The sequence below is a fragment of the Mustelus asterias genome, unplaced genomic scaffold, assembly GCF_964213995.1.
Source record: "Mustelus asterias unplaced genomic scaffold, sMusAst1.hap1.1 HAP1_SCAFFOLD_120, whole genome shotgun sequence".
Lineage (NCBI taxonomy): Eukaryota > Metazoa > Chordata > Chondrichthyes > Carcharhiniformes > Triakidae > Mustelus > Mustelus asterias.
This window is the reverse complement of record NW_027590159.1, coordinates 658,204-719,151: the sequence shown is the minus strand read 5'-3', so window position 1 is coordinate 719,151 and position 60,948 is coordinate 658,204. Positions and strand designations below refer to the sequence as shown.

At 44.2% G+C, this 60,948-nt stretch overlaps 1 protein-coding gene and 2 non-coding genes across 4 annotated transcripts; all 3 read right to left on the bottom strand.

Moving 5' to 3' along the window:
- Positions 1 to 537: 537 nt before the first annotated feature.
- On the bottom strand, positions 538 to 32,657 carry LOC144484618 (ER membrane protein complex subunit 4-like). 2 transcript variants are annotated; one of them, XM_078203092.1, is made up of 6 exons: positions 32,457 to 32,657; positions 31,694 to 31,805; positions 31,335 to 31,488; positions 27,815 to 27,975; positions 17,556 to 17,666; positions 538 to 1,385 (listed from the first exon to the last, which is right to left on the bottom strand). In XM_078203092.1, the coding sequence occupies exons 1-5, from the start codon at positions 32,534 to 32,536 to the stop codon at positions 17,562 to 17,564; spliced, it is 612 nt and encodes a 203-aa protein (XP_078059218.1). In that variant the 5' UTR covers positions 32,537 to 32,657; the 3' UTR covers positions 538 to 1,385; positions 17,556 to 17,561. The 2 variants fall into 2 exon arrangements, with proteins under 2 accessions (XP_078059218.1, XP_078059219.1); XM_078203093.1 differs by lacking the exons at positions 538 to 1,385; positions 17,556 to 17,666 and adding an exon at positions 26,358 to 26,797 and having other exon boundaries at positions 32,457 to 32,546.
- Positions 32,658 to 38,828: 6,171 nt separating this feature from the next.
- Positions 38,829 to 38,901, bottom strand: trnav-cac (transfer RNA valine (anticodon CAC)). The gene has a single exon. It is a non-coding gene; the product is annotated as a tRNA-Val (tRNA).
- An 11,420-nt stretch (positions 38,902 to 50,321) lies between these two features.
- Positions 50,322 to 50,394, bottom strand: trnav-uac (transfer RNA valine (anticodon UAC)). The gene has a single exon. It is a non-coding gene; the product is annotated as a tRNA-Val (tRNA).
- Positions 50,395 to 60,948: the final 10,554 nt, after the last annotated feature.

Below are 60,948 nucleotides of genomic sequence, written 5' to 3'. Positions count from 1 at the left end.
CCTCTCTCCCTTCATCTGTTTCTGCAACATTGCTGTCAGGTAGAAAGCCACACACTTGTCCTCTTCACACAGCAAAATCCCAGAAACGGCAACATGCTGACAGCAAAAACCCCTCCTCGGTCCAATAGATACCCCGAAATGTTCAATTAACAAGCTCCCTTTCCGCTGTTTTCAAGTTTAGGAACTGTTTAAATCAATACATTCAGGCGATACTTTGTATCTGATCTCTTTATGCTGGGTTAGGTCAAGTTCACCCCTTGTCCTTCGCAGCCTTCCCCTCGCCCTGTCTGACCTTGTAGAAGTCAAGCTCTGGTTCTTCTGCTCTCTCTCTCTCCCTGCGCCGCGCACATCCCTCCAATGCAGTTCATTCCTGCAGACACTTCCCTTCACCTCCTCCCCGCATGTCACATCTTGCTCTTCTTGAGCTGGATATCTATCATATCTCTGCTCACAGGACCACCATGTTCCTGTCCCTATGGATTTTTTTAAACTGTTGTTTCAATCAATGTACTGAGCAATCGATACAAACGGATATTTCAGCATTTTCTTTAACTCTGTTCTGAATTTGGGCTGAGCGGCCACATAAATAAAGGTGTTTGTGCAGCAGCTTAAACTCTGCAGCATATAGGCGATGTCCTCAAAGATATCATAACCACTGTCATCTAAAAAGAGTTCTGGCACATCCAGCATATATAAAACATAGAATAACCACAGAATTATGAAGTTGCTGGATATGGCAAAGAGTAAAATAATAGACTTCTTTCTGCTCTCCATCTCTGGGTCACTGTGTTTGTCTCCCTTGCTCTGACCCTTCAGTGACTTGCGAGCTCGGCTGGCCATTAAAATGCGTCGGAAAATCAGAGCGTTAAGGATCAGAATTACTGCGAATGGGATCATTGGAGTTAATGCTGTTGAAAAGTTAGTGAACCCCTGCCACCTAGGATCAGTGTAAAAAATTCTCTTATTTTTGCATAACCACGATACATTGTTGATTATTTTCTTGGGTTCATATCTAAAGTAACGAGGCACATTTTTTAGACAGAGTAGAAAGGTTGTTGTTGCAAGAACCACAGCCGCAGTTTTTTTGGTGCAATATTTAGCTTTCAGCTTCTGGGAACACATGGCAATAAATCGGTCAAAGGTGAACATGACGGTGAACCAGACAGAACAGTCCATGGCTGCACGGCGAAGGACACTGACAGCACTGCACACGGGGGTCAAGTCCAGGAAACACCGTGGGTAATAATAGAAAGGGAACCGCCGCAGTATGATCTCAAAGATAATAACCATCAGATCCCCGGCTGCCATGGCCACCAGGTAGCGAGTGGTGCAGCTGGAGAGGCCACACTTCCCCCGGAGCAGGACCAGAATCGCCATTAAATTAACTGTAGACAGAGAAGGGAACAGAACATGGAAATGACACAGCAACTCTGATTAACATATTATTTCATGGCGTCGGCACGCCTCTGATAAGGCCAACATTTGGTGTGAAAGCCCATGTTGCCTTTGAGAAGGTGATCGGCCTTCTTGAACTGACAGTGAGGTGGGTGATGGAGGAAGGGAAGAGTTACAGATAAGAATTCAAACTGAGGATGCATGAGTCCCATAGGTGGATTGCTTGGTTGGTATTGGCTACTTGAAATTTGCAGTCTCCCCTCTTAAAAGTGAATGTTAACTCTTCATTTGATGGTAACTATGACCTATATCGCCAATCATAAATCATCCACCGCCCCCCCCCCCCCCCACCACCACCATTCGTCCCTATCGTCCTCTTACTATCTGTTATTGAAACTAAAACTGTGATATTCTCTTACAACAAGAAGCCATTATTTTATCCTGCTCTCTCTTTGCTTCTCTTATTTGAGTTGTTTGTAAGTTCTCTTCTCTTTCGACAGTGAATCTGGTCCTTCGTCATGTTAACATAGAACATAGAACAGTACAGCACAGAACAGGCCCTTCGGTCCACGATGTTGTGCCGAGCTTTATCTGAAACCAAGATCAAGCTATCCCACTCCCTATCATCCTGGTGTGCTCCATGTGCCTATCCAATAACCGCTTAAATGTTCCTAAAGTGTCTGACTCCACTATCACTGCAGGCAGTCCATTCCACACCCCATCCTCCATATTTTCTTACTTTTTCTTCTTGAACTTAATCCCTGTCTTTTTCGGGATACAGTGAGCACTGTAACTGTTCTCTCTGCCTCTCCCTTTGCTGGGAATGAACGTTGACTGTGGCCGAATTATCCCTGAGATGATGATGGCCCATTCCAGAGGTGTTGCTTCTGCTGTTCACTGTTCATTGCAGTTGATCACTTGAACACGGCTGATAGTAAACATAATTGCGCAATATACAATTTTCAATGCCATTATTCCTTTCTATTTTAATAAAAGCAACTGTTTCAACAAACCACACCATCATTAATAAACCTCAACTCTTACAAATATTGATACATTCTAAAAATATTAATAAACCTCATCAACATTGAAACATATTGCCAAATAAATAGCCTGACTTCTTGCATTAATAATGTTAGAAATATGAAGAATTTACTTCCCTATTTTAATTAGTTTCAGTCGGATTAATAAAACTTTAAATAACACGAAAGTCTCACCATCTGTTCTGGCCCCACCTCTAAGTAAACTCCATCACCAACCATTTAACTTCGAACTTTCCTGCGATGACAGGAATTGTTTTAATTTCAAACTCCCCAAAACTTCCCTGGATCCCTCTTCCTGCTCTTTCCAGGTAAGCGAGTGGCCCTGAACCAGGGTCTGGACCTATATTGTCTCTGATAGATCCTTGCATGGCTCTTGTTCCCGCTTCCATTCCACACTCTGCACAAGTCGTGGAAAACCACATTCTTGAATCTGCTTTTCTCTTCTCCCCGGTAGGTCTCCTGTTGTGCTTAGCAAACTCATCTCATTACACTCCCACAAACAATGGGACAATGTGCCATCGCTGCCAGACTGGTTGAGATGTTTCCACATTTGCTGTTTCAATGCCCGTTTTTCAGCATCAGCGGTATTTTACTTTAATGTTTTTGAGATCTTGAGGGCTCTTGAAAGGATGGGTACCAAGTGGGAGTCTCCTCGTGGAAGGGAGATTACAATTGGAGGTCCCAAGTCAAAAGAAGAGGTCTCTCTTGGTTTTGGGATGTTAAGAGATTATTTCTATCAAACACAGAAAGTGATTTGTCTGTCGACTCTGTTCCTCAGAAAGCCGTAGCTGTTGTGACATTCAATATATTCAATGCTGATTTCAGTAGATTTATTTGATAAATAAACGACTAAAGTGTTAGTGCCAGACGGGAGGAAATTCGAATTGAGAAAAAGTCATGTCATTCGTGATCTTATTGAATAGTGGGGAAGGTACGAATGTACTACTCCTGTTCCATTCTCACATGTTCTGATAGTCACAATCAGCACAATTTCCCCGTGACTCAGAGCTCAAATTTTGCATGGTCAGGGTCCCCTCGAGTTAGTGCCAATCTAACACACAATCACAGATACCTGTATTATAACTTTCCCTCAGAAACTTTCCGTGTTCTGATCTCTAATTCAACAGTACCCACAGTGGGACTCAATAAATAATCGCTTCATAATTGATAGGAATTGTGACCACAGTTTGATTTTCCGTGCAGGAACCAGAATTAAATCATGCAAGCGATTGGGAAAATATCACAGATATCTGCACAATAGTCAGCATCAGATCAGCGTATAACACATTAAACAGCATATGGCACATTGAACAGATTAAAAGCAGGCACAGACTCACACATAGATTCATATAATTTTAAAGCATTTGTGATTTACCAGGAACACCAACGACAGCAAGGACCATATAGAATACTTTCTTGACCCATTGCATTGGACGATGCATTGCATTCCGAGTAGAAGTCTATCTCTCTGTATACTGGTGGAAATCTGCCTCAGATAAACTTTGAGTTGTTTTCAGAAAGTCCTTAACATATACTCTGCGGAATGTCCACGGGGTATAGAAATTACTTCATTATTTAGTGTTCTTTGAAATACTGAACAAACAGATGACGCCACCTGTGTTAAGTCCCTGTTGTTCTGACCTATTTTTAGCTCTGTTTTTAAGTTGGAAAGAAAGTTCCACGTCATTTCTCATGAGTGCTAATTTGAAGCTGCATTCACTCAAAGATGGTCATTTTCCAATGAGCAACATTAGCGCATCTGTCGTTGTTTGGGGTGAATTCTCGCAGCCACCATATCCAATTCAGCACACACTGGTCAGCCTGCACCACATCAGAGTGTGCTTATCCCCCTTACTGTTCTTTCCTCGATTAACATTTGTTATTCGTCATTATTGGTAAATTGACAATCGGACTCTATACTTTTATCCGCACAGAATCTGAAGTTTTCTCATGTTATTTTGGAACGGTTTCCCGTAATTCTTGGTTGTCCCATGAATGACAATATCCTATGATATTGAAAAGGTCAGAATCTGACATGTGTCTGTAAGATTCGTTCTCTTTTCTCTCAACTCCCATTGGTATGGGCGCAAGTTATTCTGTTTATTCTCAGACAACAACTCCGTCATTCCTGGAAACAGCCTAGTAAATTCTATGAACTGCCTGCAATGCAAGTTTATTACTATGTAAATATGAGAAATTGTCCGCAACAACTCTGGATGTGGCCTCACCAATGCACTGGCCTGTTGTAGCAGGAGTTCCCTCGATGTGAGCTGCAGTCCTATTTGAGTAAAGGTCAACATTCCATTTTTGCTGGATATGTAAGATGACATTTCCTGATCCATGTATGAAAAAAACAAACTCTTCTCCACTGCAATCTTCTGTAGTCCCTCTGCATTTAGACAACAGCCCGTGTTTCTGTTCTTCTGACAAAGTGTATGATCTACAATTGTCCCAGTTAGTACTCAATATGACATTTCCTGCACATTCCATGACACTTTTAATATCCCATCTGCCCTCCTCACATTTCCCTTAGGCACTTTGTGAGTGTGAACACAACTATGTGCAATGCACATGGCCTCATCATCTAAAACATTGGTCATATATCGACCTTCTGAATACTTAAGGAACCCAATAGTTTTATCGTCCTAATTGGAGAGCAGTTATCCGGATTTCCCGTTTCCTGGTAGATGTTTTATCCTCTCTCGCTGCTAATGTATTACCACCAGTGTTGTGAGCAAACAGCTGGCATGTTTTTTAATGGCATGGGTTTATGAACTAAGTACAGTAATTGAGTGATTCTCCTTGAATACACGGTGATTCTTACAGCCTCTGTGAGCATCAAGACATTTCTCAATCCTATTTTCCGCATCACAAAATGATGCTGCCTCTGTTATGTTTTTTCATAAGTCTCTTCTTCGTCCTTATACTTTAATGGAAATATTCAGTTTTTCAATCATATAATTGATTCTAGCATTCTGTCAGAGGTTTGTGCTGGCCCGTTACATTTTTCCAACTTATATGGATGATTGAATTGAGGACAGTAAAGATAGGAGGCCTAGTTTCGCATTTAACACAAAAGTATGGAAGATAATATATCGTGAGGGGGGCATGAGGAGATTGAATATGGATCTCGAAGAGTTGTGTGTGTGCACAATCTGGAGGTGGAGAGTGAGGTCGGAACGTGTGGAGTTCTTCACTTTGGAAGGAAAAATCAAAAAGGGAATGTTACTTAGACGAAGAACAGCTGCAGAATCCCAAGTTGTAGAGGGATCTCGGTCTTACGGTGCACACAGGTTCAGACAGTGGGTAAAAAGGCCAATGGAGAGATATGTTTAATTATCAGAGGAACTTAACATCGAATAAGGATGTTATGCCTTAATTATACAGTGATTGGTGAGACCTCATCCCTAATATTGTCGGCCTGACAGCATCCGGGTCCCAGCTTCGATTATGGGGTTGGGTGGCTTTGTGGAATTTGTAAGTGTGGGTGTCCTGCAGCTTTCCCCCAGAGTCCAAATATGAGCAGGTTAGGTGAACTAGCCATTCTATATTGCCCCTTAGTGTCTGTTCCAAGGTGTGTGTATTACAGAGATATCGGGGTAAATACGTGAGTCTGAAGGGGATAGGGCCTTGGCGGATTCTCTGCTGGAACAGATTTATGTTTTACCTGCGCATATGAATCACCTAGTATCACTTTGCAAAATTGCAACCTCACATTGCTCAGAAACACGGGTCAGGTCTGATTGTTGAAATAATTACTCAGAGGCCGCTGTCCCTTCACCAGATTCCCTTTATTTACAATCTTAGTTCCACTCTTAAAAGTGTTTCAGGTACACAGTCAGAATCCAGATCGTCAGTAGCCCTGACACTCCTCAACATATATACAGGCAAGGCTCCCTGATTGAGCAGACAATCATCAACTCAATCAGGGAGCTGAGACACCAAGAGACAAACCTCATGTGCCTCGTTGAGGTCGTTACGCCCCTCCCACGTTAAGTCCAAAGAACCTCAGTGCTTCACGCCCCGCATGCATCCCTTGTGACGTTTCAGCGCCGGTCTGGTTCCGCCGACAGAGTGTCTGACATGGGTGGCGTACTTCGAACAGTCGCTCCTCTCTGATGAAGCGAGTGCCAGAGTGTTGGTTCACTCCATTCCTCAGGAGGCAAAGGAGTAGCCCGCGGCTTCATGTGCCCTGTTCATTTCCGGCTGCAAATTCCTAAATACAAATGATGGAGAGCCCGGTCCGGGGTGGTGGCCGGCTGGGCATAGTTGGCTTCGGCATGAACTGGGCTTTGGAGGCCTACACCTGGTCCAGACGATTTTTACTGGATGGCCTCACCCACGCATATTTTATTGGATGCCGGACCCCTTAGACACAACTGTACCCTGCAGAAACCTTGGCGTAATTTTTCTGCCAGTACTTTTTCACCTGCCTCCAATTGCCTCTCATGGTTGCTGGTGCCATGGCCTCCGCTTTGAGCTTCTTGCTGCGTTTCCATTCTTCTCCCACCAGTTTCAGGAAGATCAAAGGTGGAGGCGTCTGCCCATGAGCAATTCCGCAGGCACTATTCCCATCATGATATGAGGGTTTTCTCCTATATCAAGTAACATTTGGGAGAGTTTGTTGTCTATTAAGGCTGCGGGCTGCTTTCTTTACAGCAACTTTTAAAGTCTGGACCGCTCTCTCCACTAGGCTGTTCGACAATGGATGGTGTGGTGCCATTCTGATATGTTGAATCTCATTCATTTTCATGAACCTGGTGAACCCCTGGCTGGAAAAGTGATGTCCCGTTGTCAGAGATCAGCACTTCCGGGATCCTATGTTTGGAAAAGGAGGTGTGAAGTTTCTCTCCAGTTACCGTTGTGGTCGCCGGGTGCACGCTATGGACGTCCACCCACTTGGGATCGGTCGCCAATATAACTGGAGACATCGAACCGATGAATGGGCTGCATGATCCTTGCAGAGCAGAGTCCAAAGCCAAACCATTTGCACGGGTGTAGGCGAGCTGCTGGTGGCAACACTTGCCCCAGCTGGCATTGTTGGCAACAACACACAAGCGCCACAATGTCCGTGTCTACTTCCAGCCACTCAGCATAGCTCCCGGCCAGCATCTTCATTCTGGACACTCCTGTGATTTAGTTCAGCCAGTATGGAACAGCGGTCCTGACATGGAGAAACCCATCGTGCCACCCAGAGCACTATTCCATCTTGTGCAGTGAGCTCCGATAAGGGTGGAATTGGGGTTGTACTGGTCTTTCCATTTCTCCCATCAGCACTAACTGTTTAACTTTTGAGAGGACCCAGGATTTTGCATCCAAAGTTCTGTTACGTGCAGCCACAGGATGTACATCCAGAAAATTTATGGCCATTACCGTATCTTCTACTTGTGGTACCATCAGTGGTGTGTCTGCTAAAGCAGGCTACTCATGGCCTATGCGTTTGCTACGTGGCCTCCCAGCCAGTGTTCCAACTGATAGTTGTAGTGGGACAATAATATATCCCTCGGCTGAACACGGGCTGATGGTACCGGTAGCACCGCTTTGTCCTCTCTGAATAGTCGCAATATCGGATCGTGATTGTTGACAATCACAAATGTCCACCAATAAATGTATTGATAGATTTTATTTTGCTCCAAATATTACCGCCAGCCCTTCTTTATCAATATGGGCGTGCATTCTTTCTGCTCTGGCGAAGGTCCTGGAGGCATTTTTAATTGGATGTTCCTTTCCACTGAGCTATCTATGTGCTATTACCACCCCAGAGCCACACAGGGATGCTTCACAGGTTAGCCCAAACTCTTTTCTAGGATTGGAGTGTTGCATGACACTCGACGATGACACCTGTTGCTTTATTTTTTGAAAAGCCAGGTCCTGACGGGGTGATCATTCCCAAGCTTGACTCCTTTTTAACAGGTGACAGATAGATTGCTGGTTTGGTATAAATTTTCACAGCATCTCAGTAACCCTGACACTCCTCAATGTATTACCTCAATCAGGGAGTTCATAGTCTAGGAGGCCAAACTCATGTGCATCGTCGAGATCATTACCGTTGTGACCTCCCTGGGAAGAAGGTACCAACACTTTGCCACCTGTATTGTCAACATGGAGAAATGACCAGTAATGTTGTATGGAACAATTGCCAGTTATATTGAAGTAGTAAGTATCGATTTGTGTCACCATGAGTAAATTTAGATTGGAAGCAAGGCCAATAATGTTTTCATCATTGATAATTTTAGGGTTAGGTCTGTGATTTCTGGTGGATTATATCGAGGTGGACTCTTCAGGTACACTGAAGATGAAAGTCTAACCGCGTCTGAGAAGCAAATGTAACTCATATGGAATGCTGTGTCGGCTGAATTTCTCATCATGGCATCTCTTATCCCATATCCAGAAAGGACTTACACATCTAAGATCCAGAGCTTTATTCTGTATAACCCCGTGCTGTACCTGCACTGGGAATGATTGATGAGGACAGTGTCGAGGGAGATTTACTCCGTATCCAACGCCGTTCTGTACCTGTCCTGGGAGTGATTAATGGGACATTGCAGAGCGAGCTTTACCCTCTATCTAACCCCGTGCTGTACCAGTATTGGGGATGTTTGGTAGGGACAGTGTACAGGGAGATCTCTACTCTCATTATGACCACACTCTAATCACCTGAGGTAAGCGGCCACCGACGACTGCAGTTCAAAAGACAAGCAGCAGATTTTCATATTCAGTGCAGCACTAAATGAATAGCTTTATTGCTGACGAATCGCACAATTTTGGTAATTTCAGATCCTCTTGGATTTGCAAATTCAAAGCTTCAGCTTTTCAGCATGCTGTGAGGATTGTTTTTCTCCAGAGCGTTCTGAATGTTTCCACCTTCATAAACCTGCTCAGCAACAGCTGCGTTTTTCTTTGTCGCAATGATCAATATATTCTGCACAAAGCAAATCTCAAACTGCAAGTTTCCTCATCATTGGAAATCTGATGCAATCCCATGTAAAAACATTTACTGTCATATGGTTTGGGTACATTTCCATCACCTGTACGGTATATTCACCCCAATTCCATTGGAAATTATTTTTCAACTTAAAAAGCAAGATTTGTTCAGACCTTTCAGTCAAAATATTTTAAAATGTCACTCCTTCCCAGCTTTGATGTGTTGGATTTTGAGGAGCATTTTCGCCATTTGCAGGCCAGGCGCTCAGTATTCCAAACTCATGGCCGGTGTTTCAGCGCGGAATTACCCGGAGCCTGTTGAATTTTAAATTTCGGGCTATGGTTCTGGTAGTTGGAACTTCAGTGAACTGAAATATATTCCTGAATGGCCGTCAACCTAGATCTGTTTACCGGTTAGAGCAAGTCATAAATTCTTGAAAGAAAGAAATCACAGTCGAACTTGCTTTGTGATTGATGCATTTACCTCTGTAACAGTCATAGAGGAGCCCCATTTCACAGGCCTCGGGTTACACTCGGGTGAACTCAGTTGTATTTACCTTGTGCTTCCTCTCTGTAAGCAGGTTTTGTGACAACATTCTCCCAATGATTTGGAATGAGCAAAAGTTGTCGGAGAAAATCTTGTCTTTGCCGCCACGGTCACTATAGAGTCATAGAGGTTCACAGCATGGAAACAGGCCCTTCGGCCCAACGTGTCCATGCCGCCCTTTCTTTTCAACCCCTAAGCAAATCCCAATTCTCCGCATTTGTCCCATATCCCTCTATACCCATCATACCCATGTAACTGTCGAAATGCTATTTAAAAGACAAAATTGTACCCGCCTCTACGACTACCTCTGGCAGCTTGTTCCAGACACTCACCACCCTCTGTGTGAAAAAAGTGCCCCTCTGGACACTTTGGTATCTCTCCCCTCTCACCTTAACCTATGCCCTCTAGTTTTAGACTCCCCTACCTTTAGGAAAAGATATTGGCTATCTCGCTGATCTGTGCCCCTCATTACTTTATAGACCTCTATAAGATCACCCCTCAGCCTCCTACATTCCAGAGAAAAAAGACCCAGTCTATCCAACCTCTCCTGATAACTCAATCCATCAATGGTCGGTCGCATCCTAGTAAATATTTTCTGCGCTCTTTCTAGTTTAATAATATCCTTTCTACAATAGTGTGGCCAAACGGGCCATCTAAAATGGCGATTTGTAAAGCACTCTGGGACAATTGGGCAAAAACTAAAACGACAGGCTGCAGTTTAAAAGACAGAGACAAACAGGCTGAAATCCAGATGTGTGGATCCACAGGATATGGGTCACCTCCGGGGTCAAAAATACTTTCTGGTCACACTGGATTGTTTCATCTCCAGGAAGAAAGAGACTTTCTGGTCACAGTGAGTTGTTTACCAGACATAAGGGCACCGTGACCCCTTATTTAGGAAGGAGGTATGTGACCTATGTGCTTCCAGCACCTACAGACATGGCCTTTGGGGACACACCCAGAGATCGGTGTGGCAGCACCTGATTGGACTCTTATCGATCAGGGTGATGAAGTCCTCATCGATTGATTGGCAATGGCCAAAAGGGGCATGAAACCCAATGGGGTATAAAGGGTGCTGCGCAACCAGGAATCTCTCTCTCTCTGACCCCACGAACGAGCTACAACAACGGTGAACATCGCCAGCGACGACTAGCACAAGGAGAGCCACCACACCCGAGAAGGAAGGAAGGAAGACCAGAGCCAGAGTGCCAGACCAGACCAAAGGACCAGACTATGTAGAGGACGACCGATACCAACGCACAGATAAAGGCCAATATCTGCTTGGGTACTTGCCAGTCATGCAACGTTAAGCTAAGGTCTTATATTGGACTTGAACATTAGTATTTTCCTGTAAGATAACTTATCGTTGGTTGGGTGGGTGATTATTTATTGTGTGGGTTTAAATAAATATTGGTTGTACTAATAAGACATCTACTCGTACTTATTTGTCCACCGTATAAGGGTTAAAACAGACTGTGCGGTAGATAAGAGGCAGCAGTAGGATGACCAGAGTTGCACACAGTATTCCAAGTGTGGCCTTACCAATGTCTTGTACAACTTCAACAAGACATTCCAACTCCTGTATTCAATGTTCTGACCAATGGAACCAAGCATGCCGAATGCCTTCTTCACCACTCTGTCCAACTGTGACTTCACTTTCAAGGAGCTATGAACATGTACCCCTCAATCTCTTTGTTCTGTAACTCTCCCCAACGCCCGACCATTAACTGAGTAAGGCCTGCCCTTGTTCAATCTATCAAAATGAATCGCCTTGCATTTGTCTAAATTAAACTCCATCTGCCATTCGTCAGCCCACTGGCCCAATTGATCAAGTTCCCGTTGCAATTGGAATTATCCTCTCAGTAGCTGCTCAATGAAGGACAGTCCCTCCTTTAGGAATTTTGTTTCTCTTCCCAAACGAGTTTCACTGTAATCAGCAACACACCGGAGACCGTCCTGCCACATTTTTAAAGGACATTGATAGCAGCTACTATATTTGGTCTCGCCACCAGCTACCAGCCACTCTGGAATTTTCCTGATGATTCCTGAAAGGTGCAGTATTTGTGTCAATTGTTTGCGAAGCCAGTTATTAATTTGTGCAGAGCGCTGTTGATGGATTGAAAGCAGATGAAAGAGAGGAATGGGCACAGCTGAAATCGAGGTGAATTCTCCACTACATAAGAAGACAAGAACATAAGAAGTAGGAGCAGGAGTAGGCCATCAGGCCCCTCAAGCCTCCTCCGCCATTCAATAAGATCATGGCTGATCGTTTTGTGGACTCAGCTTCACTTACCTGCTCGCTCAACATAACCCTTAATTCATTTACTGTTCAAAAATTTATCTATTCTTGCCTTAAATACATTCAATGAGATAGCCTCAACTGCCTCACTGGGCAGGGAATTCCACAGATTCACAACCCTTTGTGTGAAGAAGCCCCTCTTCAACTCAGTCCTAAAATAGAAAATATTTGCAGAAAATACGGACGCATGGGATTGAGGGTGATTTAGTGGTTTGGATCAGGAATTGGCTAGCTGTAGGAAAACAGAGGGTCGTGGTTGATGGGAAATGTTCATCCTGGAGTTCAGTTACTAGTGGTGTACCACAAGGATCTGTTTTGTGGCCACTGCTGTTTGTCATTTTTATTAATGACCTGGATGAGGGCGTGGAAGGATGGATTAGTAAATTTGCGGATGACACTAAAGTCGGTGGAGTTGTAGACAGTGCGGAGGGAAGTGGCAGGTTACAGAGGGACATAGATAAGCTGCAGAGCTGGGCTGAGAGGTGGCAAATGGAGTTTAATGCGGAAAAGTGTGAGGTGATTCACTCTGGAAGGAGTAACAGGAATACAGAGTACTGGGATAATGGTAAAATACTTGGTAGTTTGGATGAACAGAGGGATCTGGGTGTCCATGTGCATAGATCCCTGAAAGTTGGCACCCGGGTTGATAGGGTTGTTAAGAAGGCGTACGGTGTGTTAGCTTTTATTGGTAGAGGGATTGAGTTTCGGAGCCAGGAGGTCATGCTGCAACTTTACAAAACTCTGGTGCGGCCACAGTTGGAGTATTGCGTACAGTTCTGGTCGCCGTACTTTAGGAAAGATGTGGAAGTGTTGGAAAGGGTGCAGAGGAGATTTACCAGGATGTTGCCTGGTATGGTGGGAAAATCGTATGAGGAAAGGCTGAGGGGCTTGAGGTTGTTTTCGTTAGAGAGAAGAAGGTTAAGAGGTGACTTAATAGAGGCATACGAGATGATCAGAGGATTAGATAGGGTGGATAGTGAGAGTCTTTTTCCTCGGATGTTGTTGGCTAGCACGAGGGGACATAGCTTTAAATTGAGGGGTGAGAGATATAGGACAGATGTTAGAGGTAGGTTCTTTACTCAGAGAGTAGTAAGGACGTGGAATGCCCTGCCTGCAGCAGTAGTGGACTCGTCAACATTAAGAGCATTCAAATGGTTATTGGATAAACATATGGATGATATTGGAATAGTGTAGATTAGAGGGGCTTTAGATTGGTTCCACTGGTCGGCACAACATCGAGGGCCGAAGGGCCTGTACTGCGTTGTAATGTTCTATGTTCTATATTCTAAATCTGCTTCCCCTTATTTTGAGGCTATGCCCCCTAGTTCTAGTTTCACCCGCCAGTGGAAACAACTTCCCTGCTTCTATCTTAACTATTCCCTTCAGAATCTTATATGTTTATATAAGATCTCCCCTCATTCTTCTGAATTCCAATGAGTGTAGTCCCAGTCTACTCACTCGCTCCTCATAAGCCAACCCTCTCATCTCTGGAATCAACCTAGTGAATCTCCTCTGCACCCCCTCCAGTGCCAGTATATACTTTCCCAAGTAAGGAGACCAAAACTTTACACAGAACTCCAGGTGTGGCCTCACCAGCACTTTATACAGCTGCAACTTAACCTCGCTGCTTTTAAACTCCATCCCTCCAGCAATGAGGACAAAATTCCATTTGCCTTCTTAATTACCTGCTTCACCCGTAAACCAACTCCTTGAGATTCCTGAACAAGGACACCCACGTCTCTCTGCACAGCAGCACGCTGCAATTCTTTACCATTTAAATAATAGTCCATTTTGCCGTTATTCCCACCAAAATGAATGACCTCACATTTACCAACATTGTACTCCATCTGCCAGATCCTCGCCCACTCACTTATCCCTTTGCAGACTTTCAGCGTCCTCTGCACACTTTGCTCTGCCACCCATCTTCGTGTCATCTGCGAATTTTGACACACTACACGTGTGGTCCCCAACTCCAAATCATCTATTTAAATCGGAAACAATTGCCGTCCCAACAATGATCCCTGAGGCATACTACGAGTCACTGATCGCCAACTAGAAAAACATCAATTTACCCCACTCTTTGCTTTCTGTTACTTAACCAATCCTCTATCCATGCCAATACATTAACCGTAACACCGTGCACCTTTATCTTATGTAGCAGTCTTTGGCGCGGCACCTTGTCAAATGCCTTCTGGAAATCCAGATACACCACATCCACAGGTTCCCCATTGTCCACTGAACATATAATGTTCTCAAAGAATTCCACCAAATTAGTCAAACATGTCCTTCCCTTCATGAACCCATGCTGGGACTTACCAATGGGACAACTTATATCCAGATGTCTCGCTATTTCTTCCTTGATGATAGATTCAAGCATTTTCCCTACTACAGAAGTTAAACTAACCGGCCTATAGTTACCTGCCTTTTGTCGACCTACTTTATTAAACAGTGGCATCACATTTGCTGTTTTCCAATCTGCGGGAACCACCCCAGAGACCAGCGAATTTTGGTAAATTACCACGAGTGCATTTGCTATTCCTCCCGCCATCTCTTTTAGTACCCTGGCATGCATTCCATCAGGACCAGCAGACTTGTCTACCTTTAGCCCCATTAACTTGCCCAACACTAACTCTTTCGTGATAATGATAGTTTATAGGTTCTCACCTGCCATAGCCATCCTGTCATCAATTTTTGGCATGTTATTTGTGTCTTGTACTGTGAAGACTGACACAAAATACCTGTTCAATGCCTCAGCCATTTTCTCATTTCCAGTTATTACATCCCCCTTCTCGTCCTCTGAAGGACCAAAGTTTACTTTAGTCACTCTTTTTCGTTTTATATATTTGTAGAAACTTTTGCCATCTGTTTTTATATTCTGAGCTAGTTTACTCTCATAATCCATCTTACCTTTCTTTGTAGCATTTTTCGTGGATTTCTGCTGACCTTTAAAGATTTCCCGATCCTCTCGGTTCCCACTTATCTTTGCCACTTTGTATGCATTTTCTTTCAATTTGATAACTCCTTTATTTCCTTAGATATCAGTGGCTGATTATCTCTTTTCCTTCTTTATCACTGGTCTATACTTTTGCTGAGCACTGTGAAAGATTGCTTTGAAAATCCTCCACTGTTCCTCAATTGTCCCACCATAAAGTTTTTGTCCCAGTCTACCTCAGCCAACTCCTCCTTCATCCCTTTATAGTCTCCTTAGTTTACGTACAAGACACTGGTATTGGATTTTACCTTCTCATGCTCCATCTGTATTTTAAATTCAACCAAGGAAGGAATTCAATTACCCATCCCTGCTGGAAACTCATCGACGCAGTCACACTGGGGAGAGGCCATTCATCTGTTCCCAGTGTGGGAAGGGATTTGCTCACTCATCCACTCTGCTGAGACACCAGCAAATTCACACTGGGATGAGGCCATTCAACTGCTCTTGTGTAGGAAGGGATTCAGTTGGTCATCCAGTCTCCTGACACACCAGCGAGTTCACACCGCGGAGAAGCCATTCACCTGCACCCAGTGTGAGAAGACATTCGCTGACTCATCCAACCGAGCAATACACTGGCGAACTCACAAAGAGGAGAGGCCATTCACCTGCTCCCAGTGTGAGAAGAGATTCGCTGACTCATCCAACCTAGCAATACACTGGCGAACTCACAAAGAGGAGAGGCCATTCACCTGCTCCCAGTGTGGGAAGGGATTTAATAGTCATCCAAACTAGCAGTGCACCAGCGAGTTCACACTGGAGAGAGGCCTTTTACCTACTGTGTGTGTGGCAAGAGATTCATTGACTCATCCAGCCTAGCAATATACCAGCGAATTCACAAAGGGGAGAGGCCATTCACTTGCTCCCGGTGTGGGAAGGGATATGTTACCTCATCCACTCTTCTGAGACACCAGTGAATTCACAAGGAACTATTGTGATTGTATTTTCCTGTTGAGCATATTCAGACTAAACCATGTTCCTTTGGGTCTGTTTCTGCTGAATTGAAAAATAACTTCAGCTCTGTTTAGGTGTTAATACAGTTGGTCTGAGAAGAGGAGGATTTGGGGTCAGGAAACTTGCACAAAGCATCAGATTATCTGAACAGCAGAGAATTTTGTACATGGAAGGAAACAACTCCGTTCTCAATCACATTAGGGAGAAACCGTGCAAATGTGGAGACTGAAGTGATTGGCGGACCATTTTTTATGGTTTACTAATTCAGCACATTTCTATTATTATTAGTTTATGATCATATTATGGTGAGCACTGCTGCCTCACAGCGCCAGGGACTCGGGTTTGATTCTTCGCTTGGGTCACTGTCTGTGTGGAGTTTGCATGTTCTCCCCGTGTCTGCATGGGTTTCCTCCGGTGCTCCGGTCTCCTCCAAGTCGGAAAGACATCCATATCCCACACTGAATAAAAATAAAACTGTCAGAGTGAACATGGTTCAGTTCTGGGTGTGAATAACAGCAGCAATAACAGCAGAATCCAATCCCTGTCATCACTTGTGGACTCACTGGACTCTGGACAGATTGGATAACTGAGTGAATGCCATCCTGCACAGACCCAGTGAATGGTCTCTCCCCAGCATGAAGACACTGGTGTGTCAGAAGGTTGGATGAATCAATGAATGCTTTCTCACTCAGCTGAACAGCCTCTCCGTATTGTGAACTCGCTGGTGTGTCTGCAAGTGAGATAATCGATTAAATCTCATCTCACACTCTAGACAGCTGAATGGCCTCTCCCCTGTGTGAACTCGCTCGTGTCTCAGCAGGTCAGATGAAGTAGCGAAAGCTTTCCCACACTCAGAGCAGGTGAACGGTCTCTCCCTGGTGTGAACTCGCTAGGTTGTACGAGAGAGAGAATCCGTTTCCTCACTCAGAGCAGGTGAATGGCCTCTCCCCAGTGTGAACTCGCTTGTGTGTCTGCAACTGAGATAACCGACTGAAACTCATCACACACTTGGAGCAGGTAAATGGCCTCTCCCCACTGTGAATTCGCTGGTGTATCCAGAGGTTGGAGGAGCGAGAGAATCCCTTTCCACACTGCAAACAGATGAACGGCCTCTCCCCTGTGTGAACTCGCTGGTGTGTCACTAAGTCGGATGAATTAGTAAATCACTTTGCACACTTGGTGCAGGTGAATGGTCTCTCCCCAGTGTGACTGCGCCGATGAATTTCCAGCTACGATGGGAATCTGAATCCCTTCCCACAATGTCCACATTTCCACAGTTTCTCCATGGTGCCAGTGTCCTTGTATCTCTCAGGTTTGCTGATCAGTTGCGGTAGGTGTGTGTGTGTGTGTGTTACACCAATGTTTAAAATCTTTTGAAGCAGATAGAAGAGAGAAACATTTCACCTGGACTCAAATGCCGATAATATTCTGGTCCCAATAATCGAACAATTCTGTTAATTCTTCACTTGACGTTTCCTTTGAGATTCCAATCTGTAAATCCTTCCCTCCATTATCCTGTAAAAGAAGTTGACAAAAATCATCACCGTCAGTGCTGGATAGAAATTCAGAACAGATAATTCTGAATATAACTGGACTAAAAACATGTGGTATACAGTGCCGCATTTCTTAATTAGAGAGATGATGGGAAAGGGATTTGAGAAAACTATATTTCCTCCCGATTTTAAAAGCAATCTTTCTGAATTGTAATGTCTCTTTGACTGGAACTATATAACGTAACTACATGCTATATTACAAGAATAATACAATGAATCTTATTACCGAAATAAATATACCAAATATTTGAACACAAGATATATCTCTGTTGTTACTAATCTAAAAAGTAAACAAATTTCCAGAAAGTTCTAATGGAATACTGAAGGACAAGGTTACACATTGAAAAAAATACTTTACAAATCAATCTAAAACCAGCATCACTAAATCATGCAAAGAGATAAACAGTATTTGAATAGACAAGATAAATTACACTTTAAAAAGCTCAGACAATAAAAACAGGTTCCACAAAATCACAAACATTTCCCCCTCAGTATATTTGGCTCTAATTCCAGTTCCAGAGAATTTCTCTGTCTCTGTATTTCCCAGGGGGAGAAAGAAAGTGTTTTCCTCACAGATGTTGTCCAGAGGATGAAGTTTGAGTCTGTGGTGAAGTTTGAGTCTGTGTGTGAAGTTTGAGTCTGTGGTGAAGTTTGAGTGTGTGTGTGAAGTTTGAGTCTGTGGTGAAGTTTGAGTCTGTGTGTGAAGTTTGGGTCTGTGTGTGAAGTTTGAGTCTGTGGTGAAGCTACAAACAGAAGCTGTTCTGTTTCAAATCAAACTGCGGGACTGGGAAGAAAATGATGGGAAGAGATTTTGCAAAGTCCCCTCCCCCACTCCCTCAGCTGGTAGCCCAGCGCGCAGGCGCAGAGAGCGCTGCTGAGCCGAGCTGTCCGGAGCAGGCGCAGAGAGCGCTGCTGAGCCGAGCTGTCCGGAGCAGGCGCAGTGCGGCTGCCGCCAGCGGTCGTTCTCGATCTCTTTTTGGAGCAGCAGCCGCCGCAGAGAGAGGGGGGAGGGAGAGATCACCGAGCGGCTTCTCGCTCTGGCCGGAGCCGCTAGCCGGTTGCCTGGAAACCGTGGCTGGAGGAGGTGCAGGGGGGCGGGGCTCCCGTCTCCGCGGCCCCCGGGCCTGCGCACTAGAACCCGAAGATGTCACTGCGGTGCAGACTGGTTCCTATTGGCTGATATAGGCAGGCCTCCATTGACGTCACAATGCGGAAGTTTGTTGATGATTTTCAGAGTGAAACTTCCGCCTCTGGACAACATCTGGGAGGAAATCAATGTTTCCCCCTTTCCATTTCTTTTCTCATTCTGGGGGAAACTGGGGACTTGCAGCAACTGAAGGGAAAGGAAGTGAATCCAGGGAGGCTGCAGACTCTGGAACGATTACAGACGAACATCGGAATTAGCAGGATTAGGCCCAGGTATCTTTTTCTTTCTCTCTCAAAGATATTGACATCTTTTGGCTCCCACAGGTTGTCGCATTTATTTATCTGGCGAATAGGATAGCCTCTTACCTAATGTTCACAATTAAAGGGGGAGTTTTCCCAGGAGAAGGCTGTTTGAATGAACAGTAAATTCGCCTGGGACAGAGATATGTTTAATGTAGTTATATGGTACGTGCTATGTTATTTATGAATCCCTATTTCTCGTCTTGATATATAAAAGGCACTGTGTCAACGTTACCTATTTCCACTGATGGAGACATTACAACATAAAAGGAATCCATTTGGCAACTCAAATCCATGCCAACCCTCTTTGGAGCAATTCAGCCAGTCCCATTCCCTCTCTATATTCCCATTCCCCTGAGTTTCACATCAGAATAGAATGGATGAGAATTCCAGATGAGCTGAGACTGGGGTGGAGTCGGGCGATGTCACTGAGATGGAAATAGTGATGATGATGTGGACATGTGGCTGGAAGCTCATCTTGGGGTGAAATATTTCACCAGGGTTGTGAACAGCCTGGTTCAGGTCAGACATGTTGCCAGGAAGAGGGATAGAGTTGTTGGCGAGCAAGTGGAGCTTGGAGAGGGGACTGAAGACAGTGGGTTCAGTCTTCCCAGTATTTATATGAAAGAAATTTCTGTTCGTTTAGTACTGGAAGTCAGATAAGTCAGGATGGTGTGTGGGTTGGAGGAACTCGGAGGTGATGGTGTTTATATCCATCTGCTATCTTGGTCCTTCCAGTTGGTGGAGTTGAGGGTTTGTGAGATTCTGTCAAAGTTCTTGTCAAGTTGTAGATGTATAAAATCCCTTGCCTTCACCCCGGCCACTCCTACTTCTCTCTATCTCCTCCCAAAGTGCCAAAAGAGTCTTATGTAGACCCAGGCTGTGTGGCAGGTTTCATTCCCTGAAGGATATCAGTGAACCAGTTGGGTTTGTATGACAATCCAGCAGCTTTCTTGGTTACCCTTTCCTCACGGCGGCCCCACATATTAGCAGATTCATTCAGCTCAATTTCACAACCCACCTTTGTTTTTGTGGGTTCTTTCTCACTCACTTTTTTCTGTTTTAAATCAATTTCACAGGGGTTTACAAGAGGAAGATTTGCAGTTGAGAAACTGAAACAAAACATAATATCAGAATCTGACGAGTCGGCCAATTTATTGTAACCTGAATATCATTGTATTTTGAAATTGGAAGAAAAAAGCACCATTCACAGTGGAAAGAAACTGTACATGTGTTCTGTTTGTGGACAAGACTTCAACCAATCATCTGGCCTTTGGGAACATATTTGCAGTCACAACAGGGAAATGGCATGGAAGTGTGAAGATTGTGGGAAGGAATTCATTACCCATCCCTGCTGGACACTCATCGACGCAGTCACACTGGGGAGAGGCCATTCACCTGCTCTCAGTGTGGGAAGGGATTCACTCAGTTATCCAGCTTACATAATATACACCAGAGGACTCATGCTGAGGAGAGGCCGTTTACCTGCTCCCAATGTGGGAAGGGATTCAATCAGTCATCAAACCTAGCAATACACCAGCGAGTTCACACTGGGGTGAAACTGTTCACCTGCTCTGAATGTGGGAAGAGATTTTCTCACTCATCCACTCTGCTGATACACCAGCGAACTCACACTCAGGAGAGGCCATTCACTTGCTCCCAGTGTGGGAAGGGATTTGCTGACTCATCTACTTTGTTGAAACACCAGCGAGTTCACACTGGGGAGAGGCCATTCACCTGTTCCCAGTGTGGAAAGGGATTTGCTCAGTCAGCTACCTTGTTCACACACCAGCGAATTCACACTGGGGAGAGGCCATTCACCTGCTCTGTGTGTGGGAAAGGATTCAGTCGGTCATCAACTCTGCTGACACACCAGCGAGTTCACACTGGGGAGAAACCATTCATCTTCTCTGTGTGCGGGAAAGGATTCAATCACTCATCCAACCTAGCAATACACCAGCGAATCCACACAGAGGAGAGGCCATTCATCTGCTCTGTGTGTGAGAAGGGATTCAATCAGTCATCTAAACTAGCAATACATCAGCGGGTTCACACTGGAGAGAGGCCGTTCACCTGCTTGCAGTGTGGGAAGGGATACGTTACCTCATCGAATCTTCTGACGCACCAGCGAATTCACAAGTTGTGATTGGATTTCAAATTAGGGAGAGACCATGAAAATGTGCAGACTGTGAGGAGAGTTTCAGTTACCTGTCAGAGCTGGAAGCACACCGGGGACTGTTTGAAGATGGAGGGTTTCTACAAGCTGCTCTAAGACTTGTCTTCTCTCTGAAAGCTTCAGGACAGTCTATACTCATTATAGCAAGTATATTTATGGTTTCTAACTGTAATTGAAGTGGCATCTACATCTCTGAGGAATGTTGCATATTTGGAACTGAAATTGTGCTAAATTAGAAATTAAAGTTGTTTCCTTTCACTTTTAAATATTGTTCAACTGTTAATAGTTAAGCTGCTTCATTTTTTGGAATTATATTCAAGCTGTTGTTAAATAAAGTTTGTTTTACCATGAAAGATTCCTAATTTGTCAGTGGAATTACTCCTGGAGTGAAGCATCCGATCCTCACATTTATGCCAAAATCGAAAAATTTGTTTGGATCTAATCTGGCTTCCTAACATAATTTATGGGTTCTGGTCCAGGACACTTTTGGAAGGGATTCACTCCATAATCTACCCTCCAACCACCCCCGCTTCACTCTGGGGAGAGACCTTTTAAATGCCCAGACTGTGAGAACTGCTATAAAAGCTGTAGAGAACTGATGTCTCATCAACGTGTTCACACTAATGAGAGAGCATTCAGCTGCTTTTACTGTGAGACGGGGTTCAGAGAATCCCTGTACACCAGCGAGTTCACACTGGGGAGAGGCTATTCACCTGCTCTGAGTTTGGGAAGAGATCCACTCAGTTTTGAGGTTCGATTTCCAGTATCTGCAATATCTTATTTTGATCTGATTTTTTGTTTGATTTATTATTGTCGCATGGATTGGGATACAGTGAAAAGTATTGTTTATTGTGCGCTTTGCAGACAAAACCTACCGTTCCAGCATTTTCTGTTTTAGTTCCTTTTGAAGGGTTCTCCCTCTCTCCTCCATCCTCACCGACAACAGCTCATGGAGCTCCTTTGTCACTAAGATTGAGACAGTCTGATCAGCTGCCTCTGCTGTTTTCCTCGCTTCCATTGGGTCAAACTGTGTCTAACAATTTGCCCAACCCTAAACTCATCTTTCTTTAGTTTCTCTCTGTCAAGCAGTTGATTTAGGAACCTATATTTGTATTGTTGGATATTAGAAATAAGATATACATTTAAGTGAGTTTCATTTGGTGTTTCTGTGCACAGAAGGGTTAAAACTTTCATAGGTTAATGTTAAATAAAGGTGTTTGCATGTATGGGGTTTTGGTTTCATTTCAAACTGTGCCTGTATTGTGTTCAGAGAGTTTACAATGTGAAAACACACATAAGGAAAGACTAGGTAAGGAAAGACTTGGCAACCAGTGGCCATTTTGGGTCAGAAATAATTTTTGAGTTAGCTGAAGAGGAAACTGCCAGAACCATTAGGCAGAACAATGGAGTAAGGGCAAGAAAGAAAGTCCCAGAAGTTGGAGAACAGATAGTTCTAGAAACCAGGGAATGAAAAAAGTCTGAGGAAAACTGAAGTCAAAGGGAATCTGAACAAGATACTGTTCCCTGAAATTAAAGAAAGGGGGAGAGAGAGACTTCCAGTTAAAGGCAACACACATGGTGAAGTTGGCTGGCAAAAAGCCAGAATCTGAAGTAATCCTAAGGTTGGGACTTTGGTACCACCTGTGAAACAGTGGTGTTCTGTTGATATGGCTGGGTACCTGAGAGATTGTGTGGAAGCTTGAGTGCATGTGATAATCTGAGGCAGAAGAATAGTGAAAGGAGAGATTGAAATCCTGGAAGTGGATCCTTGCTGAAAAGATCTGAGAGAGTGCGTTGTTTGGGAGAACATTTTTGAGAGTGGATCTGATTGATGAAAATTTCTGTGCACCAATTTCAATGACAATGTTGTAATTTGTAATTTTACACATGACAGAATCTCAGTGTGATTACTCAGCATCAGGTTATACTCTGACCGGCGCAGTGCAAATGGTGGAACTTACTGATCAAGAACCGGTCAGAGATTACATTGAATCACAGAGAATTCTCTCATTCTTGGGCGACACGGTGACACAGTGGTTAGCGCTGCTAACTCACAATGCCAGGGTCCCGGGTTCGAATCCCGGCTTGGGTCACTGTCTGTGTGGAGTTTGCACATTCTCCCCGTGTCCGCATAGGTTTGCTCCGGTTTCCTTCCACAGTCCAAAGATGTGTGGGTTAGGTGGATTGGCTATGCTAAATTGCCCTGAGTGTCAGGGGGGCTAGCTAGGGTAAATGCACGAGGTTATGGGGAGAGGGCCTGGGTGGGATTGTGGTGGGTGCAGACTCAATGGGCCGAATGGCCTCCTTCGACACTATAGGGATTCTATGAATATCCAGACCAGAAAGACATTGTTCGGTTTAACTGGTCTGTGCTGGTGTTTATATTTCACACAAGACACCTCCCATTCCATCTCCCTCATTTCAGCCTTCCAGCTCATCTTTCTAATCTCCTTTCCCTCATGTACTCATCACATTTCCTTTTTAAACGATGAGTTGTCCAGCTTGTTCCTGTGGCAGTGAATTTCACATTGTAATCAATCTCTGAGTATAGATGGTGAGTGACTTGGAGGGGAACATGCAGGTGATGATGTTCCCATGCATTTGCTGCCCTTCTCCAAGGTGCTAGAGGTTGCGGGTTTGCAAGATGCTGACAAAGAAGCCTTGGTGAGTGCTTGCAGTGCACCTTGTAGGTGGTACACACCTCCAGCTGCCACGTGAGTCAGTGTTGGAGGGAGTACATGTTTGTCGAAGGATGCCAATCAAGCTGCTGTGTCTTGGATGGTGTTGAGCTTCCCGAGTTGTTGGAGCTGCACTAATTCAGAAAATTGGAGCTTATTCAATTAGACACAAGAGTTGTGCCTTGTAGATGCTGGCCTTTGGGGAGAAGGATTAGACACACCTTTTAATGGAAAATTTACCTGATCTGGTCCAGACACCACGAGGAGTTGGAAATGGGATGTGTTATGATTCTCAATTGAAACCCTACCCAACCGAAAAGCTGAACATTGAAGAGTTGAACACGGAGGGAGGGATGTCTGTTAGTGTTCTTCAGCAGTGGAAGTGGGGATCAGGGATTATGTTGGAAGAACAGGAGTGATGGTGAAATGAGTCAGCAAATAGGGAACGGTTATTTAACCAGCAGCTCAGGTTACTGAAGCCTGAATATTGTGGGAGAGAAAAGGCGAGAGTGCTGCAGAGTTTAAAGTGGAACAGGAGAGTTTTAAGCTGGTGGAGTCAGTGAAATCTGAGTCTCGTTTTTGTCTGCTGTCATTTCATAGAGGCCCCGGTTTGCTGAAACCAATAGAGAAAACGCTGGAAAATCTCAGCAGGTCTAGCAGCATCTGTCAGGTAAGAAAAGAGCTGATGTTTCGAGTCTGGATGACCCTTTGACAAACCTTTTTCTGTTTTGGTTTCAGATTCCAGCATCCGCAGTAATTTGCTTTTATCCCATTTTGCTGAAACTCTTTATTTCCACAGTTACAGAATCAGTGAAAAGACGTTACACATTCTTCACAGCAGCATCAAACTCGCACTGACTGTTTCCTCACTCACCTCGAGGTTATCGATTCGCCTCCGGCCTCTTCGGTTCACTCCTGCTTCGGGTGTGGTCTCAGAATGGGGAGGGGGAGGATTAGTGACCACCTCCCCGCACCCCCCTCCCCACACAAACACACACAAAGAGGAACGACTCAAACACAATCATTAAATAAAGCGAACATACACACACACACACACCAAACATGTATGTGCTCGCACACAGGTACACACACACACATGAACTGAAATGCGTGTACACCCACACAGACACACACTCACTCATAGACACAAGCGTGGCTGCTCACAGACAAAGTCGTAGAATTCCTACAGTGCAGAAGAGACCATTCAGCCCTTTGAGTCTGCACTGACTCTCTGACAGAGCATCTTACCCAGGCCCTCTTCCCGTTACCCCATACTAATCACTCTGATCTACATATTTTGTGACATAAAGCAGCACTTTAGCATGGTCAATCCACCTAACCAGCACATTTTGAAGTTTGGGAGGAAACCAGAGCCTCCGGAGGAAACCCATGCAGACACGGGGAGAACATGCCAACTCCACACAGACATAGGGGCGGCACAATGGGGAGCACTGCTGCCTCACAGCACCAGGGACCTGAGTTCAAATCAAGCCTCAGGTTGTGTGAAGTTGGTGCATTCTCCCCGTGTCTGTGAGGGTTTCCTCCAGTTGCTCCGGTTTCCACCCACACTCCAAAGACGTGCGTTTGAGGTGGATTGGCCGTGCTAAATTGCCCCTTAGTGTCGGGGATATTATCAGTGTAAATACGGGGGTTATGGGGATAGGGCCTGGGTGGGGTTGTTGTTGGTGCAGGCTCGGTGGGCCGATTGGTCTCTTTCTGCACTGTCGGGATTCTATGATTTATCCAAGGCTGGGATCGAACCCAGGGCCCTGGCGCTGTGAGGCAGCAGTGCTAACCACCGTGCCACCATGCTGCCCAGGTGGGCACACAGACAGCTGCACACACTACACTGTCAATCACCTGCCTCCAGCTGTCAGTGCTGAGGAAGTGAAACCAAGCTCCCCCCACCCCCCCCCCCCCCCCCCGCCCTCCTCACTCACTGCTGTGTCAGGTGGATAGTAAAATCCCACGGCCACTACTGGATGGAGCGAAGGAGAGCTCCCGCTGGTTTCAGAGGGTCGATCTTTATCCTTCAAACAGCCTAACATTTGGTGGTTATCCGACAGTTTGTGGGATCTGCTGTGTGCAGTGCCTGCCGGGTTTCCCAGGTGAACAGCAGTGACTGTGTTTCGGAAACAGGAAGCTGCTGTGTTGATTCAGAGTGCTCTGGAACAGCCCAGAACAAGCACAGGAGCTAAATCATTCCCTCCTTTCGATGTTCCCTCCTGCCGTTCTGTCGGAAGAGATGGTGACTGCACAGCAAGATCCCACAAGTCACGATGCAACACACAGCCAGGGAACTTAATTTCAGAGACGGTTTGAGGGACCCCTGGGAGAACCTGTTACAGCAGCTTGAATCTCAGGAACAGGTTACACAAATCTGTGACCTTCTGACCTGGGTGAGAGAGAGAATGAGAGGCACCAGGATAAGCCTGGAATGACTGATCAAGGAACCTCCAGTCCCATCGTCAACTCCAACAGGTCCCTTATCCGAGGCTCAGCAAAGGGGGTCAACATGATAAACAACTGAATCCCCAGTGAAAAAATACACAGTCCCTGCTGTCAATATCTCCGGCCATTCCACATCGGTCACAGGTACACGGGCCAACGTCTGTCTGTGTGTGCGTGGGGGGCAGTGATGGGAGGGCATGTTACCTACAGAAAGCCTGGTCTCAGGTTAGCCAGACGGCAGGTTATATCCAGTGTCGATCGTCCTCGGGCCGTGTCTCAGTGAGCGATAGGAGGAGAGTGGGACTATCACAGGACCAGGCCCCCGCCTGTGTACTCCACTCTCTGTGTGAAAGGAGAAGGTGGTAAGAATCGGAGTGGGAATAGCTTCTGTCGAGCCTGCTCCACTATTCATCATCAACCTCATCTCCACTTTCCCTGTCCTCCTCCCATCCCTCAATTCCCAAAGATATCCCCACTTTCCCCGCACTCCTCCCCATCCCTCAATTCCCAAAGATTTCCCCATTTTCCCCGCAGTCTTCCCTCATCCTCCAATTCCCAAAGATATCCCCACTTTTCCCGCAGTCTTCCCTCATCCTCCAATTCCCAAAGATATCCCACTTTCCCTGCTCTCCTCCACATCCCTCAATTCCCAAAGATATCTCCACTTTCCGCACACTCCTCCCCATCCCTCAATTCCCAAAGATATCTCCACTTTCCGCACACTCCTCCTCATCCCTCAATTCCCAAAGATATCTTCACTTTCCGCACACTCTTCCCCATAGATATCCCCACTTGCCCCGCACTCCTCCCCATTCTTCAATTCCCAAAGATATCTCCACTTTACCCAGTCTTCCCCATCCCTCAATTCCCAAAGATATCCCCACTTTCCCCCCACTCTTCCTTCTATCCCTCAATTCCCAAAGATATCCCGACTTTCCCCACACTCTTCCTTCTATCTCTCAATTCCCAAGGATATCCCCACTTTCACTGCACTCCTCCCCCGTCCCTCATTTGTTTTTGTTCAATTGTGGGATATGGGCGTCTCTGACTGGCCAGCATTTATTGCCCATCCCGAGTTGCCCAAGGGCTGTTGAGAGTCAACCACGTTGCTGTGGCTCTGGAGTCACATGTAGGCCAGACCAGATAAGGGCGGCAGATTTCCTGTGGTTGACTCTCAACTGCCCTTCAAGAGCAACTAGGGATGGACAATAAATGCTGACCAGCCAATGATGCCCATGTCCCACGAATGAATAAAAATAATTGGGCCCAATCTACTCAACCTCTCAGGCTCCACAGCCCTAAATGGTTTCCTCTTCCTATTTTCCTGGCTCCCCCTCACATACAGAGTGCGGATCTCACCTGGGGCAGCTGGATGAATGCCAGCCAGTCAGAGGCATGTGTGGGCAGCAGCCCCATTGCCTGGCACTTGTAGATGGCCAGGGCCAACCCCAGCAGGTTGCCGATGAAGTAGATGAGACACTGCAGCCAGTGCTGATTCGAATTCCCCAGGACCCTAAAGACTGAGAGCGAGAATGGAAAAGCAGGAAGTTCAGGAACATGTGAGAACCTTTCCTCATAACACAGCCCATCCATTTTTGGTATTAGTCTGGTAAACCGTCTCTGAACTGTCTCCAGCATACTTGCACACTTCCTTAAATAAGGTGACCAATACTGCACACAGTACTCCAGATGTGGTCTCACTAGTGACCTGTACAACTGAAGCATAACCTCCCTAGTTCTGTATTTAATTCCCATCACAATGAATGATAACATTCTATTAGTTTTCCTAATTACTTGCTGTACCTGCATATTAGCCTTTTGTGATTTATGCACTCGGACACCCAGATCTTGATCAATTGGGCCAGTGGGCTGACGAATGGCAGATGGAGTTTAATTTAGACAAATGCGAGGTGATGCATTTTGGTAGATTGAACCAAGGCAGGACTTACTCAGTTAATGATAGGGCGTTGGGGAGTTACAGAACAAAGAGATCTAGGGGTACAGGTTCATAGCTCCTTGAAAGTGGAGTCACAGTTGGACAGAGTGGTGAAGAAGGCATTTGGCATGCTTGGTTTCATCGGTCAGAACATTCAATACAGGAGTTGGAATGTCTTGTTGAAGTTGTACAAGACATTGGTAAGGCCACACTTGGAATACTGTGTGCAGTTCTGGACACCCTATTATAGAAAGGATATTATTAAACTAGAAAGAGTGCAGAAAAGATTGGCTAGGATGCGACCGGGACTTGATGGATTGAGTTATAAGGAGAGGCTGGATGGACTGGGACGTTTTTCTCTGGAGCGTAGGAGGCTGAGGAATGATCTTATAGAGGCCTATAAAATAATGAGGGGCACCTTTTCCCAAAGGTAGGGGAGTCTAAAACTAGAGGGCATAGGTTAAGGTGAGAGGGGAGAGATACAAAAGTGTCCAGAGGGGCAATTGTTTCACACAGAGGGTGGTGAGTGTCTGGAACAAGCTGCCAGACGTAGTAGTAGAGGCAGGTACAATTTTGTCTTTTAAAAAGCATTTAGACAGTTACATGGGTACGATGGGTTTAGAGGGATATGGGCCAAATGCAGGCAATTGGGATTAGCTTAGGTGTTTTAAAAAAGAAAGGGCGGTGAGGACAAGTTGGGCCGAAGGGCCTGTTTCCCTGCTGTAAACCTTTATGACTCTCTGACTCAATCCCTCTGAATCTCTGAGCTCTGCAATCTCTCACCATTTAGACAAAATGCTTCTTTTTCATTCTTCCTGCCGAAATGGACAATCTCACATTTGCCCACATTCTACTCCATTTGCCAGATATTTGCCCTCTCACTGAACCTTTCTGTCTTTCTGTACTCTCGGTATGTCCTCTTCACAACTTACTTTCCCACCTATCTGTGTGTCATCGGCAAATTTGCCAAACATCCCTTCATCCAGTCATTCATATAAATTTCATTCCTTGCCCCAAATTTGATTCCTTTTCCACTATTTAGTTTAAAACCATCTCTAGTTTCCTAGTTATGGGGTTCGCAAGAACACCGGCCCCAGCACAGTTCAGATGTAGACTGTCCCAATGGTACAGATCTCACTTTACCCAGTACTGATGTCAGTGTCCCATGAACCAGAACCCACCTCCCACACCAGTTAGGGCGGCACAGTGGCACAGTGGTTAGTACCGCTGCCTCACAACACCAGGGACTCGGTTCTATACTGGCTTAGAATCCCTACAATTCAGGAGGCCATTCAGCCCATCGCTTCTGCACCGACCATAATCCCACCCAGGCCCTATCCCTGTAACACAACATATTTACTCTGTTAGTCCCCCTGACATATGAGACAACTTACCATAACCAATCAATTTAACCCGCACATCTTTGAACTGTGGGAGGAAACCGGAGGACCCGGAGATAGACAGAGAACATGAAAACTCCCCACACACAGTCACTCGAGGCCGGAATTGAACCTGGGTCCCTGGCGCTGTGAGGCACCAGTGCTAACCACTGTGCCACCGTGCCGCCCCTTGGGTCACTATCTGTGCAGAGTTTGCACATTCATCCTGTATCTGTGTGGGTTTTCTCCGGGTGCTCGGGTTTTCTCCCAGTCTGAAAGATGTGCTGGTTAGGTGCACTGGCCACGCTAAATTCTCCCTCAGTGTACCCGAACATGTACTGGAGTGTGGCGACTCGGGGATTCTCACAGTAACTTCATTGCAGTGTTAACGTAAGCCTACTTGTGACACTAATACATAAACTTTAACGCAGCCTTTCAGTCACGCATTCATCCCTCCGATCTGATCTGTCCTATACCTATTAGCATGTGGCTCAGGTAATAATTCAGAGATTATAACCATTGAGGTTCTGCTTCTTAATTTAGTGCTTAGGTCCTCATATCGACACTGAAAACTTCCTTCTTTATCTCTGTTGTTCATACCTACATTGACGAGGACAACTGGAACCTTCCCCTCCCCACTGAAATTTCTTCTCCAGCCCTGATCAGATGTCCTGAACACTGGCCCCAGACAGGCACCACAGCTGCCTTGATTCACATTCTTTGCTGCAGAGAATGTGCCAATCCCTCTGACTATACTGTCCCCCATTATCACTGCATTCCTTTTTGCTCCCCTCACTACAATGGCTTCCTGTACCACAGTGCCATGGGTAATTGGCTCATCCATCCTGCAGCTCCCATTCATCCAAACAAGCTGAAAATACCTCAAACTGGCTGGACAATGGTAAAGGCTAAGGCTCCTGTCTGTGAGTTCCCTTATCTGTCTCACTCTCCTGTTCCTGACCACTGGCCAAATCAGCAGACCCTGTGCCAAGAGGTGTGACTGCTCCCTGATACAAAGAATCCAGGTAACTTTCCCCCTCCCTGATGCATTGCAGTGTCTGTAGTTCAGCTTCCAGCTCATAAACTCTGAACCAGAGCTGCTCGAACTTCACTTACTGCAGACATGGTTGCCCTGGATCAAACTGATAGCCAGGAGCTCCCACACGCGGCAGCTGTGACACATCACCTGTCCTCCCATCTTTAATGTGTGCGAATAAACTATTTAATTATTTTATCCAATTACATATTTTATTTTTGTTTTCAAGTATGTTAGTTTTTAAGTATTTTATTAACCTTACCACCAGTTGCTGTACTATTTTAATCCTTAGGAATAGAATAAACCTGAGTCACTTAGCAGATCCTCACCAAAAATCTAGCTTCTTCTCCTGTAGAAGAGTAAGATCACTTCCTGACGGCTGAGAAAGTTAGAAAGCAAAACAGCACCTCTTTCCCTTTCTTCTCTAACTCCCTTAATTACCCAACTCCCAGAACTCTATTCTAAGCTGCATTCAAGTGATGCCGGTTCAGAGCAGTTTCTGAGCTGAAGATTCAATACAATACTCACTTGCTGACATGGACATGAAGGCCTGTATAGGTCTCCAGGCCATCATGCACACCATCATGATAGGGAGGATGGAGATGGTGTTGCCAGCCATGTACATGATGAACAGATTCATGGGCAGCTGTTTCAATGGGCCCAAGGCGATGTCCCAGCAGCGCTGAAACAGAAAGTGAGCAGGGTATCAGTAAAGGGGGCCGGTTAGGGGAGGCCATATACTGATCTTATATCCAGGCCTGGAAGTAAGCATGATGATTAACCCTTTATCACACAGGCTGCTGTGGTTCACCAAGGTACTTCACCACCGTGGACAAACCAGGGGCGTTGTCAGCCACACACTAAAGACACATTCAAATCCAACTTACTTTCTCAACCAGGATCCGGTCTGTTTCTTGGACGCAGATGTCCGGTAGCTGTTTGTCCGAATATGCAACTGGGTACATGGAGTCTCTCTGGCCACACTTTTGATCATGGCTCCTATGAGAAACAGAAAACACAAATTTGTCACCCTTTCAAGACCTTGTTTAAAGAGGGAGTCTCTCTGTTGAGGACCCAACGTGGTGGCAATAGTGCCAGCATGAACTAAAGCTTGGGCAAACATCGAACACAGATTGCCGTTGTGTCCACTGAATTGCCATGGGAATGTTGGATGGCAGAAGTGGATTAGTGTCAATTGATAATCAGGGTGCCAATCCGCTTACCCTCCATTTCGGGACAAAGCAAAAAATCACCTAATATACCAAATTGTATCTTGAAAACAAACACTGCGGGACATTGAGAGAGATCCAGTTCAGCACCGGGTCCTGGAAACGAGCAATCGTTCCTCCAACCACCACCGCAGTTGGCACCTGATCAGGTGGAGGGGCTGAAACCAAAAGGGCATCTCAGGGTCATGACCTGGGGAAAAGATGCCAAGTGGGGTCTGAGTGGTTTCTAGAGGATTTGAGGGGCTGCTTTGTGCTGAGGAGCTCGGTGAGGGGTAAAAGAGGCGTGAAAAACCCGGGGTTGGGAAGTTTTGGGTTGGTGCCACATCCCCGGGTCAGTGTGCGGTGGCCTCCACTCGGGAGAGACGGGCTGACCCGGCTTGCCTCCTACTCGAGCCCCCGGCTTCCCGCGCGGCCTCCGCACCTGCTGCTGCCACTCAGGTTAAGCTCGAGGGTCCACTTGTGCCAGCGCGCGCGCTTGACAAGCCCCGCCCCTGCCGCCATGACAACGCCGCCGACCGTTAACCGTCCCCCCTTTCAAATCTGATTCAGATCAAGAGAAGAAGCCGCGCGCTTCCGTCAACATAAACTCCCGCTGCAATGCGCATGTGCAAGCCCAGCCGCCTCATCGTTCTGCGTGCACCGCCCAAAGCCCCGCCCCCACATCGTCGTCATCTTTTTTAGGGGCACATCTGTTCCGACCCTTCAGATGGACATCACTTAATGTCAGAGATATTTGCAATATTGAGTCCAGATGACCCTTTATCAAAGCAAAAAGAAATAGAAAGTGGGAGATATTTATACTGCAGGGTGAGGAAATGAAAGATGAGCCATAGCCACAGAAACCAGGGGAAAAGACTGCTAATGGCTGCCCACATTCTGTGGACAACCATTATAGCACCAGGGACTCAGGTTCGTTTCCTGGCTTGGGTGACTGTGCGGAGTCTGCACGTTCTCCAGGTGCTCCTGGAGAACATGCTCCTCTTTTTCTTCTCATGAAATTCCAGTATTTCCGATTGCCCTGAATGAATTTTGAGGCCCAGGTCAGAGCGAATAAATAAAAGCAAAAAACTGGATGCTGAAATCTGATACAAAAACTGAAAATGAACCACTGTGGTAAATGCATCATTCTCAATCTATTTTACCAGGTATTTGTTTCATTATTCAACATTTAACATCAATACATTTATTTATTATGCATCTCCTCATTCTGAATTGAATATTCAGAGAGTTCATAAAAGAGAGCAAGGCGATGATAGGGATCTAAATGAGTCTACGGCTTGTGGGAAGGGACTTAAGAAAGAAATTAGGAGAGCCAGAAGGGGTCCCGAGAAGGCCTTGGCAGGTAAGATTAAGGAGAACCCTAAGGTGTTCTATAAATATGTGAAGAGTAAAAGGATGAGATGTGAAGGAATAGGACCAATAAAATGTGAAGGTGAGAAAGTGTACAGAACCGGAAGAAATGGCAGAGGTGCTCAATGAATATTTTACCTCGGTATTCACGGTGGAAAAAGACCTGGGTGATTGTCCTACAGGATTGAGGTGGACTGAAAAGATTGAGTATGTGGACATTAAGAAAGAGGATGTGTTGGAAACTTTGAATAGCATCAAGATAGATAAGTCACCGGGACCGGGTGGGATGTATCCCAGGTTACTGTGGGAGGCGTGGGAAGAGATTGCAGAGCCTCTGGTGATGATCTTTGCGTCGTTGATGGAGATGGGAAAGGTTCCAGAGGATTGGAGGATTGCGGATGTGGTTCCTAAATTCAAGAAAGGGAATAGGGATAGCCCAGGAAATTACCGACCGGTGAGTCTAACCTCAGTGGTTGGTAAGTTGATGCAGAAGGTCCTGAGGGACAGGATTTATGAACATTTAGAGAAGTTTAGTCTGCTCAAAAGTAGTCAGTACAGCTTTGTCAATGGCAAATCATGCCTTACGAGCCTGGTGGAGTTCTTTGAAAATGTGACTAAACACATTGACAAAGGAAAAGCGGTAGATGTAGTTTACATGGACTTCAGCAGGGCGTTCAATAAGGTCCCCCATGCAAGACTTCTCGAGAAAGTGAGAGGGCACGGGATCCAAGGGGCTGTTGCCTTGTGGATCCAGAACTGGCTTGCCTGCAGAAGGCAGAGAGGGGTTGTAGATGGAACTTTTTCTGAATGGAGGTCGGTCACCAGTGGAGTGCCCCAGGGATCTGTTCTGGGACCCTTGCTGTTTGTCATTTTCATAAATGACCTGGATGAGGAAGTGGAGGGATGGGTTGGTAAGGTTGCCGATGACCCGAAGGTTGGTGGTGTTGTGGATAGTTTGGAGGGATGTTAGAAGCTGCAGCGTGACATAGATAGGATGCAAGACTGGGCGGAGAAGTGGCAGATGGACTTCAACACGGATAAATGTGTAGTGGTCCATTTTGACAAGTAAAATGGGATGAAGGAGTATAATATCAAGGGTAAGACTCTTAGCAGTGTAGAGGATCAGAAGGACCTTGGGGTCCGGGTCCATAGGACTCTTAAATCGGCCTCGCAGGTAGAGGAGGTGGTTAAGAAGGCGTATGGTCTGCTGACCTTCATCAATTGAGGGATTGAGTTTAGGAGTCGGGAGATGATGATGCAGCTTTATAAGACCCTCGTCAGACCCCACTTAGAGTACTGTGCTCAGTTCTGGTCGCGTCATTACTGGAGGGATGTGGAAATTATTGAAAGGGTGCAGAGAAGATTTACAAGGATGTTGCCTGGATTGGTTGGCATGCCTTTTGAGGATAGGTTGAGGGAGCTCGGTCTTTTCTCCTTGGAGAGACGAAGGATGAGAGGTGACCTGATAGAGGTGTACAAGATGTTGAGAGGTATAGATTGGGTGGATTCTCGGAAGCTTTTTCCCAGGGCTGAAATGGCTGCTACAAGAGGACACAGGTTTACGGTGCTGGGGAGTAGGTACAGAGGAGAGGTCAGGGGTAAGTTTTTCACTCAGCGGGTGGTGGGTGAGTGGAATCGGCTGCCGTCAGTGGTGGTGGAGGCAAACTCGATAGGGTATTTTAAGAGACTTCTGGATGAGTACATGGGACTTACTGGGATTGAGGGTTATAGGTAAGCCTATATACAGGCCTAGGTAGGTAGGGACATGGCCGGCACAACTTGTGGGCCGAAGGGCCTGTGGGTGCTGTATTTTTTCGATGTTCTCTGTTCTATCTCTGACATATGCAGCATTGAATTGCAAATATGACTGACCAACAAAACAGATCGAGTCACCGGTTAATGCACATCCCATGATGCTTATTTGAGATTGACCACAGTCAGTTTATGAACAAAATCAAATATCTTTAATGGGAAGAGATTTAAGAATGATCAGTTAGTTTATTCTGGGTGTGAATCATTCTGGCGCCTCAATCCCATTCATCTCTAGGAAAGTCCAATCGATCCGTTCTGAGCTTCGATTTCCTCATCAGCATGAATAGTTTTCCCCATATCTTTATTATGAAAACCGATTTTAAAAAGATGTTTCTGTGCAATGTGCACCACTTCCTCTAGTTCAGTTACAGTATCACTTGTGTCTGTCTTCATGAGCACACACTACTATTAGACATGTTTCAGATGGTGATTAACAACGTTGGTCTACATCTATAAACCCATGGATCGAACAAGTTGCTAATATATGCACGGTGTCAAAATACAAACATTTCTTTCCTGCAACTGCATCTAAAAATGCAGCATTTCTGATTTTCCTGAAAGCATTTGAGACCGAGGTCAAAACAAACATAATATGGCAACATCGAGAATTGGATAATGTTCAGCAAATAACCAAAATCATGCATACTTCCTTCAACGATAAAGTTTCTGTCTGGTTTTGGACCAGGGACTTCTCACGCGTTAGGCAAACATGATAACCACTCCACTACAGAAACTACCAGCAGTTAGGTGCAGTCAACCGGCCTGTCTGCAAGGTTCAACTCTGCTGTGTTGCTGCAGGTTCTCATGGTTAGACTTTCCACCAGTGTCTATTACAAGCCCAACAACTCCCACAACTATCTTGACTGCAGTTCTTCACACCCCACATCCTGAAAGGACTCCATCCCATTCTCTTCATTCTTTCACGTCCGCTGCATCTGTTCTGATGATGCCACTTTCTTAAATAGCATTGCAGATATGTCTTTCTTCTTCAACAGTTGTGGTTTTCCACCCACTGTTGTTGACAGGGCTCTTGACCATGTCCGACCCATCCCCCAGCCACTGCTCTCGCTCCCTCCCCTCCCTCCCAGAACCAGGACAGGGTTCCCCTTGTCTTCACTTTTCACCCAACCAGCCTCCGCATTCAAAGGATCATCCTCTGCCATTGCTGCCAATTCCAGCATGATGCCACTACCCAACACATCTTCCCCTCAACCACCCACCTCTTCCCCCAGCATTCCGCAAGGAACATTCTCTCTGGGATATCCTGGTCCACTCCTCCATCCCACCCAACCTCCTATCCCCTACCTATGGCACCTTCCCATGCAATAGTAGGAGGTGCAACACCTGCCACTTTATCTCCTCCCTGTTCACCTCCCGGGTCCTGAACACCCTTTCAGGTGAAGCAGTGCTTCACATGCACCTTCTCCAATCTGGTCTATTCAATTCACTGCTCCCAATCCAGTCAACTCTACATCGGAGAGACCAAACACAAATTGGGTGACCACTTTGTTGAAAACCTTCACTCCATCCGCAAGCAGGACCCAGACGTTCCTGTCACTTGCCGCTTCAACACGCCACTCTGCTCTCCTGCCCACATGTCCGTCCTTGGCCTTTTGCAATGTTCTTGTGAACCCCAATGCAAATTGGAGGAACAGAACCTCATCTTCCGATTGGGCACTTTACAGCCTTCCAGACTGAACATTGAGTTCAACAACTTCAGAGCATGACTTTCCCCTCCACCTTCACCCCATTTCCATTTATTTTATTTCATTTTGTTTCTTCTTTTCATCTAATTCATCCATTTTATCATACTTCTTTCTCACTTCCATTTTTTAACTTCTTCATTCCTGCTCTCCTTCTCGCCCACACCCGCCTCCTCCCCCCCACCAACCCCCCCCCCCCCCCCCCCCCCCCGCCCCCCCCCCCCCACCCCCCACCCCCTCCATTCAGGGCAAACCATCTGTACCTCTGCTCTACCGTTCTGATTAACACTTTTCACACCTCTCTCAGCCTTCTACATTCTCCTTTTCATTCCCTTTGTCCAATTACAGCACCCCCCCCCTTCCACCCTCATAATATAAATCTTGTCTGATTTTCTTTGCCCTTAGCTCTGATGAAGCGTCATCCAAACTCGAAACGTTGGCTAGTTACTCAATATTTGTTTCGTTATTCAATATTAAATATGAATACATGTATTTAATACATACATCTTCATTCCGAGTTGAATATCTCGGGAATATGCAACATTGCATTGCAAACATGACTGACCAATAAAAGAAATCGAGTCACTGGGTGAATCACATCCCATGGTGCTTATTTGAGACAGTTTTTAAACATCATGCTACTGTGCAGAGGGACCTGGGGGTCCTTGTGCACGAATCGCAAAAACTCAGTCTGCAGGTGCAGCAGGTGATCAAGAAGGCAAATGGAATGTTGGCCTTTATCGCGAGGGGGATAGAATATAAAAGCAGGGAGGTCTTGCTGCAACTGTACAAGGCACTAGTGAGGCCGCAACTGGAGTACTGTGTGCAGTTTTGGTCCCCTTATTTGCGAAAGGATATATTGGCCTTGGAGGGAGTGCAGAGAAGGTTCACCAGGTTGATACCGGAGATGAGGGGTGCAGCTTATGAGGAGAGATTGAACAGATTGGGTCTGTACTCATTGGAGTTTAGAAGGCTGAGGGGTGATCTTATAGAGACATATAAGATAATGAAGGGGCTGGATAGGGTAGAGGTAGAGAGATTCTTTCCACTTAGAAGGGAAACCAGAACTAGAGGGCACACCTCAAAATAAGTGGGGGCCGGTTCAGAACAGAGTTGATGGGGAACTTCTTCTCTCAGAGGGTAGTGAATCTCTGGAGTTCTCTGCCCATTGAAGTGGTGGAGGCTTCCTCGTTGAATAAGTTTAAATCACGGGTAGATAGATTTCTGATCGATAAGGGAATTAAGGGATATGGGGAGCAGGCGGGTAATTGGAACTGATTCGCCTCAGATCAGCCATGATCTTGTTGAATGGCGGGGCAGGCTCGAGGGGCCTAGATGGCCTACTCCTGCTCCTATTTCTTATGTTCTTAAACAATATCAAATATCTTTAAAGGGAAAAGATTTAATAATGATCTGCTAGTTATACTTAATCCCTCTTTATTCTGCGTGTGAAACATTCTGGCGTCTAAATCCCGTTCATCTCTCGAAAAGTCCAGCAGATCTACACTGAGTTTCGATTTACTCATCTGCCTGAGTGATTTTTTCCCATTTCTTTATTATGAAGAACAAATTTAAAAATATGCTTCCGGGAAATGTGCGCCATTTCCTCTAGTTCAGTTACAGTTTCACTTGTGTCTGTCTTTATGAGCACACATGTTTCAGATGATGATTAACTATGTTAGTCTGCATTTGTAAAACCATTATATTCTGTTATGGACTGAACAAGTTGCTAATATGCGCACAGTCTCAAAATACACACATTTATTTCCTCATTGCGTCTTAAAATACAGCATTTCTGATTTTGCTGAAAGCATTTGTGGCCGAGTTCAGAGCAAAGATAACATGGTTACAACATGGAGAATCGGATAATGTTCAGCAACAACTACCATGCAAAACTTCCCTCACGCTAAATGAAGAACTACAATTAGTGCTTCTGCCCGGTTTTGAACCGTGGACCTTTCGCGTGTGAGGCGAACGTGATAACCACTACACTACAGAGACAACTGATACTATAGCGCTTACAATGTGCAACTCCATTGTGTTGCTGCAGGTTTGAATGGTTATACTGAGAGCCCATGTCACTCAATACAAGACAAAAACCGTTTCTTTCAACCTGATTTCTCAATTTATCTTGAACTTCAACCTTTAAAAGCGGTCGTCCGGCAAATATCGAAGGAAGCAATGATTTCTGCTCAATCATTAATGCATCATTCTCATCTTCCTTCGAATAATTTCAACCAGTTCTACTCAGTATTTGTTCGTTGTTCAATGTTAAATATGAATATATTTTTATTAATTACATATCTCCTCATTCTGAATGAAATATCTCCGAAATAGACAACATTGAATTGCAAACATGAATCGAGTCACATGTCACGGTGCTTAATTGAGATTGACCACAATCAGCTTTTAAACAAAATCAAATATCTTTAAAGGGAATAGATTTAAGAATGACTTGTTAGTTATACTTGATCCCTCTTTATTCTGTGTGTGAAACACTCAGGCATCTAAATCCTGTTCAGCTGTGGGAAAGTCCAGTAGATCCGCACTGATTCTCGATTTCCTCAACTGTCTGAGTGGTTTTCCCTATTTGTTTCCTCTGAAGAACGATGTTAAAATAATGGTTCCGCGCAATGTGCGTCATTTCCTCTAGTTCAGTTACAGTTTCACTTGTGTCTGCCTTTTTGAGCACACAATACTATTAGACATGGTTCAGATGATGATTAACTTTGTTAGTCTGCATCAACAAAGCCATTAAATTCTGTTGTGGACTGAATGAGTTGCTGATATGTCCACGGTGTCAAAACAGGAACATCTATTTCCTCTCATTGCGTCATAAAAATACAAGATCTCTGATTTTGCTGAAAGATTTTGAGGCCGAGGTCAGAGTAAAGATAACATGGCTTTAATATTGAGTTTCGGATAATGTTCAGCAACAAATTTCAATCATGTAAACTTCCCTCACCCTTAATGAACAAATTTTAATAATATTTCGGCATGGTTTTGAACGAGGGATTTTCCGTGTGTGAGGCGAATGCAACCACCATTACACTACAGAAACTGTTGGCGTCTGTAGGACCCAATGGGACTCTCTTGAAATGTTGCAACACTCATTGGGACTGCTGTAGACATATTGATCCAAGAATGATTTTGATTTGATTTGATTTATTATTGTCACATGTATTAACGTACAGTGAAAAGTATTGCTTCTTGCGCGCTATACAGACAAAACATACCGTTCATAGAGAAGGAAGTGAGAGTGTGCACTTTGCAGTGTTACAGTCATAGCTAGGGTGTAGAGAAAGATCAACTTAACGCAAGGTAAGTCCATTCAAAAGTCTGACAGCAGCAGGGAAGAAGCTATTCTTGAGTCGGTTGGTTCGTGACCTCAGACTTTTGTATCTTTTTCCCGAAGGAAGAAGGTGAAAGAGAGAATGTCCGGGGACGTGGGGTCCTTAATTATGCTGTCTGCTTTGCCGAGGCAGCGGGAAGTGTAGACAGAGTCAATGGATGGGAGGCTGGTTTGTGTGATGGATTGGGCACAATCACGACCTTTTGCAGTTCCTTGCAGTCTTGGGCAGAGAAGGAGCCATAGCAAGCTGTGATACAACCAGAAAGAATGCTTTCTATGGTACATCTGTAAAAGTTGGTGAGAGTCGTAGCTGACGTGCAAAGTTTCCTTCGTCTTCTGAGGACATGGAGGTGTTGGTGGGCTTTCTTAACTATAGTGTCGTCATGGGGGGACCAGGGCAGATAGTTGGTGATCTGGAGACCTAAAAACACGAAGCTCCCGACCCTTCCTACTTCGTCCCTGTTGATATAGACAGGGACATGTTCTCCTTTACGCTTCCTGAAGTCGATGACAATCTCCTTCATTTAGTTGACATTGAGGGAGAGATTATTGTTGCTGCACCAGTTCACCAGATTCTTTACCTCATTCCTGTACTCTGTCTCGTCATTGTTTGAGATCTGACCCACTACGGTGGCATCGTCAGCAAACTTGAAAATCGAATTGGAGGGGAATTTGGCCACACAGTCATAGGTGTATAAGGAGTATAGTAGGGAGCTGAGAACACAGCATTGTGGGGCACCGGTGTTGAGGATGATCGTGGAGGAGGTGTTGTTGCCTATCTTTACAGATTATGGTCTGTGAGTTAGGAAGTTCAGGATCCAGTCACAGAGGAGGTGCCGAGGTCCAGGTCACGGAGTTTGGAGATGAGTTTCGTGGGAATAATAGTGTTGAAGTCTGAGCTATAGTCAATAAATATGAGTCTGTCCTTGTTATCTAGGTGATCCAGGGTTGAGTGCAAGGTCAGGGAAATGCCGTCTGCTGTGGACCTGTTGCGGCGGTAGGCAACTGTAGTGGATCCAGGTAGTCCGGGAGGCTGCAATTGATTCGTGCCATGACACACCTTTCAAAGCACTTCATAATGATGGATGTCAGAGCCACCGGCCGATAGTTATTAAGACATGCTGCTTGATTTTTCTTAGGTACCGGGATGATGGGCGTCTTCTTGAAGCAGATAGGGACCTCAGATTGTTGTAATGATTGAAAATGGTTGGCAATGGCAAAGAACAATAAGAGGCCCTTCGACCCACCATGCCTATGCCAGTTATTTTATGATGAGCTACCAAATTGACGTGTCGGTGCGGGCTTGGTGGGTCGAAGGGCCTGTTCCTGTGCTGCACTGTTCTTTGCTCTCATTTCAATTTCCTCCTCTCATTCCATGAAGCTGATTTTTCTCCCTTTCAATCCCCATTTGAAGAAGTAGTTTCTGTGGAATCCATGTACAGTTTGCTTTAGGTAACAACGTTTCACTGACCCAATGGCATGAAGTATTGGATATAGCTTCCCAATATAGTTTTCAACGTAAGCATATATTTATTTATGCAATTGATTTCAAATTGAATTTACAAAACGGGTTTAATCGGATGAAGCATCTCCTCATTATTTCTGAATTATATATAATATTAATTCCACAACTTTCCACAGAGTATGGAATATAACAGAGGAGAATTAATCACCTATACCTGAAGCAGTCTCCTTGTGTTGTCCTCCTGTGTCCCAAACATCCGATCTGGCAACCTCGAGAATGGGTGGGGAATCTATCTTACCTACAGCGACCTCACACGGGGTGGCACGGTGGCACAGTGGCACACTGCTGCCTCACAGCGCCAGGGATTCGGGTTCGATTCCTGGCTTGGGTCTGAGTGGAGTTTGTACGTTCTTCCTGTGTCTGTGTGGATTTGCTCCAGTTTCTTCCCACAGTCTGAAAGACGTGCTGGTTAGGTGCATTGCCATGCTAAATTTCTCCCTTAGTGTACCCGAACAGGCGGCGGAGTATGGCGACTTGGGGATTTTCACAGTAACTTCATTGCAGTATTAATGTAATCCTACTTGTGACATTAATAAATGAGCTTTAAGCATGATATGGACACATCCAGAATGTGTTTGGCTGTAAAAATAAATACACCCATTATTGCTTATTCTCCAAAAGTGTCCACTGTTGAGTCATCAATGAATGATCACCATTGATGAGAAATAGATGTCTGGCTGTTCCTGTTGTTAAAATGGACAGTTCCATCGCAATGAATATCTAACACGATATTGCCGCACCGACACGACCCCAGGGAATTCCAGTTCAGAAAGTTACTCTGGAACTAGTACGCTTTTGAGATTGTCAATGAGTGCACTTCTCTTGAGTGTGTCAGTGGCTGTGTTAATCTGTTTGTTTATCTTCCTCAGTGAGTGTCTGTGTGTCTATGTTTGAGTCGATCAGTTTGAGAATCGATCACTGTGTTTACTTGTCCCTGTGTCTATGCTTTTGTTGATTCTGTGCGGTTCACGAGGCTTCTAGTGAACACGGAGTTGGAGTTATTCATGTATTTTCATAGTTAGCAACTCAGACTAATGTGTCAGAAATCTACAGAATAATTCTGGATTTATAACGAGGGACGTTAGAATTGATGTCAATGTCTGGGCATATATCTATATGGTTATATATCCTTATTGGTCTTTGCATGTGGCCGTGTGTGTATCTGCTCTCCCCGTGTCTGCGTGGGTTTCCTCGGATGTTCCGGTTTCCTCCCACGTTCCAAAGATGGGCAGGTTGGTTTGATTGGCCATGCTAAATTGACCCTAGTGTCAGGGGGATTAGTGGAGTAAATGTATGAGGTTATGGGAATGGGGCCTGGGAGGCTTGTGATCGGTACAGACTCGGTGGGCCGAATGGCATTTTTCTGGACTGTACAAATTATATGATTCTATGATTATATTATCTAGATATGTCTCAGTCTTTGCAGGTGGCCGTGTGTGTATCTGTTTCCAATATGCGGCATTGCCGTCCACGGGAGGGCGCTCTCTGATCACTTATGAAAAATCACAATTCCCTTCTCGAGGAAGCGACTGTTTGAAGATGTAAAAACGGGCGGAGAGACTCTTGCCACCTCATAGCATCCCCCTGACTGTTTCAACTTCTCCATTTCCAGGTCTTATGCAGACAGTGATCACTGCCTCTGTTTCTGGTGTTCAGACTGGAACTATGGGGGTGCTGTCTGTCTCTGGTTATTGTCCTGATGGTGTGGAGATGCCGGCGTTGGACTGGGGTAAACACAGTAAGAAGTCTCACAACACCAGGTTAAAGTCCAACAGGTTTATTTGGTAACAAATACCATAAGCTTTCGGAGCGCTGCCCCTTCGTCAGATGGAGTGAAAATCTGTTCTCCAACAGTGCACAGAGACACAGAGACACAGAAATCAAGTTACAGAATACTAATTAGAATGCAAATCTCTACAGCCAGCCAGGTCTTAAAGGTACAGACAATGTGGGTGGAGGGAGCATTAAACACAGGTTAAAGAGATGTGTATTGTCTCCAGACAGAACAGCTAGTAAGATTCTGCAAGATCAGGGGGAAAGCTGTGGGGGTTACTGATAATGTGACATGAATCCAACATCCCGGTTTAGGCCGTCCTCATGTGTGCGGAATGGCTAAGAATGGTTCGATTAAGCAGACGCAGCATGGATTCATGAGGGGAAAGTCGTGCTTGACGAAAGTGTTGAATTTTTATGAAGATGTGACTCGTGCGGTTGACGGAGGGGAACCGGTGGGTGCGGTGTTTTTGGATTTCCAAAAGGCGTTCGATAAGGTGCCTCACAAAAGGTTGCTGAAGAAGATTGGGTCACACGGAGTTGGGGATAGGGTGTTAGCATGGATCGGGGATTGGCTATCCGACAGGAAGCAGGGAGTCGGAATAAATGGATGCTTTCCTGGTTGGCGGATGGTAACTAGTGGCGTGCCGCAGGGATTAGTACTGGGGCCTCAACTATTTGCCATTTATATAGACGCTCTGGAGGAGGGGACTGAATGTAGGGTAACACAGTTTGCAGACGTCACAAAGCTAAGTGGAAAAGTGAATCGTGTGGAGGGTGTAGAAGGTCTGCAGAGAGATTTGGATAGGCTGAGTGAGTGGGCGAGGATCTGGCAGATGGAGTATAACGTTGACAAATGCGAGGTTATTCACTTTGGAGGAAATAATAGCAAATTGGATTATTATCTAAATGGAAAAAATTACAACATGCTACTGTGCCAAGGGACCTGGGGGTCCTTGTGCATGAGACGCAAAAACTCAGTCTGCAGGTGCAACAGGTGATCAAGAAGGCAAATGGGATGTTGGCCTATATCGCAAGTGGGATAGAATATAAAAGCAGAGATGTCTTGCTGCGTCTGTACAGAGCATTCGTGAGGCCGCAGCTGGAATACTGTGTGCAGTATTGGTCCCCTTATTTGCGGAAGGATAAACTGGCCTTGGAGGGAGTGCAGAGAAGGTTCACAAGGTTGATGCCAGATGAGGGGTGTTGATTATGAGGAGAGATTGAGCAGATTGGGTTTGTACTCGTTGGAATTTAGAAGGCTGAGGGGGGAACTTATAGAGACCTATAAGATAATGAAGGGGCTGGACAGGGTAGAGGTGGAGAGGTTCTTTCCACTTAGAAAGGAAGCGAGAACTAGAGGGCACAGCCTCAAAATAAAGGGGGGTCAGTTTAGGACAGAGTTGAGGAGGAACGTCTTCTCTCAGAGGGTGGTGAATCTCTGGAATTCTCTGCCCACTGAAGTGGTGGAGGCTACCTCGTTGAATATGTTGAAATCACGGATAGATGGATTCCTGATCGGTAAGATAATTAGGGATTATGGGGATCAGGCGTTAAGTGGAACTGATCCACTTCACGTCAGCCGTGATCTTATTGAATGGCGGGGCAGGCTCGAGGGGCTCGATGGCCTACTGCTGCTCCTATTTTTTATGTTCTTCTGAGAAAGCTTAATGAACGTTTCTGCCTGGTTTCGATCTGGGGATTTTTGGAGTGATAGGCGAACGTGATAACCACTGCACGAAAGCAACAGCTTAAAAGGCATTTTAGCAAACCTGCCTGTCTGCAATGTTCAACCACGCTGTGTTGCTGCAGGTTCCGATGGTTCGACTGAGAGCCCGTATGACTTAATTGAGGAAGATAACCGTTACTTTCAATCTCATTGTACGACTTATCCAGAACATCAAAAAATAAAAGATGTGTGGGTTAGATTGATTGGCCAGGTTAAAAGTTGCCCCTTAGAGTCCTGGGATGCGTAGGTTAGAGGGATTAGCGGGTAAATATGTGGGGTGGGATTGTGGTCGGTGCAAACTCGATGGGCCGAATGGCCTCCTTCTGCACTGTAGGGTTTCTATGAATTCTATGATTTCTATGAAAAGAGTTCGTCTCGCAAATATGTAAGGGAGCAATAATTTCTGCCCCTTCATTAATGCATCATTCTCATCTTTCATCGAATAGTCTCAATCAATTGTACTCAGTAATAACAGCAAATTATTGCGGATGAGAAAAGAGAAAATGCTGCAAAATCTCACAATGTCTGACAGCACCTGTAAGGAGTGAAAAGGGCGGACGTTTCGAGTCCGGATGACATTTTATCCAAGCTCATTGTACAATTGTACTCAGTATTTGTTGCACTATTTAGTATCAATGAATTATTCAACACTTATTCATCATTATTCATCATTAATTGAATATCTCTGAAATTGAATATCACTGAATTGCAAACATAACTGTCCAAGAGAACGAAGCGAATCACCGGGTAATACAGATCGCAATTTTGAGATTGACTATCGTCAACTTTTAAACAAAGTCAACTACAATTAAATGGAGAAAAATCGAGAATGATCTGTTCGTGACATTTGAGCCTTTACGTTTAGGGGCGTGAAACATTCAGGCGCATAAATTCCGGCCCATTAAGCAACGTCCAGTCGATCCGCACTGACACTCGATTCCCTCATCTGTCTGAGTGGCTTTTCCCGTTTCTCAGTGATGAAAAACGATTTTTAAAAAAGATTCTTCTGTGAAATGTGCGCCATTTCCTCTAGTTGACTTACAGTATCACTTGTATCTTTCTTTTTGAGCACACACTACTGTCAGATATTTCAGATGGTGATTAACCATATTAGTCTGCACGGATAAACCCATTAAATTCTGTTGCAGACTGAACGAGATGCGAATAAGTGCTCGGTGTCGAAGTCGAACTTTCCTGTCAGTGCGTCAAAGAAAAGCGTTTCATAATTAACAAAACGCATTTGAGGGTGATGTCAGAGCAATGATAACGTGCCTTTTACATCGAGGCTCGGCAAATGATAAGCAACAAACTGAAATCAAGCAATTTTACCTTACCCGACATGACAAATCACCGGGTAATGTTTCCGCCCGGTTTCGAAGCGGGAACTTTTCGCCTGTTAGGCTAACGTGATAACCACTACACTACAGAAACAGCTTGATGCACTTGGAGCAAACCTGTCTGTCTGCAATGTCCAACTACGCTGTGTTGCTGCAGGTTCGGATGGTTGGACTGAGAACCCAGGGCACTTAATTTCGGAAGATAACCTTTCCTTTCAATCTGATTGCAGGACGTATCCCGAACATCAAAAGTTAAAAGCGTTCGTCTGGCAAATATTTAAGGGAGCAATGATTTCTACCCATTCATCATTTCATCATTCTCATCTTCCTTCCAATAATCTCAATCAATTGTACTCAGTAATAAAAGCAAATTACTGCGGATGCTGGAATCAGAAACGAAAAGGGAAAATTCTGGTAAGTCTCACAGGGACTGGCAGCATCTGTAAGGTGTGAAACGACCTGGCGTTTCGTGTTGAGATGACATTTTGTAAAAGCTCATTGTGCAATTGTACTCAATATTTGTTTCAATATTTGGTATCAATGCATTATTTAACACATATGTCTTGATTATGAATTGAATATCTCTGAAATTGAACATCACTGAATTGCAAACATAACTGACCAACAAAATGAATCTAGTCACCGGGTAGTACAGATTGAAATTTTAAGATTGAACATAGTCAGTTTACTTTAAGAAGTCAACTAGATCGAAATGGAAGAGATTTAAGAGTTATCTGCCAGTGACCCTTGGGCCTTTTTTATTATGGACGTGAAACATTCAGGCGCATAAATTCCGGCCCTTTACAGGAAAGTCCAGTCGATCCGCACTGAGTCTCGATTCCCTCATCTGTCTGAGTGGCTTCTCGTGTTTCCTAGTGATGAAAAACGATTTTAAAAATGATTCTTCTGTGAAATGTGCGCCATTTCCTCTAGTTCACTTGCAGTATCACTTGTATCTGTCTTTTTGAGCACACACGACTATCAGATATTTCAGATGGTGATTAACCATATAAGTCTGCACCTATAAACCCATTAAATTCTGTTGTAGACTGAAGGAGAATAAGTGCTCGGTGTCAAAATCGAAATTTCCTGTCAGTGCGTCCAGAAAAAAAGCGTTTCTTATTTCACAGAAAGTATTTGAGGGTGACGTCAGAGCAATGATAGCATGCCTTTCACATCAAGGCTCGGATAATGATGCGCAACAAACTGGAATCCAGCAATTTTCCCTTTCACCACATGAGGAAGCTTAATGAATGTTTCTGCCTGGCTTCCAACCGGGGAACTTTCGCGTGTTAGGCGAACGTGATAACCACTACACTACAGAAACAGCCTCAATCGCATTGAAGCTAATCTGCCTGTCTGCAATGTTGAACTACGCTGTGCTGCTGCAGGTTCCGATGGTGAGACTGAGAGCCCATGTCACTGAATTCAGGAAGATAACCGTTACTTTCAATCTGATTGTATGACTTATCCCGTACATCAAAATTTAAAATCGTTCGCGGGGCAAATATCTAAGGGAGCAATGATTTCTGCCCATTCGTAAATGCATTATTTTCATCTTTCTTCGGATAATCTCAATCAATTTTACTCAATTATAGAAGCAAATTACTGCGGATGCTGGAATCGGAAACTAAAAGAGAAAATGCTGGAAAACCTCACAATTTGGAGCACCTGTCAGGAATGAAAAGGGCTGACGTTTCAAGTCCAGATGGCACAGCGTCAAAGCTCATTGAGCAATTGTACTCTGTATTTGTATCATTATTCAAAATTTAGTATCAATGCATTATTTAACACGTATATCTTCATCATGAATTGAATATCTCTGGAATTGAATATCACTGAATTGCAAACATAACTGACCGACAGAGGAATCGAGTTAACGGATAATACAGATCGCAATTGTGAGATTGGCCATAGCCAGCTTTAAACAAAGTCAACTACATTTAAATGGAAGTCATTCAAGAATTATCTGTTAGTGACACTTGAGCCTTTTTTATTCTGGGCGTGAAACATTCAGGCGCATAAATTCCGACCATTTTAGGAAAGTCCAGTAGATCTGCACTGAGTCTCGACTCCCTCATCTGTCTGAGTGTTTTTTTTTCTATTTCTTTGTTGTGAAGAACGATTGTTTTAAAAAGATCTTCTGTGAAATGTGCGCCATGTCCTATAGATCACTCACAATATCACTTGTGTCAGTCTTCTGAAGCACACACTACTATTAGATATGTTTCAGATGGTGATTAACCATGTTAATCTGCACCTATGAACCCATTCAATTCTGTTGTAGAATGAACGAGATGCGAATATGTGCACGGTGTCAAAATCAAAACGTTTTTTTCCTGTCAGCGCATCGAAAAAAAAATACAACATCTCTTAATTTACAGAAAACATTTGAGGCCGATGGCAGAACAATGATAACGTGGCTGTAATATCGAGGTTCGGATAATGTTGAGCAACAAACTGAAAACAAGCAGTTTTCCCTTACCCGACATGAGAAAGCTTAATAAATGTTTCTGCACGGTTTCGAATCGGGGACCTTTCGCGTGTTAGATGAATGCGATGGCCACTACCCTACAGAAACAGCTGGAAGCACGCTATAGCAAATCTGCTTGCCTCAATGTTCAACAGCGCTGTGTTGCTGCAGGTTCCGATGGTTAGACTGTGAGCCAATGTCCTTAACTGAAGATACCCGTTACTTTCAATCTGATTGTATGACTTACCTTGAACATCAAAAATTAAAAGCGTTCGTCTCGCAAATATCTAAGGGAGCAATGATTTCTGCCCATTCATTAATGCATCATTTTCATCTTCCTTTGAATAATCGCAACCATTTGTACTCAGTAATAAAAGCCAATCACTGCGGATGAGGAAAGAGAAAATTCTGCAAAATCTCACAATGTCTGACAGCACCTGTAAGGAGTGAAAAGGGCGGACGTTTCGAGTCCAGATGACACTTTATCAAAGCTCATTCAGCTTTCATACGCAGTATTTGTTTCAATACTTAGCATCAATGCAACATTTAACACATATGTCTTCATTATGAATTGAATATCTCTGGAATTGAATATCACAGAATTGCAAACATAACTGACCATCAGAAGGAATCGAGTCACCGGGTAATACAGATCGCAATTTTGAGATTGATCTTTTAAACAAAATCAACTACATTTAAATGGAATTGATGCAAAAATTAACTGTTCGTGACCCTTGAGCCTTTTTTGTTGTGGGCATGAAACATTCAAGCGCATAAATTCCGGCCATTTATCGGAAGGTCCAGTCGATCCGCACTGAGTCTCGATTCCCTCGTCTGTCTGAGTGTTCTTTTTTCCTATTTCTTTGTTGTGAAGAACGATTTTTAAAAAAGAATCTTCTGGGAAACGAGCACCATTTCTTACAGATTACTTCCAATATCACTTGTGTCAGTCTTCTATTAGAAACGTTTCACATGGTGATTAACTATGTTAGTCTGCACCTATAATTCCATTAAGTTCTGTTGCAGAATGAACGCGATACGAATATGTGCATGGTATCAAAATCGAAACGTTCCATTTCTGTCAGTGCGTCAAGAAAGTATCAGCATTTCTTTTTAAAGTTAAACATGTGGCGGCGAAGTCAGAGCAAAGATAATATGGCTGTAACATCCAGATTCGCTAATGTTGAGCAACGAATTGAAATCATACAGATTTTCCCCACTCTCCATGAAAATGTTTCTGCCCGGTTTCGAACCGGGGACTTTTTGCGTGTAAGGCGAATGTGCTAACCACTACACTACAGAAACAGGTGACAGCGGAACAAATCGACCTGTCTGCAATGTTCAACTGCGCTGTGTTGCTGCAGGTTCCAATGGTTGGACTGAGAGCCCATGTCATATCGTCATAGAGTCATGTAAGTTTACAGCATGGAAACAGGCCCTTCGGCCCAACTTGTCCATGCTGCTCTTTTTTTTAAACGCCTAAGCTAATCCCAATTGCCGCATTTGGTCCATATCCCTCTATACCCATCGTACCCTTGTAACTATCTAAATGCTTTTTAAAAGATAGAATTGTTCCCGCCTCTACTCCGACCTCTGGCAGCTTGTTCCAGACACTCACCACCCTCTGTTTGAAAAAATTGCCCCTCTGGTCACTTTTGTATCTCTCGCCTCTCACCTTAAATCTATGGCCTCTAGTTTTAGACTCCCCTACCTTTGGGAAAAGATATTGACGATCTACCTAGTCTATCTCCATCATTATTTTATAGACCTCTCCAAGGTCACCCCTGAGCCTCCTACGCTCCAGAGAAAAAAGTTCCAGTCTATTCAGCCTCTCCTTATAACTCAATCCATCCAGTCCCGGTAGCATCCTAGCAAATCTTTTCTGCACTCTTTCTAGTTTAATAATATCCTTTCTATAATAGGGTGACCAGAATTGCACACAGTATTCCAAGTATGGCCTTACCAATGTCTTGTACAACTTCAAAAAGACGTCCCAACTCCTGCATTCAATGTTCTGACCGATGAAACCAAGCATGCCGAATGCCTTCTTCACCACTCTGTCCACCTGTGACTCTACTATCAAGGAGCTATGAACATGTACCCCGAGATCTCTTTGTGCTGTAACTCTGCCCAACGCCCGGCCATTAACTGAGTAAGTCATGCCCTGGTTCAATCTACCAAAATACATCACCTCGCATTTGTCTAAATTAAACTCCATCTGCCAATCGTCAGCCCATTGGCCCAATTGATTAAGATCCCGTTGCAATTGGAGATAACATTCTTCACTGTCCACTATGCCACCAATCTTGGTTTCATCTGCAAACTTACTAAGCATGCCCCCTATATTCTCATCCAAGTCACTAATATAAATGACAAATAACAGTGGGCGCAGCACTGCTCCCTGAGGCACACCGCTGGTCACAGGCCTCCAGTTTGAAAAACAACTCTCTACAACCGCCCTCTGGCTTCTGCCAAGAAGATAATTTTGTATCCATTTAGACCAGAGTTAACTTTGTGCAACAACCTACCATGCGGTACCTTGTCAAAGGCCTTACTAAAGTTCATGTAGACAACATCAACTGCACTGCCCTCATCTAACTTCTTGGTTACCCCTTCAAAGAACTCAATTAAATTTGTGAGACATGATTTTCCAATCACAAAGCCATGCTGACTGTCCCTAATCAGTCCTTGCATCTCTAAATGCATATAGATCCTGTCTCTCAAAATACCTTGCAACAATTTACCCACCACAGATGTGAGGCTTACTGGTCTGTATCCCAGGCTTTTCCCTGCAGCCCTTCTTAAACAAAGGCACAATATTTGCCACTCTCCAACCTTCAAGCACCTCACCCGTGACTATCGATGATTCAAATATATCGGCTAGAGGACCCGCAATTTCCTCCCTCGCCTCCCACAACGTCCTGGGATATACCTCATCAGGTCCCGAAGATTTATCTACCTTGATGCGCTTTAAGACTTAATTCGGGAAGATAACCGTTACTTTCAATCTGATTGCTCAACTTATCTTCAACTTCAAAAGTTAAAAGCGTTCGTCTGGCAAATATCTAAGGGAGCATTTCTGCCCATTCATTATTTCATCATTCTCATTTTCCTTCGAATAATCTCAACCAACCGTACTCAGTAATAAAAGCAAATTACTGTGGATGCTGGAATCGGAAACCAAAAGGGAAAATCCTGACAAATCTCACAAGGACGGGCAGAATCTATCAGGAGTGAAGTGAGCTGACGTTTCGAGTCCTGATGACATTTTGTCAAAGCTGATTGTACAACTGTACTCAGTATTTGTTTCAATATTTAGTATCAATGCATTATTTAACACACATGTCTTCATTATGAATTGTATATCTCGGGAATTGAACATCACTGAACTGCAAACATAACTGACCAACAAATTGAATCGAGTCACCGGGTTAAACAGATCGCAATTTTAAGATTGAACATAGACAGCTTTTAAAAAAAGTCAACTGGATCTAAATGGAAGAGATTTAAGAATTATCTGTTCGTGACCTGAGACTTTTTTATTCTGGGCTTGAAACATTCAGGCGCATAAATTCCGGCCCTTTACAGGAAAGTCCAGTAGATCCGCACTGAGTCTCGATTCCCTCATCTGTCTGAGTGTTTTTTTCCTGTTTCTTAGTGATGCTAAACGATTTAAAAAATATATTCTTCTGTGAAATGTGTGCCATTTTCTCTTGTTCACTTACAGTATCACTTGTATCTGTCTTTTTGAGCACACACTACGATCAGATATTTTAGACGGTGATTATCCATATTAGTCTGCACCTATAAACCCATTAAATTCTGTTGTAGACTCAACGAGATGCGAATCGGTGTCAAACTCGAACTTTCCTGTCAGTGCGTCAAAGAAAACGTTTCTTATTTCACAGAAAGCATTTGAGGGTGATGCCAGAGCAATGTTAACATGCCTTCAACATCGAAGCTCGGATAATATTGAGCAATAAACTGAAATCAAACAAATTTCCCTTACCCGACATGAGAAATGAACGAATGGTTCTGTCCAGTTTTGAAACGGGCACTTTTCGCATTTTAGGCGAACGCGATAACCACTACACTACAGAAACAGCTGGAAACAAGCGACAGCAAATCTTCCTGTCGGCAATGTTCAACTGCGCTGTGTTGCTGCAGGTTCCAGTGTTTGGACTGAGAGCCCATGTGACTTAATTCAGGAAGTTAACCGTTGCTTTCAATCTGATTGCTCAACTTACCTTGTACATCAAAATTTAAAAGCAATCGTCTGGCAAATATCTAAGGGAACAATGATTCCTGGTCATTCATTAATGCATCATTCTCATCTTCCTTCGAATAATCTCAACCAATTGTACTCAGTAATAAAAGCAAATTACTGCGGATACTGGGATCGGAAACCAAACGAAAAAATGCTGAAACATCTCACAACGTCTGACAACACCTGTAAGGAGAGAAAAGAGCTGACGTTTCGAGTCCAGATGACACTTTTACAAAGTTCATTGTACAATTGTGCTCAGTATTTGTTTCAATATTTAGTCTCAATGCATTACTTAACAGATATGTCTTCATTATGAATTGAATATTTCTGAAATTGAATATCATAGAATTGCAAATATAACTGACCAACAGGAATCGAGTCACCGGGGAATACAGAGCCCAATTTTGAGATTGACCATAGCGAACTACATTTAAACAAAGTGAACTATATTTAAATAGACGAGATTGAAGAATTATCTGTTATTGACACTTGAGTCTTTTTTATTCTGGGCGTGAAACATTCAGGCACATAAATTCCGGCCATTTAAATGAAAGTCCAGTAGATCTGCACTGAGTCTCAATTTCCACATCTGTCTGAGTGTTTTTTTTTCCTATTTCTTTGTTTTGAAGAACGATTTTAAAAAAAAGATTCTTCTAGGAAATGTGCGCCATTTCCTATACTTCACTTACCGTATCACTTGTGTCAGTCCCCTGGAGCACATACTCCTATTCGAAAAGTTCCAGATGGTGATTAGCTCTGTTAATCTGCACCTATAAACTCATTACATTCTGTTGTAGACTGAACGTGATGCGAATACGTGCACAGTTCAAAACCGAAATGTTTCTTTCCTGTCAGTTCGTCAAAAAGCTATCAACGTTCTTGTTTTACAGAAATCATTTGAGGCCGAGGTCAGAGCAAAGATCATATGGCTGCAATGTCAAGATTCGCATAATGTTCAGCAACGAAGGTCAAATACAGATAGGAAATACACAGTAAATGGCAGAACCCTTAAGAGTACAGATAGGCAAAGGGAGTTCGGTGTACAGGTACATAGGTCACTGAAAGTGGCAATGCAGGTGGAAAAGGTAGTCAAGAAGACATACCGCATGCTTGCCTTCATCGGCTGGGGCATTGAGTTTAAAAATTGGCAAGTCATGTTGCAGCTTTATAGAACCTTAGTTAGGCCCCACTTGGAATATAATGTTCAATTTTGGTCGCCACACTATCAGGAGGATGTGGAGGCTTTGGAGAGGGTACAGAAAAGGTTTACCAGGATGTTGCCTGGTATGGAGAGGATTAGCGACGAGGAGAGATTGGAGAAACTTGGTTTGTTCTCACTAGAGCGACGGAGGTTGAGGGGAGACCTGATAGAACTCTACAAGATTGTGAGAGGCATGGACAGAGTGGATAGTCAGAAGCTTTTTCCGAGGGTGGAAGAGTCAATTACTAGGGGACATCTGTTTAAGGTGCGAGGGGCAAGATTTAAAGGAGATGTACGAGGCAGACTTTTTACACAGAGAACAGTGGGTGCCTGGAACTCGTTGCCGGGGGAAGTATTGGAAGCGGATATGGTGGTGACTTCCAAGGGGCGTCTTGACAAGTACATGAATAGGATGGGAATAGAGGAATATGATCCCCGGAAGTGTAGGGTGTTTTAATTAATTCGGGCAGGATGGTCGGTGCCGGCTTGGAGGGCCGAAGGGCCTGTTCCTGTGCTGTAATTTTCTTTGTTCTTTGTACTGAAATCGTACAGATTTCCTCACCCTAAATTAGAAAGCTTAATGAATATTTCTGCTCGGTTTTGAACTGGGAACCTTGCGCGTGTGAGGTGAACGTGATAACCACTACACTACAGAAACAGGTGACAGCAATGACAGCAAATCCGCCTCTCTGCAATGTTCAACTGCGTTGTGTGGCTGCAGTTTCAAATGGTTCGACTGAGAGGCCATGTCCCTTGTTTCAGGAAGATAACCGTTACTGTCAATATGATTGCTCAACTTATCTTGAACTTCAAAATTTGAAAGCAAGCGTTTTTCAAATATCAAAGCAACAATTAATTCTACTCATTCATTACTGCATTATTTTCATCTTCCTTTGAATAAACTCAACCAATCGTGCTCATTAATAAAAGCAAATTACTGCGAATGATGGAATCTGAAACCAAAGGAGAAAATGCTGGAAAATCTCACAAGGCCTGGCAACATCTGTAAGGAGAGAAAAGAGCTGACGTTTGGAATCCAGATGACATTTTGTCAAAGCTCATTGTACAATTGTACTCAGTATTTGTTTCAATATTTAATATCAATGCATTATTTAACACATATGTCTTCATGATGAATTGAACATCTCTGAAATTGAATATCACTGAATTGCAAACATAACTGCCCAACGAAAAGAGTCGAGTCACCGGGTAATACAGATCCCATGGTGTTTGTTTGAGATTGGCCACCGTCAGCTTTTAAACAAAGTCAACTATAATTAAATGGAAGTGATTGAAGAATTATCTGTTCGGTATACTTCAGCCTTTTTTAATTATAAATGTGAAACATTCAGGCGCATAAATTCCGGCCACCGATAGGAAAGTCTAGTTGATCCGCACTGAGTCTCCATTTCCTCATCTGCCTGAGTGTTTTTTTTTCGATTTCCATGTCATGAAGCACGATTTTTAAAAAAAGATTCTTCTGGGAAATGTGCGCCATTTCCTCTAGTTCACTTCGAGTATCACTTGTGTCTGTCTTGTTGAGCACACCCTCCTATTTGACATGTTTCTGATGGTGATTAGCTATTTTAGTTTGCACCTAAAAACACATTAAATTCTGTTGTACACTGAACAAGATGATACTATGTGCACGTTGTCAAAATAGAGACGTTTCTTTCCTGTCAGTGCGTCAAAAAGAAAGATCAGCACTTCTTATTCGCAGAAACCATTTGAGGTTGAGGTCAGAGCAAAGATAATATTGTTGTAATGTCGAGATTCGGATAATGTTCAGCAACGAACTGAAATCATACAGGATTTCCCTCATCTTCCATGAGAAAGCTTAAAGAATGCTGCTTCCCTGTTTCGGACCGGGGACTTTTTGTGTTTTAGGCGAACGGGATAACCACGCCACTGCAGAAACACGTGATAGGATTGGGGCCTCAATGGGCGTGACTACAATGTTTAACTCCACTATGTTGCTGCAGGTTTGAATGGTATGATTGAGGGCCCATGTCACTTAACACAAGAGCACATCCCTTACTTTCAACCTGATATCTCAACTTATCTTGTTCTTCAAAATTAAAAAGAATTCCTCCGGCAAATGTCTAAGAAAGCATTGATTTGTGCTCAATCGTCAATGCTTCATTCTTATCTTCCTGCAAATAATTTCAACCAATTATACTCAGTATTTATTTCATAGAATCATAGAATCAGTGCCGAAAAGGTATTCGATCGAACAAATCAGCAGCGACGTCAGAATATCATAACCAGGCCATTTCCCTCGTTTGCCCCGCAACGCTACTCCTTTCCCATGGCTATTCAATCTAACCAAGGGGCAATTTAGCATGCCCAATCCACCTTGGATCTTCGTTCAATTTTTAATATCTATACAGTTATTTAATATATATGTCCAAATTCTGAATTTAATATCTCTGGAATATACAATCGGTCTGACTGCTTTGTTCAACTCCGCTCTATTGCTGCAGATTCGAATGGTTGGACTGAGAGTCCATGTACCTCAGTGCAAGAAGACAACTGTTACTTTCAACGTGATGTCTCAACTTGTCTCGAATTTCAAAATTTAAAAGCGTCCATCGGACAAATGTCTAATGGAGCAATGATTTCTACTCAATCATTGATGCATCATTCTCATATACGATCGATTAACTTCAAACTGTTATATCGAGTATTTGTTCGGTAATAAACATTTAATATCAATCCATTTATTATCTTCATTGCGGATTGAATATGTCTGAAATATGCAGCATTGAATTGCAAACATTATTGACCAACAAAATAAATCCAGTCACGGGTAATACACATCCCACGGTGCTTTTTTGAGTTTGACCATGATCAGCTTTTAAACCAAATCAAATATCTTTAAAGGGAAGAGATTCAAGAATGATCTGTTAGTTATACTTGATCCCTCTTTATTCTGTGTGAGAAACATTCTGGCGCCTAAATCTCGTTCATCTATAGGAGATCCAGACGGTGCGCTTTGATTCTCGATTTCCTCTTCTGTCTGAGAGGTTTTCCCTATTTCGTTATTATGAAGAACAACTTTAAAATGATGCTTCGGGGAAATGTGCTCCATTTTCTCTAGTTCAGTTACAGTATCACTTGTATCTGTATTTTTGAGCACACAATGCTATTAGATATGTTTCAGTTGGTGATGAAGTATGTTAGTCTGCATCCATAAACCTATTAAATTCTGGCGTGGACTGAAAATATTGCTAATATGTGCACGGTTTTAAAATAGGAACATTTCCTCTCATTGCGTCATGAAAATACAAGATTTCTGATTTTGCTGAAAGCTTTTGAGGCAGAGGTGAGCGCAAATATAACATGGCTGTAACATCGAGTTTCGGATAACGTTCGGCTACAATCTGAAATTATACAGACTTCCCTCAACCTTAATGAAAAATGTCATCCATGCTTCTGCTCGATTTCGAACGTGGGCCCTTGCGTGCGTGAGGCAAATGCAATTAGCACTACACCACAGAAACTGTTAGCTGCTCCGTAGCCCAATGGGACTGTCTTGAAATGTTGCAACATTCATTGGGAATGCTGTAGACACATTAATCTAAGAATGATTGAAAATGGTTTACAATGTCACAGAACGATGAGAGGCTCATCAATCCATCAGATCTTTGCGAATTATTTTATGAGGAGCTAAACAATGAATATGTCGTTGCGGGATTGGTGGGTCGATGGGCCTATTCCTGTCCTGAACTGTTCTTTGTTCCAATTTCAATTTCCTCCTCTCATTCCATGAAGTTGATGTTTCTCCCTTTTAAGTCATTGAAAAAACCCCATTTGAAGAAGGAGTTTTGCGGAATCCATGTAGAATTTGCTTTAACAACCTTTCCCTTACCCAATGGCAGGAAGTATTGGATTTAGCTTCCCGATATAGTTTTCAATGTAAACATATTTATTTATGCAATTGATTTCATATCGATTTTACAAATCGAATTTAAATCTGATGAAGCATCTCCTCATTATTTTTGAATTATATCTAATATAACATTTACTCCACAGCCTTCCACAGGGTGTGGAATATAACCGACGAGAATAAATCACCGACACCTGAAGCAGTCTTCTTGTGTTGTCCTCCTGTGTCCCGAACATCCGAACCGAGAACCTCGAGAATGGATGCGGAATCTGTCTTATTCACACGGACTTCACACAGGGCAACACAGTAGCACAGTGGTTAGCACTGCTGTTTCACAATGCGAGGGACCCGGGTCCAATTGAAATTCCTCCTTAGTGTACACGAACAGGCGGCGGAATGTGGCGACGAGAGGATTTTTACAGTAACTTGCAGTATTAATGTAAGCCTGGTTTGACACTAGTAAATAAATTCTGGACACGGACACATCCAGAACATGTTTGGCGGTAAAAATAAATTCATCCCTTATTGCTTATTCTACAAAAGGGTCACGTCGAGTCGTCAATCAATGATCAGCATTGATGAGAAATAGATTTCTGGCTGCTCCTGTTGTTAAAATGTCGTGTTCCATCGCAATGAATATCTAACACGATATTGCCGCACTTACACCACACCAGGGAATTCCAGTTCAGGAAGTTTACTCTGGAGCGAGCGCGCTTTTTACGTTGTCAATGAGTTCATTTCTCTTTTGTGTGTCAATGGCTGTGCTAATCTGCTTGGTTATCTTTCTTAGTGATTGTCCGTGTGTCTTGTGGAACAAGCTGCCAGAGGGAGTAGTAGTGGCGGGTACAATTTTATCTTTTAAAAAGCATTTAGATAGTTACATGGGCACGATGGGTATAGAGGGATATGGACCAAATGTGGGCAATTGGGATTAGTTTAGGAGTTTAAAAAAAAGGGCGGCATGGACAAGTTGGGCCGAAGGGCCTGTTTCCATGCCGTAAAACTCTATGACTCTATGTTTGAGTCGATCGGTTTGGGAATCTATCACTTAGTTTACTTGTCTCTGTGTTGATTCTGTGCAGTATCCGAGGCATCCAGTGAACACGGAGGTGGAGGTATTCATGCATTATCATGGTTAGCAACGCAAACTAGTAGGTGTCAGAAATCTGCAGAATAATTCTGGATTTTTAACGAAGGACGCTAGAATTGATGTCACTGCCTGGGCATATATCTATATAGTTATATATCCTTATTCGTGTTTGTCTTTCCACGTGACCGTGTGTGTACCTGTTCTCCCCATGTCTGCTGGGCTTCCTCGGGTGCTGTGGTTTCCTCCAACAGACCAAAGATGTGCGGATTAGGGGGATTGGCCATGATAAATTGATCGCTAGTGTCAGGGAGATTATGTGTGCGGTTACGGGAATAGGGCCTCGGTGGAATTGTGGTCGGTACAGACTCGCTGGGCCGAATGGCCTCCTTCTGTTCTGTAGGGGTTCTATGATTCTATGATCTCTATAAGTGGCAGTCTTTTCAGGTTGCCGTGTGTGTACCTGTTTCCAATATGCGGCTGTGTTGTCCACGGGAGAGCGCTCTCTGATCACTTATGAAAGATCACAACCCCTTTCTAAAGGAAGCGTCTGTTTGAAGATGTAAAGATGGGCGGAGAGATGGAGTCACCTTGGACCTCATAACATCCCCCTGACTGTTTCAACATCTCCAATTGCAGATCTGATTCAGACAGTGATCAGTCTCTCTGTTTCTGGTGTTCAAACTCGAATCATGGGGGTGAAACTTTGTCTCACTCTGGTTATTGTCCTGATTACAGGTCTGTCATTTTGAACTTCAGTGTGAAATCCGCCAGTCGCCATATTCATTCCCCATTTCCATCTCGAGGCGATTATTCCATTGTTGTTACTCCTTCTAACCCACTGCGTGTCTGTTACCTATTTTCAGACATGAGTAACGGTGACTCAGTGTCCCAGTCAGAACCAGGAGTTGAAGCAGCTGAGGGTGAAGATTCAGCAATACCCTGCAGTTACTCGGTACCGAGTTCAACTGTACAACATTACCTGTTCTGGTATCGCCAGTATACACACCGAGCTCCTCATTGATTGCTCAGAGCCGCTAATTTACCGAAACGGCTCCAGGTTTTTTATACTGCAGCGGGAATCTCAAACTGAAACAACGCACTTTTCACTTGCCCATGGAAGATTAGAAGGTGACAGACAGCGCCGAGCATTACTGTGCACTGAGAGTCACAGTACATGAGGCTCCAGCGGGCCTCAGACAAAATCTGGCACAGGTCGATAGTCAATGATTCATTGTCAGGACAACACATGGGGTTAAACAGCAGAGAATATTTACTCATAGTGAACGTTACAATACAGCCCCGTCTGAGTGTTTTCCCTCACTGAAGTTAATGATTGTCACTGTTGGGAAATTTGACATGTTTTTACTCATATTACTATCACATCAAGTTCAATCGCTCCCCGATCCTTTCAC

Bases quoted from the DNA above. Each gene is read 5' to 3' on its own strand.
- LOC144484618 (XM_078203092.1), bottom strand. From the start codon at position 32,536: ATGGCGGCAGGGGCGGGGCTTGTCAAGCGCGCGCGCTGGCACAAGTGG. The intron at 31,489-31,693 runs GTAAGTTGGATT...TTTCTGTTTCAG, and splicing joins ACCGGATCCTGGTTGAGAAA to CGCTGCTGGGACATCGCCTT. The intron at 27,976-31,334 runs GTGAGTATTGTA...TCTCGCTCTCAG, and splicing joins CTTCATGTCCATGTCAGCAA to TCTTTAGGGTCCTGGGGAAT.